At 36.5% G+C, this 72,089-nt stretch overlaps 1 pseudogene; it reads right to left on the bottom strand.

Annotated features, from left to right (window-relative positions):
* Nucleotides 1–20,539: 20,539 nt before the first annotated feature.
* Nucleotides 20,540–64,129, bottom strand: LOC122890274 (annotated as a pseudogene).
* Nucleotides 64,130–72,089: the final 7,960 nt, after the last annotated feature.

Here is a 72,089-nt window from a genome sequence, read left to right as displayed (position 1 = left end):
ACCCCAATTTTGACCAGAACCTATTTGTAGATGACTCATTCCTCTCTGGATAAAACACCACCTCAATGGACTTTGCTTAGAAGCAAAGACCTAACTGACATACTTGAATTCATTTTACTCTCTCTATATACCATTACACAAACTGAAAGGGTAAATGTGGTATACTTTTAATTGTGTGTCATTAGATGCATATTTCCTTGTAAGCATAAGCTCTATGATGGTTGATTTTTTTTTTATTTTATTTATTTGACAGAGAGAAATTACAACTAGGCAGAGAGAGAGGAGGAAGCAGGCTCCCTGCGGAGCAGAGAGCCAGATGCGGGGCTCGATCCCAGGACCCTGGGATCATGACCTGAGCTGAAGGCAGAGGCCCTAACCCACTGAGCCACCCAGGTGCATCTGTGATGGTTGATTTTATGTAGCAATTTGGGCAAAAGTGAATGCCCTGGTATTTACTCAACACTATTCCTGTGTGTGACTGTAAAGGTGTTTCTGGTTGAAATTAACATTTGAATTAGCAGATCCAGTAACCTGGGTTGTCCTTCCCCCTGAGGGTGGGCCTCATGTAATCTGTTCAAGTCCTGAAAAGAACAAAAAGGATAAGTAAAAGAGAATTCACCCCTCAGGCCAATCTTTGAGCTAGGACTTCAGTCCTCTGTCTTCAAATTTGGTCTTGGGTTGGCTCTTCTGGTTCTCAAGCTTTTAGACTTGGGCAGGAACTATTCTATTTTCTCTGTTGGGTCTCCAAGTTGGACCCAAGGATCTGGGTATTTCTCAGTCTCCATAAGGTGGTGAGCCAAGTCTTTATCATAAATGCTTAATTACGTGTGTGTACTTATATATGGATATCTATCTACATCTGTATCTATATAACTATATCTTTACCTAATCGCTTTCTGTCCTCTCTCTCTCCCCCTCTTTCCTATTGGTTCTGTTTCTCTGGTGAATCCAGACCACTGCAGGTTTGATCTTGTGTCAAGAGAAATGTAACATGAATTAGTACAGTTGATAAGGGGTCACTTCAGAAATTTGTTTTCCATAATATAATTAGTTTCATCTTACTAGAGATTTTAAAGTATTTATCTAAATATTACAAATGATTATTCTCTCATGCTTGTAAACCTAGTTTGTTCATATGCCATCAAGATTGCATGGAGCCTAGTTTTCCAATTTCATCATAATTTTCTTTGCAAAGGAGATACGTGGTAAATAAATTCTTGGGAAACAACATGTTTGATGAGTCTGAAAGAGAGGTGGCAATATTCCTTATGTTTACATCCTTGTGACAAAATAAGATAGAAAAATAAGGTAAAATATTTTACCCGAGATAAAAACTATTCTCTCAACTTTTTAACTCTCATATTAATAATTTACTGTGACTTCTTAAAATTTATAATATGAATTTTCTAAAGTCATCTCGGCATTTTCAGGCTCCTTAATAGTCAACCTGAGAACAATTTACCCAGATAGTGATTAATTTCCTATTTAGGCAGCTATATATGCCCTCTTTGTCTGTACAGAAGTTTGTTTTTTGTATGCAAAAGGGGAAAAAAAAGATAGCATTCAATAACAAAAGCATCTTACCATGTGTTCAAGAATCTTTACTAAAATACCACTTCTCTGATAAAAATTCAACTCATTCTTAAGATGAAAAAACAGAAAACATTTGAGGTTGCCCAGGAGCTACCATCTCTTCTTGTCTGTGAAGTAACAATGAGAAACATTTTGTATTTCAGTTTGTTAGAGAAGTGAAGATAATTCTAGAATGGAAGTAATACATCAAAAGTATATTTTCTTAGTATTCTTAAAACTTAGTGCTAGAAATCTTTGTATCTAAATTTTTTTAAATGTATTTTTATATATTCTCAGGTACGTAAGAAAAAACCTGCACCTTTTCTCCAAAATAATAACAGTATTTATTAGGCACAGTACTTAGTTTTAAAAGACTTTCTTGTGTTATATGAATTGATCCCCACAACAATTCAATTAGATAGATAACACAGATATAGTTATGAGGACTTTGATCCTCAGAGAAATGATAAATAATAATAAATGACTTTTATAAAGTTGAGTCTGGAATCAGAACATAGAAATATTATTGTTCCAAAATTTGGTTTGTCCTTATCCAAAAACATTTTTGAAAAGGGGGGGAGAGCTTTTGAAAATTAGGGGAAAACACACACACACACACAAAATGTATTTGCACACTGAGACTAACAATAAAAATTGAATCAATTTTGTAATATTCTTAATTAACTAATTAAATGACTAATACTCCCAATGATATTAGATAGGTGTGATCTTTGTCATCAAACCTTCAAAAGAGCAAATTCATTAGTAATTAAACCATGCCATGAAATTAATTTTTAAATACCCTATGCCCTTCCTAGAAGAGCTACCTCATCAGTAGTAATTTTTGTTTTTGTAAGTTTTGAAATGGTATCAGTAGGGATTTCAATAAAATCCTTTTGAGTCTCATAAATGCACTTTTGCAATGGACAGTTTTCTTTATTGGTAATTAAATGACCCACTAGAACACCATTTCCATCCAATAGGAGATTTGTTGTTATGTGTCCCAAATATTATTTGGGTCTAGTTTATGAATTAGTCTTTGCAGCCTCCATTTGGAAAACACATTAGTCAATGATCTACCCAGAAAAGATGTCCTTAAATTTTACAGAATCATATTTAAGTTTCACTTTAATATTCATGTTATTCAGATCACTGATCTGAAGGGCAAGATAGAGTGTTGAGAGTTTGTACCATAGTTCCATCACAACTATAGCTGACATAGACCTTCAGGGAATCACTTAACTTCTCTGCCTCTATCTTTTTTGTAAAATGACAATAACTACCCCATTAGCTTATCATAAGGATTAAATTGTTCTCTTCTAAGGAAAACACTTAGACCAAAACCTGCTCACAGTCCATGCTAAGTAAGTATTACTGTACGTTGTTGTTGTTGTACATTCATAGCCTGGAATTTAGCTTCTGCCTCTTCTGTTGACCCACTACCTGCACAACAGCAACACCTTAGTTAGCTTACAGAGCAGTAAAGGCCCATACAAATAAACTAAAACTTTCAGTAAATAATGCATGAACTTCTTTTTTTTTTTTTTTTTTTTTTTTTTTTTCTTTTAAGTTTTTATTTTAATTCCAGTTAGTTGACATACAGTGTCATACTAGTTTCAGGTGTACAATACAGCGATTCAATAATTCTATACATAAATAAGACTACTTTGATATTCTTGATTTAATAATAGAGATATATACTCAGAGAACATTAATATAATGCAAGCATACATTTCTATTCTACTTCCATTTACTAATCAAATAAACTAATATTATAAATGCTAGATGTTTAATATCATACAGATGATAAGGCTAATTTTATTTTATTTTATTTTATTTTTTTATTTTTTTTTCCAATTTATTTATTTTCAGAAAAACAGTATTCATTATTTTTTCACCACACCCAGTGCTCCATGCAAGCTGTGCCCTCTATAATACCCACCACCTGGTACCCCAACCTCCCACCCCCCCCCACTTCAAACCCCTCAGATTGTTTTTCAGAGTCCATAGTCTCTCATGGTTCATCTCCCCCTCCAATTTACCCAAAAGCACATACCCTCCCCAATGTCCATAACCCTACCCCCCTTCTCCCAACCCCCCTCCCCCCAGCAACCCACAGTTTGTTTCGTGAGATTAAGAGTCACTTATGGTTTCTCTCCCTCCCTATCCCATCTTGTTTCATGGATTCTTCTCCTACCCACTTAAGCCCCCATGTTGCATCACCACTCCCTCATATCAGGGAGATCATATGATAGTTGTCTTTCTCCGCTTGACTTATTTCGCTAAGCATGATACGCTCTAGTTCCATCCATGTTGTCGCAAATGGCAAGATTTCGTTTCTTTTGATGGCTGCATAGTATTCCATTGTGTATATATACCACATCTTCTTGATCCATTCATCTGTTGATGGACATCTAGGTTCTTTCCATAGTTTGGCTATTGTGGACATTGCTGCTATAAACATTCGGGTGCATGTGCCCCTTTGGATCACTACGTTTGTATCTTTAGGGTAAATTCCCAGTAGTGCAATTGCTGGGTCATAGGGCAGTTCTATTTTCAACATTTTGAGGAACCTCCATGCTGTTTTCCAGAGTGGTTGCACCAGCTTGCATTCCCACCAACAGTGTAGGAGGGTTCCCCTTTCTCCGCATCCTCGCCAGCATCTGTCATTTCCTGACTTGTTGATTTTAGCCATTCTGACTGGTGTGAGGTGATATCTCATTGTGGTTTTGATTTGTATTTCCCTGATGCCGAGTGATATGGAGCACTTTTTCATGTGTCTGTTGGCCATCTGGATGTCTTCTTTGCAGAAACGTCTGTTCATGTCCTCTGCCCATTTCTTGATTGGATTATTTGTTCTTTGGGTGTTGAGTTTGTTAAGTTCTTTATAGATTTTGGACACTAGTCCTTTATCTGATATGTCGTTTGCAAATATCTTCTCCCATTCTGTCAGTTGTCTTTTGGTTTTGTTAACTGTTTCCTTTGCTGTGCAAAAGCTTTTGATTTTGATGAAATCCCAAAAGTTCATTTTTGCCCTTGCTTCCCTTGCCTTTGGCGATGTTCCTAGGAAGATGTTGCTGCGGCTGAGGTCGAAGAGGTTGCTGCCTGTGTTCTCCTCAAGGATTTTGATGGATTCCTTTCTCACATTGAGGTCCTTAATCCATTTTGAATCTATTTTTGTGTGTGGTGTAAGGAAATGGTCCAATTTCATTTTTCTGCACGTGGCTGTCCAATTTTCCCAACACCATTTATTGAAGAGGCTGTCTTTTTTCCATTGGACATTCTTTCCTGCTTTGTCGAAGATTAGTTGACCATAGAGTTGAGGGTCTATTTCTGGGCTCTCTATTCTATTCCATTGGTCTATGTGTCTGTTTTTGTGCCAGTACCATGCTGTCTTGATGATGACAGCTTTGTAATAAAGCTTGAAGTCCGGAATTGTGATGCCACCAACTTTGGCTTTGTTTTTCAATATCCCTTTGGCTATTCGAGGTCTTTTCTGGTTCCATATAAATTTTAAAATTATTTGTTCCATTTCTTTGAAGAAGATGGATGGTACTTTGATAGGAATTGCATTAAATGTGTAGATTGCTCTAGGTAACATAGACATTTTCACAATATTTATTCTTCCAATCCAGGAGCATGGAACATTTTTCCATTTCTTTGTGTCTTCCTCAATTTCTTTCATGAGTACTTTATAGTTTTCTGAGTATAGATTCTTAGCCTCTTTGGTTAGGTTTATTCCTAGGTATCTTATGGTTTGGGGTGCAATTGTAAATGGGATTGACTCCTTAATTTCTCTTTCTTCTGTCTTGTTGTTGGTGTAGAGAAATGCAACTGATTTCTGTGCATTGATCTTATATCCTGACACTTTACTGAATTCCTGTATAAGTTCTAGCAGTTTTGGAGTGGAGTCTTTTGGGTTTTCCACATAGAGTATCATATCATCCGCGAAGAGTGATAATTTGACTTCTTCTTTGCCGATTTGGATGCCTTTAATTTCCTTTTGTTGTCTGATTGCTGAGGCTAGGACTTCTAGTACTATGTTGAATAGCAGTGGTGATAATGGACATCCCTGCCGTGTTCCTGACCTTAGTGGAAAAGCTTTCAGTTTTTCTCCATTGAGAATGATATTTGCAGTGGGTTTTTCATAGATGGCTTTGATGATATTGAGGTATGTGCCCTCTATCCCTACACTTTGAAGGGTTTTGATCAGGAAGGGATGCTGTACTTTGTCAAATGCTTTTTCAGCATCTATTGAGAGTATCATATGGTTCTTGTTCTTTCTTTTATTGATGTGTTGTATCACATTGACTGATTTGCGGATGTTGAACCAACCTTGCAGCCCTGGGATAAATCCCACTTGGTCGTGGTGAATAATCCTTTTAATGTACTGTTGAATCCTATTGGCTAGTATTTTGGTGAGAATTTTCGCATCTGTGTTCATCAAGGATATTGGTCTATAGCTCTCTTTTTTGATGGGATCCTTGTCTGGTTTGGGGATCAAGGTGATGCAGGCCTCATAAAATGAGTTTGTGAGTTTTCCTTCCATTTCTATTTTTTGGAACAGTTTCAGGAGAATAGGAATTAGTTCTTCTTTAAATGTTTGGTAGAATTCCCCCGGGAAGCCGTCTGGCCCTGGGCTTTTGTTTGTTTGGAGATTTTTAATGACTGTTTCAATCTCCTTACTGGTTATGGGTCTGTTCAGGCTTTCTATTTCTTCCTGGTTCAATTTTGGTAGTTTATATGTTTCTAGGAATGCATCCATTTCTTCCAGATTGTCAAATTTGTTGGCGTAGAGTTGCTCATAGTATGTTCTTATAATAGTTTGTATTTCTTTGGTGTTAGTTGTGATCTCTCCTCTTTCATTCATGATTTTATTTATTTGGGTCCTTTCTCTTTTCTTTTTGATAAGTCTGGCCAAGGGTTTATCAATTTTATTAATTCTTTCAAAGAACCAGCTCCTAGTTTGGTTGATTTGTTCTATTGTTTTTTTGGTTTCTATTTCATTGATTTCTGCTCTGATCTTTATGATTTCTCTTCTCCTGCTGGGCTTAGGGTTTCTTTCTTGTTCTTTCTCCAGCTCCTTTAGGTGTAGGGTTAGGTTGTGTACCTGAGACCTTTCTTGTTTCTTGAGAAAAGCTTGTACCGCTATATATTTTCCTCTCAGGACTGCCTTTGTTGTGTCCCACAGATTTTGAACCGTTGTATTTTCATTATCATTTGTTTCCATGATTTTTTTCAATTCTTCTTTAATTTCCCGGTTGACCCATTCATTCTTTAGAAGGATGCTGTTTAGTCTCCATGTATTTGTGTTCTTTCCAAACTTCCTCTTGTGGTTGAGTTCTAGTTTCAGAGCATTGTGGTCTGAAAATATGCAGGGAATGATCCCAATCTTTTGATACCGGTTGAGTCCTGATTTAGGACCGAGGATGTGATCTATTCTGGAGAATGTTCCATGTGCACTAGAGAAGAATGTGTATTCTGTTGCTTTGGGATGAAATGTTCTGAATATATCTGTGATGTCCATCTCATCCAGTGTATCATTTAAGGCCTTTATTTCCCTGTTGATCTTTTGCTTGGATGATCTGTCCATTTCAGTGAGGGGAGTGTTAAAGTCCCCTACTATTATTGTATTATTGTTGATGTGTTTCTTTGATTTTGTTATTAATTGGTTTATATAGTTGGCTGCGCCCACGTTGGGGGCATAGATATTTAAAATTGTTAGATCTTCTTGTTGGACAGACCCTTTGAGTATGATATAGTGTCCTTCCTCATCTCTTATTATAGTCTTTGGCTTAAAATCTAATTGATCTGATATAAGGATTGCCACTCCTGCTTTTTTCTGATGTCCATTAGCATGGTAAATTCTTTTCCACCCCCTCACTTTAAGTCTGGAGGTGTCTTCGGGTTTAAAATGAGTTTCTTGGAGGCAACATATAGATGGGTTTTGTTTTTTTATCCATTCTGATACCCTGTGTCTTTTGATTGGGGCATTTAGCCCATTAACATTCAGGGTAACTATTGAGAGATATGATTTTAGTGCCATTGTATTGCCTGTAAGGTGACTGTTACTGTATATTGTCTCTGTTCCTTTCTGATCTACCACTTGTAGGCTCTCTCTTTGCTTAGAGGACCCCTTTCAGTATTTCCTGTAGAGCTGGTTTGGTGTTTGCAAATTCTTTCAGTTTTTGTTTGTCCTGGAAGCTTTTAATCTCTCCTTCTATTTTCAATGATAGCCTAGCTGGATATAGTATTCTTGGCTGCATGTTTTTCTCGTTTAGTGCTCTGAAAATGTCATGCCAGCTCTTTCTGGCCTGCCAGGTCTCTGTGGATAAGTCAGCTGCCAATCTAATACTTTTACCATTGTATGTTACAGACTTCTTTTCCCGGGCTGCTTTCAAGATTTTCTCTTTGTCACTAAGGCTTGTAAGTTTTACTATTAGGTGACGGGGTGTGGGCCTATTCTTATTGATTTTGAGGGGCGTTCTCTGAACCTCCTGAATTTTGATGCTCGTTCCCTTTGCCATATTGTGGAAATTCTCCCCAATAATTCTCTCCAGTATACCTTCTGCTCCCCTCTCTCTTTCTTCTTCTTCTGGAATCCCAATGATTCTAATGTTGTTTCGTCTTATGGTGTCACTTATCTCTCGAATTCTCCCCTCATGGTCCAGTAGCTGTTTGTCCCTCTTTTGCTCAGCTTCTTTATTCTCTGTCATTTGGTCTTCTATATCGCTAATTCTTTCTTCTGCCTCATTTATCCTAGCAGTGAGAGCCTCCATTTTTGATTGAACTTCATTAATAGCCTTTTTGATTTCAACTTGGTTAGATTTTAGTTCTTTTATTTCTCCAGAAAGTGCTTTTATATCTCTGGAGAGGGTTTCTCTAATATCTTCCATGCCTTTTTCAAGCCCGGCTATAACCTTGAGAATTGTCATTTTGAACTCTAGATCTGACATATTACCAATGTCTGTATTGATTAGGTCCCTAGCCTTCGGTACTGCCTCTTGTTCTTTTTTTTGTTGTGAATTTTTCCGCCTTGTCATTTTGTCCAGCTAAGAGTATATGAGGGAGCAAGTAAAATACTAAAAGGGTGGCAACAATCCCAGGAAAATATGCTTTAACCAAATCAGAAGAGATCCCAAATCATGTGGGGGGATTTCTCGCCCCTCACGATTGGGTGAGGGATCTCCTCTGATTGGGATCTCCTTTAATTGGGATCTCCCAATCTCTTCTGATTGGGATCTCCCAATCTCTTCTGTTTGGGATCTCTTCTGATTTGGGGATAAAAAGAGGTTCAAAAAGAAAGAAAGAAAAAAAGAAAAAAAGAATTTAAAAAAAGAGATTGAATTAAAAATTCAATCAAGAATTTAAAAAAGAGTTAAGATAAAAAAGATTGAAGAGATTAGGATCTCTTCTGATTTGGGGATAAAAAGAGGTTCAAAAAGAAAGAAAGAAAAAAAAAGAATTAAAAAAAGAAAATGAATAAAGAAAAGTATAAAAAAGCAAAATATATATATATTAGATAATCTAGTTAAAAAACGTTAAAAAAGAAAAGGGTAAAATTATAAAAAATTTTAGCAGAAGAAGAGAAAAAAAATGAAAAAGAAAAAAAAATAAATTAACTGCAAGACTAAAAAATCACCGGCCGAAAGCCATGAGTTCCGTGGTTTGTTTTCTCCTCCTCTGGAATTCTGCTGCTCTCTCCTTGGTATTGAAACTGCACTCCTTGGTAGGTGAACTTGGTCTTGCCTGGATTTCTTGTTGATCTTCTGGGGGAGGGGCCTGGTGTAGTGATTCTCAAGTGTCTTTGCCCCAGGCGGAATTACACCGCCCTTACCAGGGGCCGGGGCTGAGTGATCTGCTCGGCTTTGCTTTCAGGAGCTTTTGTTCCCTGAGCGCTTTCCGTAGAGTTCCGGAGGACGGGAATACAAATGGCGGCCTCCTGGTCTCCGGCCCGGAGGAGCCGAGAGCCCAGGGCCCTGCTCCCCTGTGCGCCCTCAGCGAACTGCTCCTGGTAACTCGCGTCTGCCTAACCTCCTGCCGCGCTCCGAGCTCACCAAGCTTGCGACCGGTTCAAGGCAACTCCGAGCTGCGAGCTTACTGTCGGCTCTGTCTCTGCAGCCGGCTTTCCCGTTCCAATAACCGCAAGCTCTGCGACACTCAGACACCCCCGATCCTTCTGTGACCCCGCGGGACCTGAGGTCACGCCGACCCCGTGTGGGCTTCGCCCCGGTTTAGCGTCCGGAGCGATGTCCCTCAGCGGAACAGACTTTTAAAAGTCCTGATTTTGTGCTCCGTTGCTCCGCCGCTTGCCGGGAGCCGGCCCCTCCCCCCCGGGGTCTCTCTTCCCGTCGCTTTGGATTCACTTCTCCGCCAGTCCTACCTTTCAGAAAGTGGTTGTTTTTCTGTTTCTAGAATTGCTGTTCTTCTTCTCTTCGATCTGCCGATGGATTTGCAGGTGTTTGCAATCTTTAGATAAGCTCTCTAGCTGATCTCCTGCTAGCTGAGGTAGTCTCAGCCTGCTACTTCTCCGCCATCTTGACTCCTCAATGCATGAACTTCTTTTTCTCCTCCATGGCAATTATAGTGGAATGTAGCCTTTCCTATAAAGACTTAAACATCTAAAAGTAACTTAGGAGGTATCCAGCAAATTTTTCTAGGTTAACTTTTCCCCCCAACCCTTCATGTATGTATAATTTATTTATAAATATTTAAAAAATATTTCAAATATTTATCCTAATTAAAATATAAAATGAGAGATATAAGATAGAGAAATATTTCTGCAAAGCAGTGGAAAATAGGAAAGGGTTTGAATGGTCATTTTCAGAGAAGAATTGCTAAAACTATACATGCAAGTTTCTGTATCTCCTAAAGGACAGAATAAACCTAGCGGGAGGTTCAGTGTTGTTTTCTTAGATGATATCTACAATTTCTATACAGAATGAAATGTAGAATACCAATGTTTTTGGAAATGAAAAACGTATTAGTTGAAACACTAGACACTTAGTTTTTAAAATTTTTTATTTAAATTTAATTAATTAATATATAATGTATTATTAGTTTCAGAGGTAGAGGTCAGTGATTTATCAGTCTTATATAATACCCATTGCTCTTTACATCACATGCCCTCCTTAATGTCCATTACCCAATTGCCCAATACCCCAAACCCCCTGCCCTCCAGCAACCCTGTTTGTTTCCTATGAGTCTCTTATGGTTTGTATCCTCTGAATTCATCTTGTTTTATTTTTTCCCTTTCTTCCCCTATGATCCTCTGTTATATTCCTTAAATTCCACATACAAATGAGATCATATAATAATTGTCTTTCTCTGATTGCCTTATTTCATTTAGCATAATACCCTGTAGTTCTATCCACAGTGTTGCAAATGGCAAGATTTCATTTTTTTGTGGTGATGGCTGCATAATATTCCAATGTGTATATATATGACATCTTTTTTATCCATTCTTCTGTCAATGGACATCTGGGCTTTTTCCACAGTTTGGCTATTGTGAACATTGCTGCTATAAACACTGGACAGCAGAGGTCCCTTTGAATCACTACATTTGTATCTTTGGGGTAAATACCTCATGCAATAGCTGGGTCATAGGGTAGCTATTTGAAAGTTTTTGAGGAACCTCCATGCTGTTTTCCAGAGTGGCTGCACCAGCTTGCATTCCCACCAACAGTATAGGAGGGTCCCCCTTCCTCCACATCTCACCAACACCTGTCATTTCTTGACTTGTTAATTTTGGCCATTCTGACTAGTGTGAGGTGGTATCTCATCATTGTTTTGATTTGTATTTCCCTGATGCTGAATGGTGTTGAGAATTTTTTCATGCATCTGTTGGCCATTTGTATGTCTTCTTTGGAGAAATGTCTTCACGTCTTCTTGACTTGACACTTTAATTCAACAAACTCTTTTAGGACCTTTCAGACAGTATTTGTTTTCCATAGTGTGGTTGTAGTGCCTGTGTTCACTGTGGTGTTGAATCCTGAGAGATATGAGGGCCAGCTTCCCTAAGCTATATTTTCTTTGCTCCTTGTTTTCCACATCACCCTAAGACTAAGTGTTATTTTACATACAGGTTAACCTAATTTACAGGATGACATAAGTTCTAATTCAGGTAACTTTCTAGTTTCAGTAAGCCTGTCATCATTTTCCAGTCACAATTTCTTTATTGGTGAAACAGGGATAAATGACTCATCACTCTCAGGATTGTGGTACGAATGAAATTATGTGATATGTGTGAATGTACTTGGTAAGCGGTGCTGTTATTTCAACTGTCTTGACAACTATAGAATATAACCAAAACATACAGAATCACTAATATGGATAAATTGGTATTTCTAAGCACCAAGGTAACATGGATTATTGAATAAATGATTTTAGATTCCTTAGCTAACTACATAGTTAAAAAACTAATGGGGCCTCATACCATATCCTAAAATAAATTACAGGTAGATAAAGGACTAAAATATAAAGGAATAAATAAGAGAACTAGAAGAAAAATCGAGATGACTTTTATCTGATCATGGTGTTAGAAGGACTTTCTCAGCATAAATGTGAAAAAAGAAACCCCAATTCTTAAAATTAATGGTTTGAAACATGAAAATTAAAAACACCTTTCATGATAATGTGCCCAGTGGCCAAGGCCGCTCACTTTGAGATAGCCACAACCAGATTTAAGAAACAGCTTCGCCACTTATTAGCTATGACCTTGGGCAAGATATTTAACTTCTATAGGCCTCAATTTTCTGATCAGTAAAATAGTCGCAATAGTAATAATATTAATAAGAACAACAACATTTACTTACACAGTAACTACCACATATAATGGTTTTTATAAGCAATAAATAAAATAATATCCATGAAGCACTTAGCCTAAGCAATGAAAGCAAAAAAAGGGGAGATATTTAGAATATATATATGGCAAATGAAGATTTAACATCATTAATTTAAAAAGATTTCTTATACATTTACATGAAAAAGATGAATCAAGAAAAGACCACGAACATGTAATTCACACAATATACAATAGATAACAGTATCAGAGCTAGAGATGAACTTTACCTCTGATTGTTAGGAATAGGAGTGATTCTTTTTAGTCTGTTTATTTTTCATTTTCCAAATCATCCACAATTTAAAAAAGTACTTTTTTGTGTTTCAGGTAAAAAAAAAAAAAAGAAGAGGAAATTATTTTATTTATTTAAATTACAGAAAGATAAATGTCTCAAATGAGTATGTTGACAAATTTTCCAGGGTCTACTCTTCCTTTACTATCTAAATTTAAAGGTTGATCCCCTGTCTCGCATGCCTTCAGGAAATCAAATACTTCACAGTATTTCTGAAGATTCCTAGAATGTTCATTCCTACATGTCTTGGTTTTTGTTTATTGTCTTTCATCCTGAGACACTTTTCTGAAATATCTCTCTCCACCTTGTAAGTGCTTGTCCTTGTCCTGCTTCAGTCAATCCTAGAAGACTAAGAGATAGAAAGAGGAGAGGGAAAGAAGATTGAAATAACTAACTGCTGAGTCTTTGACAACAATATCAGCATACTATTCTCATTAGCATACTAAAAACAGTCCCTCATATGAAGTACACATATATATAATGATTGAAAAATGTCATTTCTTAAATTCCATATTAAGGTGTTTGTCATCTATGCAGTTTACCTTTCTAAATCTGAGGTGGAGTTTAGGGACATATTTTAAAGGAAAACATGATTATATTAGTCTGCAGATATCCAGACTACTATTTCAAATAGATTGCTATCTCTTATTTGTGCGTGCTTCTGCCTTTCCTTCTTCTTCTTCTTCTCCTTTTTTTTTTTTTTTTTTTTATTGCTGTCATCCCATGACCTTTAGCTGGGAGACATATATAAAGATTGCATGCTAATGTTTCAACTGATCCCTTTCATTGTTGTTGGTAAGTTTTATACATACGGTTCTTATTGTCCTTGTAGAAGGGAGAGGTAAAATCAATTTCCTCTTCAACATATTGATAAACAACTCCAGATATAAGAGGTAGGGAGGAGAAACTAGATTTACCTCTGTGTGACCTACATAGGAATGCTGGAAAAAATTAATTCCAGAATATTATGTCAACATTCCTTGAAGTTGTGGATATGATTTACATAGTAGGTCTTCTCCATCCACCCAGCTACTTTCATCTTGATACTGTAAATTGCTTTCATTTTCCCCCTCCGATCTGTGTGCTTGAGGTATTGTTGTGATAAATTATGGAGGTACAGAACTGAAAATGGTGTGTAGATTGTCTAAGAAATTGAGTGCAGTCAGCCTTAAAAGTGGTGGATGATGTGCGAAAGCAGCTACCTCACCCTGGCCATGTCCCATATGTCGTCAAGGAACAGCTGCTTTTAACTTTGCCTTTTGCCCAGAGCATGAGAGCTGCTGGATTTATTGAATTAATAACCACTCCATTATGTGTGTTTTGTTTTCCTGTGACCATGAAATCTGGCTATAATGTTAGGAAAGTGTAAGACAGGTCTCCTTAACAAACAAGGCGGTATCTTTTTTTTTGGTCATTATTTAATACTTAATCTTTTCGGTAGAAAATAATAGGGAAATCCTTTCAAATCTGGAATAGAATGTTCCTAGCAATATTGAGTTAAAAAGGCATTTTATGGGTTACACAGATAGATAGAAACTGGCTTTCACTATGATTTGTAGTCTGGAGCATAGCTACTGACTGCAATGTGTTTGTGATTGAGTAGGGTTTTTTTCTTTTTTTAACCTGTATTCTCTTTCTTTCTTTCTTTCAAGACAGAATATTACATATATACTTTTTTCCTAGATGAACATCTGAATAGTTTCTGCAGGAAATGAGGGCAAAATAGAACACTATCTTCCTTTTACAACCTAGGTCATTTCCTGAGGAGTTTTGAATTCAGCACGAAGGGCAGGATTTTAGCAGGGGAGGAATGCAGCACATGTGGAAAAGGTTGTCCTGGCGACCTTTGATTCTTTTGTCCAAGAAGGTGCGAGATAAGTCTTCTATCAAGAAGTTTCAGTCTGGGCCATTTTGATTAATGGCATTTTTTTTTTCTTTCCTCCTTTCTTCTTCTTTTTCTTTTTTCGTGTGTGGGTGATTTTTTTTTTAAAGATCAGGCCAACCCACTATTGTTCATGTTCTCTCTCTTCCACCACAATTTTATAAAAAAATACAGAAGGTAAATGGACATTCTTTTTATCAGCTGTGTTTCAGCTCCTGGTTACTTCCATGTTCTCACTAACAAGTGTCAGAAATAGTTGCCTTTTGAAGGCCTACAGAATAATAGCTTTGGATTTTTTTTTTCTTAAAAGGAAAAGTAATAAAGATAGTCAAGTTTATTGTGAAAGACAGCCTAAAAGATGACTTATTTGAAGCACTTCATTTGAATATGGGGAAACTGAGGCTCAGAAAAGAATTTTTAATTTGCTTAAAACTATATAAATGATTATAACACCTTTGCACTGATTCCCAATCAGTGTTTTATCTATTGCAAGACTAAGGAGAAGGGCCAGTGATTTTCTTAAGAAATTGAATCTTCTTTTTATTTGTTTATAATACAATTATCTCAAACTACTAAACAATAAAGTCAGACTTCTCTTACGTACTCTTAAAATTATATATATATTTTAAAGCTGGGACACAAAACTCTGGTGTATTAAAGTGGTTATAGCAATGCTTCGCAAAAAACTATGACTCTGAAATGCCTTCTGAATCAGTGGAGTAAAGTTAAATTTTGTTCACCATACTATATTTTACTCTATTATCTTTGTAACCTGGGTAATGTGAAATAATTTCCTATGCCTACTGTGAGCTGGCACTGTGCTGAGTGCTGCCAGCCATCTGAACAACTCTCAGTAACAGGTACTACAGTACCCATTTTACAAACTAGAAAAATGAGAATTATATTTTAGCAATTCCAAGTCCTAAAAGTCAGTGATTGCACTGGGATTCATATTCTGTTCTATAGTGATTGAAAGTTCAAGCTGTTTCCATTATATCAGCTTACCGCCTTTTATGTAAAACATGTGTTAAATAAATTAGTACTCATATTCAGAATGAACAGTAAAACAGTGAATCTGTTGCATTTGCCTTTAAAATATTATTCAAAGAAAAACTGAATCTCCTTTTCTGGGACCCACCTTCCACCAAACACAAACTCATAGACATTCAGATACACAGAGTCACTCAGTCACTCAAGTTACTCTGTAAAATCAACTGCTAAGGGACTGAAAATTGTCTGTATTATTGGTTAAAATTCAGGAATGGGTAGTGCTTTTCTTTCATAATTTTATTGTAATTTCTGGGGCTACTTAAACAGATGAAAATATTGCTGAAAGAGATTTTTAAATCTACTTATGTATATGATAAATTACAAAAAGTAGATTTAACTTCACCAGAATTCCTGGCTTCCAGAATCAAAATATTTATTGGTAATTACCCATACAAAATATGAGAAAGCACAGATTTGGAAATTTGTTCTGTTCATATGAAGATTGCTCATTAAATTAGAATGGCATTTTGGGTCATTGTTTCTAAGTTTAAAGATTTTTTTTTTTTTTTAATTTATTTGACAGACAGAGATCACAAGTAGGCAGAGAGGCAGGCAGAGAGAGAGGAAGGGAAGCAGGTTCCCCGCTTAGCAGAAAGCCCGATGCGGGGCTCGATCCCAGGACCCTGGGATCATGACCTGAGCCGAAAGCAGAGGCTTTAACCCACTGAGCCACCCAGACACCCCCCTGTTTCTAAGTTTAACATGAAAACGAAATAAACTATTTACAGTAGGAGGGGGGTTTATATGGGGGAGTCTAGAAGTTATCTGTAGACAGGCTGACGGTGTGTTTTCCTATGGCAGTGTTAGTTAAACTTGTTCAGCAACTCACAGTTCTCTTCTCACTCTCAGTGGTCCTGGTCTGGCTGCTGTCATGTGGTCACCTGGGGAAGAAAGCCCCATGGCTCCGCACGCTTGAGGAAAGGTGAACAGAGTAAGTTATAAGATGTTTTCACATCTTTCCGAGGAAATGTTGAAAAGCACATTTTGTTTCCTACATATATTAATATTTGAAATTATTAATATGAAGTCCTTCATATAATAATCTCCTTATATTCCAAAGAACCCTGCTGTTCATTCAAATAACTTTACTCTTGCTTATAAGTCGCCTGATGAAAACAGCAATAATGGGAACATTGCCATCAATGCAACTAAATGAGGTCTTGTTTTCAACTCTAATTCCAGAGAACAAACAGAAAGGCTCTAACTCATTGGCCCATGTATCAGAGGCTTAGTTTCTCCCCAAATTCTTACATAACATAGGACAAATCCTTCTCCTGACCCTTTCCAGCAAAAACCAACACCTCCCCAAACAAAACTTCCTCTAAATCATTCACATTTTATAGCAAAAATATCTTGGACTGTGCTGTATTTTAAAAATGAAGTTGATTCATTTTAGAAAATATGTTTGTTTTTTTACCCTACTGTTAAGATGAAGCCTCAACTTTCTGATTCATCTTCATCTAAACTTCTCCCAATATAAATGAGAAATGCTGATCGCGAATGACTTTGTTATTGGGTGTGACGCTAGAGTTTCATGCCTATTTTGATATCCAACATCTAAAGACAGTTTCTGAGGATCCATTCCTTGTAGATGCAACCCTGAGATTTTTTATTTATTTATTTATTTTACTAAGACTGTGGTGGTGGTTAGTAAGGAAATCTTGGATTGATATGATAACAAATTAAAAGAGACCAGCTCCCTGCTTCCTAGTAGAGAGCCTAAACCCTGCTATTCCTGGGTACAGGAGGTTATGCGTTTGTTAGAACAGAGAGCAAAGATTAGTGTACCAAAAACTTACAGACCAGAGGATGCATCTATTAGAGAAATGCAAGAAAAAGTTGACTTTCTATGCAAACCCTTTGACCTTTGACCCTTGCTAAACACATAAAACAGCTACCTATCATACCTCTATCATACCTCTTACTAAGCTTTAAGTATTTTATTTAATTAAATTTGTAAATGAATCAAATGTGCTCACTTAGGCAAGGGGGCTTCTCCGTAACTCTGGGATTTTATTTTGATTTAGGTATGGCATCAAATTAAGCGTGAATCTTGTTAATGCCCTTGAACTGCTTTTGTAGATGTCCACAAAACCAGATGAAGACCTGCTTTACAAGGAACACAGTGATCAGAAAAGAAGGAAGTGTCCCTCCAAAAAAGCTCCATTCTAGAGAAGCAAATATTCAAATTTCCTCTGGTTAGCTTTTTAATTGTGCCCTAAATAAATAGGTCGCTGCTGTAGTGTAGACACAATTGAAAGGTTCTCAAGTCCTAAATCAACAGACTTGCTGCAACATTCTGCAGTGGCTGAGTTTCCTGGGTGGTCTTTAAGAATTGCCCCCGGGGGGTAGGCACTGTCCTAGTCTAATCCGGATGTTACAGAGGTATGTAAAATGGCATGTCTTGCGAGTTTAGTTTATGTGTTGTCTAGTCCTTCCCGTGGACAGAGACATTCCTTTAAGCTTTTTTGGAACCTCTGTGGAATGAACAGGCTGGAAAAGCTTTCCTAACGTTGATTTTCTTAATAAAAGCTTTGAAATGAGATCAGGCATTTTCGTTGAAATATGAAAATACGTACAAGACAACAGACAAACTTTTAGAATTAGAGTGCGGGTTTGAAATTTGGATGTTGAATCTGCCTGACTCTAAATCTACCATCAAGTTTTGTTTGCTTTTGCATCCCACAATCATGGTTGTCAGTTTAAAATTAATTGCAATGTTTAATTTTTTTGTTTTGAAGTGAGGGAGACGATAACAGGGCATCTGGTGCACAACGTGATATCAGCGATCACCACCTGCCATCAGTTCATCCATGTACTGGATATATAAAATAATGGGATTAATATTAATCTTTCCATGGAATTGGGAAGAAAGGCTGTGAGGAGATAACCTCTGAGACAGAGAGTGTTGGAGCCAAGGGAGAGCCCCTCCCAGCTGGATCCCCAATAAGGGAACTGACAGCACCCAGAAATACGTACACTGACGTGCCACTCCAGCAGCTGTCTTTCTAACAGCGCCGAAGGAACCTGTTTCAGTGAGCCCAGTAAATCAAAGTGGCATCTCCTTTAAGAGGTAACTGGAAGGGAAGCTGTCCAAAGTATGCATTCCATTCCTTACTGGGCCACCTGGAATTTAAAGTGAAAACGCTGGCTTTTACTTCAAATGCATAAGGAGCCTACCTCCCTGACGTGACCTTTCGCTCATTTTAGAGAATTAAATAGAGCTTACCAAAGGGTAACCTTCTCTCTTTTTCATGCACCTGCACACATCCCAAATCGAGACTGCCGAAACTAAATGATCCTTCAAAGCTTGGAAACAGTGATGACCTTTTGTGAGTAAGTCTTCCTGGAAAACATCTGGGAGGAAAGGTCTTGATAATATTAGAATCAATGTCAAAAGAGCTGATAATTTGAGAAAACGTTTAAAAATTCAGAATTTATTTTCAAATGGAATCTCAAACTCCTGGGAAAGGCAGAACTTGCTTAAAATTAAATGAAAAAGGAAATGTATTCTTGCCTTGAGCTCTATGGCTGGAGTGAAAAACCCATGCAAAGTAATTATGTGAGAGTTACAAAGATGAATATTTTAATCATTTCTTTCCAACCAGTTATTTTTGGTAAGAAATCCTGTCAAAGTGTGCCGCTTCCAATTATTCAAATAAGAAAGTCAGTGTAAATGGTTTTAATCCTCTCTAGTCCAATGAATGTGGTGTGGATGTCCTGTGGATACAGACACTCAGTTATCTTCCTTGTTGACACGCGTAAGAAAATTCCGGCTGGGCACCCATGATTTATTCTTTATATCTGGAGCTGCGCTGTAATCATTCACCTCTTTTCAAGTAGAGTTTGGCAACTTTATCTCCCTTGCAGTTTGCATTTTTTGAAAGTGAAAATATATTCTGCAGCTTTTGATGTGTTGACTGGTGGGAAGGTAGAGACCCCTGCTCTTAGTCTCTGGAGACATGGGATCAGTGGCTAAATGAAGACCTCTAGTGCTTTCTTGTTAGCCAAGATAGATCTACATCCTGATGAACCACAACTAGTCAATAGCAGAGGCTCTCAGCACATGTTCTCAGAAGCCACAAATCAGTTTTCCCTGGGACTTCGTTATCGGCATATTGTGCCCTAGGCCGTGCCCTGCTGCTGCTTGCCCGACTGTAATTTTTCCCCCAGTGAAGTTTTTAAAGTCATAGGCTGAGACCGTAACCGTGCTCTCCTGGCAACAAGGCTGTCACAAGCCTGCCAGATATCAATTGCCCATCAAATAAATTGCTGCTTTAATGTACTCAGCCTCTCACTATTAAAAGGAGGTTCAATGCCAGCAGGATTTCCCACTGTTATGTTTTCTTCCTCCAGAATTTATTTCCAAATGTCTCCTTACCTAGGGCTAGCATTTATATGATACTGATGTATGTTCAGGGGTTGGCCCACTACGTTTTTAAGTCTCCATTATTTTTGCCTGAAGTACTGCAATAGCCCCCTGATTGGTTTCCACATAACCAGTGCCTTGCCTGCCTAATCCGTTCATCCCTTGCTTCCAGAGGCATCTTCCTTAAATCTAGTCACATTTCTCGTCTTTTTAGAATTTCCCATTGGCTCTCCACAATCTCTAGAAGATCCCCTTGTGTCGGAGCCTAAGAGACCCTATAAAAATAGCATGTTATTAGGCAGAATTGCTTTCTGGGGATACCAGACTGTCCCCTGAAAGTAGTCCAATGCCCCTCCTTGGTAAAAATTATAGTTTGAATTTAGGCCCCAAAGCTGTGTTTGAAATACCTGTGTTATTGGCTTATGGTACTGCTTTTAAAAGGATTAGTGAGTTATTTTTGTGAGGGGGAGCCCCATCTCTGGCCATCCCTGATGTGCTCTGGACGGATCAACTCCTAAACACAAATTGTCCCTTTCAGCGAATAAACCGCTCTCCCCCTGAAAGCCGGGCCTCCTCTTCTCGAAGATTTCCATTACACACAGTACCCTGGAAGAAGAGACCGCTGTTTCTGCATATCCTGGTCTTGGCTGGGGTCAATTCTCATCCTCCTCTGCTCTGATGTTCTCGAGTTCTCCATTTCTCAGGGAAGCACCTTCCTCCTTCTCTGCCAATAGGAGCCATTATTCACCACCCTAAACTACAGTGTAAGAGCAGGGCACCAAATTTTAGAGCAGTATCAATGTGCGTGAGGACACCCTGGAAATAGCAAGCTATTCCTAGTTCCCCAAGTGCCCACCTCTTCAAGCCGGTGACTTTGCCTACTACACGCTGTGGTTGCCTTCGCCTGGATTCTTTTTCTTCATCCACCTGCTGAAATCTTACTCACCCCTGAAGTCTCAACTCAAACATCACCTCGTCTCTGACATTTACAAAGGCTAAAGGAAAAAATATATATATATTTATATAATAAATATATAAATTTATATAAAATATATTTATAATTTATATATAAAAAATATATATTTTTAAAGATTTTATTTATTTATTTGACAGGCAGAGATTACAAGTAGGCAGAGAGGCAGTCAGAGAGAGGGGGAAGCAGGCTCCCTGCCGAGCAGAGAGCCCGATGCGGGGCTCGATCCCAGGACCCTGGGATCATGACCTGGGCCAAAGGCAGAGGCTTTAACCCACTGAGCCACCCAGGTGCCCCGATATATATATATTTTTTTTTTCTTTTTTTTTTTTTTTAATGAGAGAGGCTTGGGAAAGAAAGCAGCAGAGTGGGAGAGATTGATCTGCTGGGGTAATTGATGGAGTCCAGTCCAGAAGGACATGATAAAGGTAAGATCAAAAGCGCAGAAGGAAAACATTGTGTGCCTGTTCGTACACATCCCCATGGGTTGTAACCATTTGTTTGCTCACAGCTCTCCTGTTCCAATGGGGTGGTGCCCTAAGCCACCATCTTCTCTTTTTCAGATCACTGTAATAACTCCCGAAGTGGCCTCCTTATTTGTACTCTGGGTCCACTCTCGAGTAAGCTCGGCACAGTGGCCAATGAAATCTTATAATGCAGTCAGATCAGGCTACACTGCTGAAAATCTCTCCAACCCATTCCATGTAGACGCCAGTGGGCCACAGGTCTCCACATGATGCGCTGCTGTTCCTTTTCCTTTAACGAGCATATGGCCGCCTCATACTATGTTTGCATTACTTATTTTTGTAGTTTATTTGTGTGAGCTCCATAAAGAAAGTTTCTGTTTACTTTTCTGCTCTATCACCAATAACAGGGACACCTAGTAAATCTTCAGTAAGTATTGTATTGAATGAGTGAGTGGATTTTCCCATGGATAGCCATACATAAAAAATAGGACCTTTGGGTAGAAGTTATAAAAACTCATAGAATTGTGTCCTGCATGATTTTGGCAAAAATCTTGGCTACCCCTAACAAAAGTCCTTTTCAATACAATTTCTTAACTACTAGCTGAACCTAGTACAGTGCTAGGTACAGAACCTATGAAGTGCTCCATAAGGACCCTACAGCTTGTAAGAGAATAAGACATTAAGGTTCTTTTCCTCACATATCTCTTTCTGAATATTCTTATACAACTTCACCAAAAAAAAAAAAAGAAAAAAATATTCACGAGGAGAAAGTAAGCAAAGTTAATGAAGTTCGTAATTTATGTTTGGATAACTAAAATCAATGGAGACAACTTCATATCTCTTTGCATGTTTATGTTTCAGTTGTTACTCTATCTATAAACTTCCATTATAATTTTTATTCTGAAAGTGGTCTCCAGTTGGTATTCAAGTTGTTTTTTCTTTATAATCTATGTTTTACAGAAACATGTCATCCTAGCTGAAGGAATCATTTTTATTTTAAACTCCAGAAAAGTGTGTTTCTTAACTGAGTCCATAACCAGTATTAGATTTTTATCTTTCACGGCACGAATGTGTCAACAGAACATTTTCATGCCAAAAGACAGTTATACCTTCTGTACCGTGAAGAGCAGAGTGGTGGCTGTTTGGGCTTTGGACAACATATCAGTGAAGTCATGTCACACATTTCTCAATGCCATTACGCAAACAGAGGAAGAATGAAAGCCAGAGCCTGTAAAAGTAATTCTTGGATGGCTTGAGAAGTGTATAAAATGTGCTCTATAATTTTCAGCCTCCTGCAGTGCAAGTGATTAGCTAAAGAAACACTTTGAACCTGTTAGTTGTACATCTTTTAAACCATTTTAAATTATGGAAAAGATAGTCCTCAAGAAATTAATTAAAGTTTTGGACAATAATGCAATCAGGGATATCTGTGTTTGCAGTCTTTCCTCTCTGCTTGCATACATCTTTCTCTGTCAAGTACATCAAACAGCTAATTAGCCCCATTTTAAGAGCTTCACTGCTCACATCACTTAAAAGGATCTCCAGACTGCCTTCTTAGAGACTTTGCACTTTCTTTGCGTTGGTTTCCTGAATGCCTCCTAGACTTTGAAAGATCTATTCTCTACATATCAGAGCAACTTTAAAAGTAGATGGGTTTTCTTTCCCACAAATGAGTTTTGTTTCCTCACTCACAATCAGCATTTTATAAATAATCTCGTAAAGGTTGATAAACCTATTTCACCTGGTATTTGCTTATTTTAAATGCCCTTGGGTTTGCTGAAAACATCTGAAAAACATTAGAATGACTGCTTTTTATTAAGACATGTGGTACCAGAAAAAAAAAAAAATTATGGGACTAAAGTGTTGCTTTCATTTAGCATAAAGCGTTACCATGACAAAAGTTCGGTGCTTCAAATACCCATTTTAGAAATAACTACAGGTCACATGATCTACAGATATCACATGTTAGCACATGTTAAAAGTTATAACCATAACTAGAGACAGAATTTCTGACTCACAGCTTCCATTAATCTGAACTATCACATGTCATCTCAAGTTGACTATAAAAATAACTCAAGACGCCAGAGTGCTTCAATTAACAGCTGAAATATTGTGATATTTTAACACAGGTGATATAAAGACTCAGGGCCACAAATAGATACATGGCTGTGAGTTATAGCTATTTCCTTGCAGGTTTATTGTTGAGGGCAGATGCGGAGAACGCCTTCTGTCTGCAAAAGCCAATCAAGCAGGGCAGGGTATGGGTGGGTGAGGGGGTGGGTAGAAGTGGATTCCACTTGCACAGTTTCTTGATCATTTAAATATATGTATGAATATGACCTGGGGCAGAAGAGGTGACAGGCAGTCCAAGAACACCCATGAGTATTTAAGATAGGGACTGTGCAGTATCTTGAGTAGAACAAGGTGTCCAGAGGAGCCAAATAGACATTTGTGAAATAAGGACAGCAGTAATGTTAGACTTCCACCATGACTTTGGGATGGTTGGAGCATGATTTTAAATGAAAATACATTAAGTCATCGAATCTTTGTAACAAACTTTTGAGGTTGGTTCTGTTCTTAAATATTATCACTGACTTACCAACGGAGTACCTGAGCTGTAGCATGTTTAACTACCTTGCTCAAGGTCACACATCCACTAAATGGTGGGTTTTGGATTTGACTCCAGGCACATGGGCTCCAGAGTGCTGGAAAGGCAGAAATGATGGAGAAAGGGTGGCAGAGATGGAAATGGGAGGTGAAGAAGGAAGGGAGAGAAGAAAAGAAGACCAAATCGAGGCTAGAAAAGAAGCTATTTGGTTAGTGACACCTAATATTACAACTTTAATGGGAGGTCAGAATGTTTACGGAGTAAAGGAAGGAATGGTGGGAAAAGGATTTCCGCGAGGAGTGTGATATTTGACCTATGCTTTTGAAGTGAATCATACTGGATTTAGGACTTTTTTGCCTTAAAATTTCATTAAAACTGAACCCCTAACTAGTATTAATGCCTACTAAAGTATATTTTCATACCAAGCAGAAAATAATTTCAACAAAAATAAATATTACAGTTTCAAAGGAGAGGGAATGAAAGCCAGGTTGATACACAAACTATCCAAATGAAGTGAAGAAAAATAAAAAAACACATGCACACTTAAATTTTTGCTCATATTTTACGAGGAGCATGTTCATAGTCCCTATATTTCAAAAGTATGCTATCAAGACTTTAAGACTGATGCAGGTATGCCTGAAAAGAACAATAAGGAAGAAGTCCTTTTCAATGCTTGCAATGACATGAAGCTGAAAATATTTGTAGGGTGGCAGCTGCTGAATCTCGGCCCATTTTTCATTGTGCTCTCTTTGGCAAGCACATTTGTGAGAAATGAGTCTCCTTTATCTGGCTTCAGTGCCCTGAATTGGTGGTGTCCAGGCCTTAGATGGGCTGGGCAACTCGTAGCCATGGAAACAATTTAGGAACAAAGCTGGCTAGAAGTTACATAAATCATCACCCAGTATATACATCTCACTACAAAGTTGAGGAAGTTTGTCCCTTAGAGGCTAGGACTATTCATACTGTCAACCAACCCACACTTACCGAGTGCCAACCATGTGCAGGGCAGTGTTCTAGACGTCGAGTTGGGGTATTTGTTTAAGGTCATATATAGCTAATGCATGCTGGGCAGGAAAAGCAAGATCTTTGGTCACTCCTTCTAGTGCACTGCTGAATCATTCAGTTACCAACTCTCGAGGTTGTTTTCTCAACTTAGTTTTGAAAAGGTGTCTGATTATCTGACTTATCATAATTGTCCAATTTCTAGATGGTTGCTTCTTGCTATTTATTTTCCAGATAGAACCAGCCTAGATGTATTTTGTTATTGGAAGAGCAGGTCACTGCTGGGAATTTGAATTTTGCCCTCCATGTCTTATCATCCTGTATAGCTTAAAATTCATATCAATACAACTCCTGGAGATGTAAGTCCTAATTGCAGCAACTAGAAACAGTCACTGGTAGTAGATGGTTTTTGCTACCTCTGTATGCATTTAATATTAGATGTTTAGTTTTTCAAAGAATTTTCTGTATCTGAAAGAAGTTACCCAAGCATGATAGGATGTGGTCTTTGTTACAACATTCTAATTATAAGATAACTCGATTCATAGCTTCCCCTACATTTGTTATACTTTTATATTTTACTGGTTATTGGAGGGATCAGTATCAAATCCAGGTATGTCTGACTTCAGTACTTTCCTCCCCGACCTTGATTGCTGAGATATAATATTATTTTTTTGCATTATTATTGGGCCACGTACCTCTTTTCATTGTCTATTTCACCAGTAATAAAAGTTTCTATCCTGTTCACCCAGGTTAACCTATGTATATTTTAGAACCCAGAACTTTCATTTCTTCCTGCCCTGGGGCTGTATCTTCCATTACCAAGGCAAAACAACTGTTGCCAATGCATCTCAAGTATTGATAGCTTTTTAGATAGCTGTATTATTATATGGTTGGCTAATATTTGTTAGCTACTGGAGTAAATCAACTAAATATTTCATAATTGTTCCTGAAACATATACGACATGCATCAACATGTCTATAACTATATCTATCTACATTTTTGCCCACCTTTTTGGTGTCCAATATCTTCTTGTTAATTTTAAGTGTATTGATCATATTGATGAGGATCTTTTTGAAACATATTTATGTATTTTACTGTAATTGTCTACTAGTAAAACTACTGGATGGCACTCTCTCAGTAGCACACTGATACAAATCACATTTAATTTCTGGACATAGAAACATCAACTCACTTGCTAGTAGGTTTTTAGTAGTTATTCAGCCCATTAGTTTTCCTCTGAGCCAGCCATATTTTTTCTTCCTTTACAAAGGAACTTTATAAGATTTGGGTACTAGTTGGCTCTAATGAGGGAAATTTAACAGGGCTCCATTTCACCTTGGAGAAGAAATAGCACAGCGTTGACCATACTGTGATCCATGCTGATCCTTTGGTTTAGTTACCTGGTTACTGACTGACTCCTGTGACCAAGCCCCCACCTTAAGTCTTTGTTTCACTTGGTTCCTATTTTGTTCTTCCATGTTTGAGTCTGTGACTTGAATCGGCTTTAACCGTGAACTTGGCTGATCATGTAGTACCTCTGGAATATCCCTTGTCCTTGCAGGTCCTCTCTGAGTCTGTGATTATGTTCCCGAATTCCCAACCAAGAGGAGTGGCCACATGTATTCCCATAGCTCTTGGATTTTAGCCACCTGCCTGTCTTCTTTGGTTTTACTAATGGGCCTTTCACAAAATATCGTCATTGTGGTTTTACTTAACTAGTTTTATAGCTATGATTTCAACTTCCAAAGATCAAGAGCAGTCTATGTACTATATTTTTTGTGTGATATAGTAGTTGCTTAGGTAATGTGTATCGAATGAGTCAAATAAAAAATAATTTCTGCAAATTTTCTATTTTTAGAGTATCTGCTGCCTTGCTTGACCTCCATGCTATTATACCAATTGTTACCACTCCTGGATCTCCCTGGTCATTGCCACATTATCACCTACTGCCATTCTCAATTTCTGACTTTCACTTCCTGTAACTTGCTGCCTTGTTCTCAAGCACATGAATCACAATAATGGGTGCACCTATTTTCTAGCCTTTTAGTTCCAGACTCTTCTGAATAGAATCTACATTGAACTGCCTACCAAACTCAGAGTTCTTATCCTGATATATTAATATTACTATTAGTTAACATGTTTGACTACTTGATCTGAATCAGGCACTACTCTATTTCCTTTTAAAGATTTTATTTACTTTTTTTTTTTTTTTTTTGAGAGAAAGAGAGAGAGAGAGAGAAAGAGATGGAATGAGTGGGTAGGAGGGGCAGAGGGAGAAGCAGACTGCCCGCTGAGCAGTGAGCCCGATACAGACTCAATTCTGGGACCTTGGCATCATGACCTGAGCTGAAGGCAGATACTTAACCAACTGAGCCATCCAGGAGCCCTGAACTAGGCACTATTTGAAATTCCTGTGCTATCGTTATAAAAACTGCTCATCTAGTTAAAAAAAAAATTAGGGTCATGTAAATTCTAATGAGCCTGATTAAGGTAATTTTCATGTAAATATCATTAGAGCTGAACAATTATAAAGTCCCAATCACCAGACAATATATATAGTGGGAAATCCAAGAATTTTCATGCTTTTTATAGGCTTTATTACAGCTATTACGTTTCTGTTCTAAGATTCTGACCCAGATTTGCTCTAAATGGTGAGAAAGAAGAAAAATGAATATATCAATCTGTTTGTGTTTTCATAGGCTTCTTTTGTCCCCCAAAACTCACTTACAAGCTTACAAGCTTGTAAGTGAGTTTTCACATCATCTCTGCAGACAAGAGAAACTTACGAACATACCTAAAAATTATTCTGGAATTAATGACATTCATCATAATTGCATCATGATTGCCTTTTGTGAATTTCTAACTGGATGTGGACATTCTTTATAATCAGGGTGTGTATGTAACGTTTTAACCTAAAACTTTAAAATACCAGGTAGAAGAGTGCATACTCAATGAAGGACATTGAGAGAACACCATGATTACTGAGCTCAGTCTGTAGTATTTTCTTCTGCCAATAATGACAGCCACACTGAAATGACATGAAATGAACAGGACCATAATTATTATTGAAATAAATCCTAAAAAGATGGACATATTCCTTTTAGTTTTCAAGATGAAATACAGTAAAAAGAATGATTAAAAGATAGAGATTTTATAATTCCAAGGACAAATTCATCATATACAGCAAATATTACAGCCGAGGGGATTGATATCATGGTAAGTTTGCCTCAAATCTATTATCTTTCAGTTAATGATTCCTATCATCATGGAAATTTGAAACCCTAAAGTAACATATTAAGTTGTTCTTATTAAGCTGGTTTGTAACTGGAGTTCTTTATTCTAAATTTGGAATGAGAGATATCATTTTATTTCAAGCATTGATGAGACTCCCACAATAGGTGAAATATTCTGAAAGAAGCACATACCCAGAATAAAAATAGTAATGTGATCAGATGTCAGATAGTCTTTCTTTGGTAATGCTAAATCCTTAAAGTAAAAATTTACGTAATCATTTCATTTCCAGTGTAGCTGAGATACATTTATATTCAAGTTATTATGACTCGTAGACTGCTCTGGAGATTTGTGTGAGGAGGGTCTTGGTGACAAGAATATGTAAAAAGACATTCTCATCTGCCAATCCAATTCATGCCACATCAGTAATGTGAAAGAATTTGCAACCTACGAGTGTAACTATTGAGTTCATTAGCCAGATGCTTAAAACAAGTGTACCTCTAGTTGGATATCAATAATTACCATAGTTTGGGGGCACCTGGGTGGCTCAGTGGGTTAAAGCCTCTGCCTTCAGCTCAGGTCATGATCCCAGGATCCTGGGATCGAGTCCCGCATTGGGCTCTCTGCTCAGCAGGGAACCTGCTTCCCTCTCTCTCTCTCTGCCTGCCTCTCTGCCCACTTGTGATCTGTCTGTCAAATAAATAAATAAATAAAATCTAAAAAAAAAAAATTACCATAGTTTGGAATATTTGATACTGATACTGCCAAAATAAAAGATAAAGTCAGTTCTAATTGTATAATCATACATGATAGGCTGATCTGCTTTTGGTAGAATAGTTTGACTTTCACCTGAAAGTAGTAATTTTTCCTTAGTATTTCTTCCACTTTGAAGTATATTTTTAAAAAAATAGTATGTCCTAGTTATCTTTCTGCCTCAGTTTTTATAGAGTGGTTCCTTTTTTCCCTTTTTTTAAAATAGGGACAACATTTTCCATTGTACAAACACACACTGATTTATTTAACCAGTTCCTATATTGATTGTACTTAAGGTGTTTCCAGTCATTAGTCCCTAGAAGTAAGCTTTAATGAATAACTTAAACATATATTGTTTTCTCATTTGCAAGTGTATCTGTCCATACATTTACATAAGTGAAATAGCTGAATCAAAGAGTAAATGCAATTGCTAGTTTGGTGACTATTTTCCAATTGACCTCTGTGGATTGGTTTTGTTTGTTTGTTTGTTTCCATTTCACATTCCTTCTAGAAACGTATAAACATGTATGAAACTCTTACCAAAAATGTAATAGTTTTAATCCGAATTTATTTTATTATTAATGAGGTTGAACCCCCTTTCATATGCTTCAGAGCATTTGTATTTCTTTGTTTCTTTTCTTTTTTTTTTTTAGGTTTTATTTTTAAATAACCTCTATACCCAAAGCCAGGCTTAAATTTACAACACTGAGATCAAGAGTTAAATGCTCCACTGACGAACCTAAAATCCCCTTTTATGTCTTGTCACACTTAATGTCTCATTTAGAATTTAGCCTTTTGAAATTTTGAATTAGTGATTCTATGATTAATTCTCTAGCTTTCTACGTGGACTTCCGCCTCTAAAACCCTGGACTTTATGTTGACTATTTTTATAGATTTTATTTATTTATTTGAGAGAGGGAGTGGGTGCACACACCAGTACAGGGAAGGAAAGGGGCAAGTAGATTCCTCACTGAGCATGGAGCCCTACATGGCACTCCGTCTCACCACCCTGAGATCATGACCTGAGCCAAAATCGAGAGTACATCACTTAACCTACTGAGACACCCAGGTGTCCCCTCCTGTTGATTTTGACCCTTCTCCATGCTGACAATACACCTCAGGGCCCTCATGTAATGCTTCACCTCACAATGTTCTCTCTGCACCACCAGCAGACAATCTCATCTACTCTGCTCTTGTGCTAAGGGCGTAAGTGAGAGACTACAGACAAATTTCCAGGCAGGAGTGGTGGACTGGGTATAGTTCAGGAACATTTCTGACTTGATAAAAAAGATGATTCTTTCTTAAATCAGTAGACTAATACGAAGGTCTCTTTAGGGGTCTCAAGATAAGTTATTCAATGGAAAGTGATCTGTCTTAATAATAGGATCAGACACAAAAGCTAGAAAAGTTTCAGTCTCTTCATAAGGTTTTGAGTCTTAGTTTTACTTAATTATAATGAAATCTTTGAAATGATGATGGTATTTGATTCCTATGCAGAGATTTTAGTAACCATATCAGTGTCTCATGGCAAATATCTAGGTTTGAATTTCAGCTTCACTCCTTCCTAGAAGTGATCTTGGGCATGTTAGTTAAATGATCTCAGCTTCAGTTTCTTCAGTAAGTAAAATGTGGTTATTATTAATCACTTAAGATTATTGAGTATTAGGTTAAATAATGATTATAAATTGCTTAGGTTAGTACCTGCCATATCCTAAACAACTACTAAGTGAGAGATAATAAAGAAGTTGGTAATAAACAAATAATAGATAAGAAATAAATAGTATTTATTATGAATAATATTAATTATATTAGATTTACTGGTAAAGGCAATAAACAAAGTCAGTCACTTTGAACAAAATAAAAAATTTATAAAAAAGTGAGATTCTGATGCTGCTTACATTTTTTTGAAAGATTTTTATTTATTTAACAGACAGAGATCACAAGTAGGCAGAGAGAGGAAGAGAAGCAGGCTCCCTACTGAGCAGAGAGCCCAATGTGGGGCTCGATCCCATGACCCTGGGATCATGACCTGAGAGGAAGGCAGAGGCTTTAACCCACTGAGCCACCCAGACACCCCTGCTGCTTACATTTTTAACATTCAACTTTCAGGTTGTTAAATCGAAGCTAATAGTTAAATTAAGTTTATAGAATGACAGTTACTCAAAATTACCATCCAACCATCTAACTTACTTTTACTACTTAAAGAATGGTGCTCTATATTCAAGAATGTAATTGTTAATCCTGTAACCTGCTAATACATAGTAAAGGAATGTTATTTCCTTGAAAAAAAAATATTCACGTCATCACTTGATGACTTTTTAAGTTTCATTTATTTAAAAACCGGAAAACCAATTAATTTTTATCTTGATTCATTAAAAAATGCAGAAAGAAAATTTTCATGAAACAAAATGTTGCTTTTATATATGTATTTTACTCGGATCTATTATAGTCTCTTCCTTTTCAACACATTTTGTTTTATGCTTTTTTAAAAAGATTTTATTTATTTATTTGGGAGAGAGAGAGAGAGGTTGAGTGAGGGGAAGGGCAGAGGAAGAGGGAGAAGTAGGCTCCCTGCTGAGCAGGGAGCCTGATGTAGGGCTCTATCCCTCTGAGCCAAAGGCAGACGCTCAACCGACTGAGCTAATCAGGCACCCTTATTTTGTGCTTTTCAAATGAAGGCCATGTCTATTAAATTGGTTTAATAAACTCTTAATGGTTTATGGTCTACGGTTTGAAAAATACTGCCCTATAGTGCATCCTAAAGAGTGTTAACAGTTATAACAATTCTTTTGAAAAGTTCAAATCTAAACAAAATTTGAAAACTTTGTGGCTTTAATCAAATTAAACAGGTTTCTCTACTAAGACGTCTCAGGGTTTAGTATTCTAGTTAAGAATTTCCAAGAAGAAGGTCGATACAAAATATAGCATTTTCTAATTGTATGTAAGACTGTGCAACAGACAGAACACCTTTGGCTCTTCCTTCCTTTCTTCCTGCCTTCCTTTTTTCCTGTCTCCCTATTTTGTTTCTTCTTTCCTACCTTTTTTCCCAGGGAGCAGTTTGCAGGAAATAGACTGCATGTGTTTTCACATCTCCCCACTTCCTCCCCCTGAAAAAATCCCAGGGTATTCTTGGCTACAACATCTTACTCTTTGCATTTTTTATCTGCCCAAATCACACATTTCCATATATGAACTTTGAATTTGTCAAACAATGTTCTGACTCTCTGGAAGCAGAGAGACAGCTCTTTCATTATTTTTTCTCATCCAGCCCATTCTCAGTTTCTATTCCCTAGGGTAGGACGGTCATAAATTTCACATTCTGCACAATTTCACATTATGAAGTCACATCTGCATCATAAATAAAGATTTACTGTTATAACCCTTAGTCTCTTTAGATGCCAGCTATATTTACTGAGTCCATTTGATAGTGTTCTTCAGACCAGAAAACAGTTACACTGTTTTAAATCAATAACTAATTACTATTTAGCTGTACGAAAGCAGAAAATAAAGAAATAAAAGATCAGAACTAACATTTATTGAGTACCTACTACATACCGAAGTTCTTTTTCTAACAAATGTTACATCAGTTAATTCTGCTACACTAAACAACAAAACAAAACAAAACAAAACAAAAACCTGCTGTAAAGCCTGGTGATTTAAAATAGCAGTGATTTATTACATCCACAGTTCTACAGGTTGGTTGGGCTTAGCTGGACAATTCTTCCGTCGGTTTTGCCTGCAGTCGGTCATGTGACGGCAGCCATTTGGCAGCTCGTCTGTGGGTGGAGCATCAAAAATGGCCTCGCAGCATATCTGAGGCATTGATGCTGCCTCTCATCTGGGTTCCTTTCTGCATGTGATGTCATGCTGGAAGACCCCTGAGGCCAAGGCTTGAGAATTCTCAATTCTGCCACATTTTGTTGTTCAGAGCAAGCCACAGTCCGGCTCAGATAGAAGGTTTCTACCTCCTAATAAGAGTAGCTGGGGTATATTGTGTCTGTGCTTTCCCATACACCACAGTGATTTAAGCAAATATTTTAAAAATGCTATGAGATGGCTGGAAAAATAAAGAACTATTTTAAAATAGAAATCTCAAAGGAAGTTGGAGTAAAAAGCATCTATTCCTGATGAAAAAGAAATGGTAGCTTATAAAATACATAATATGGAGTAAACAATTGACCATATTCTATGCAAGGTTTTACTCTTCAACTTTAAAAAAAGTGTTTAGGGAGAACAAGTTATGATTTATTTCTTTTGTAGGATAAGTGCAATTCAGTAGAAAAAGCAGAAGCTGTAGGATTATAGAATCTGGGTCTATATACTGCTCCTCCAATGACCAGTTATGTGGTCTAAGGGTAGCATAACGCATGCAAGTTTTCTTCAGAAAAGGATACGTAAAATTTAAATGAAATAGGGGCACCTGGGTGGCTCAGTAGTTAAGCGTCTGCCTTCAGCTCAGGCCATGATCCCAGGGTTCTGGAATCCAGCCCCTTATCAGGCTCCCTGCTCAGCAGGAAGCCTGCTTCCCCTCTCCCACTCCCCCTGCTTGTATGTTCCCTCTCTTGCTGTCTCTCTCTGTGTCAAATAAATAAATAAAAATCTTTTAAAAAATTAAATAAAATAATTTTAGAATAACATCAGCATTCAATAAATAATAACCATTGCCCCTGTTTTTTGCTTTATCACTTTGAACTTTGACAATATCTATTTAAACAAAACTTCAGCTTCATATTGTCTTCTTCTTAACCTTTTCTACTGACTTAAAGTATAAGTAAAGAGGGATATAGGATACATCTTGTATTTTTTTCCTTTGATTTAAAATGTTATGGTAGAGAGAACAGAAAGAAAAATATTTTTTAATTTTTATTTCCAAAATGAGCAGCGAAGCACCATTTAAAAATCAAGAGCTCAAAAATCATTTATAAGTGTATGAATATATGTGTTCAGAGATGGTGATTGTACTATTAAATTATAGATGTTTTTGATAGAGATATTAAGTTTTAAAAATCAAAGCATAATTTAGTATGACAGATAACAATTAGCAAGTCAATACCTCTAGAGAAAGTCTAGGCCATATACCAAAGTTTGGAAACTTTGGTCATGTTACCACACCAATAGCACTCGAACTTAAAGTAGGAGGCTTAAAGTCAATTTGATATTTTTTAACCAAAAAAACCAAAATGAAATATAAGACACCCAACTGTGGTAAGGGAAGGAGAAGGGCTTCAGGTAGATGTCAAGCTGCCTCTAAGGTAGCTAATAATTAAGGTACTTGCCCAGACTGCCTTCCAATGTGCGGATTCAGGATTTGTGTAAAGGGATCCTGTTAAGTATGATGGTCTTGTCTCCCTCAATGTTTCTATCTTCTTTTGTTTGTTTGTTTACATCCATCTTCTGCTGGACCTTTAGTCTGTAGGAGAAAATGATTGTTTGTTGTTGTAGAGGGGAAGGTTTATTCTACAAATGAAAATAAGACCACGAGTTTATGTTGGGGGATTCTAATAAATATTTCAGTCAATATCAGGGAGAGAATCATCTTCCTGAATGATGTGAGAGAGGATCAGTGACCGTGGGGAGGGCTCAGGGAGTGACCGGTCATCCTCGCAGGGTCCTGGTGGTTCTGTGACTGCCAGATGCTGGGCTTGAAACAGTGCCAGGCCACTAGGAGGCAGAGAGGGCATAACAATGAAAGACACTAGCCCAAAAGACTGTCAGAAGCTGGAGGAAGTCTCCTGAGACCACCAGGAAGTCTTTTGGAGGCCAGGCCTAGAAGAAGAAACTGCTCTGGTCACCTTAAATTTGTGACTGCTCCTACTCCACCCCCTCAAAATCAAGGCAGATGAGACAAGCCAGGGTTATACTTAACTTCCTTATGTCTCAGAACATCTCTTGTAAAATAATTGTAATTGTCCGAAACTCAGAGGAGTGCTAGCATATTAAACATTTACTAGGGGATTCAAAAGTGACCCTCATTCCAGGTAAGGCAATGAAGGAAATCTGAGTTTTAAAGACATGGCTAAGAGCTATAGGATCTGTCCGGTAGCTGCTTCCTGGCAATAGTCACAAACACAAAATGTTACAGCCTCGCCTTCAGTTTTTACTCTTGGCCGTTATAGACCTATGGCTTGCTGTTACCTATGGTTATACTCAGATGCCCTTTTATTAATTTTTTTAAATTTTGCTTTTTTAGACCTCTTTTGGAAGATCTATCTATATGCAGTGTGTCCAGTAATACTGAGTCCTACCTTCCATGATTCCATGCCATCGCATGATAAAACGCTCTATTTACATTAAAATGAAGATGTTCCTAGGGGAGACATAGAGCAGAATAGAGCAACAAACAGCTTTAAAGACTGAATATGTGAAGTGACAGTGATGGCAAAATGGTAGCTTTTGGTACAGAGAGGAGAGGCCCAGAAGACGGCAGGAAGACACCATGTGAGCCACCTTAGCTTGACCTTGGCAGTTCTCTTTGCTTTAAGTACTTGCAGTGTGGCAGCTCACTCAATGTTTTTTTTTGTCTCACGTATCTTCACTTGGTATGTCGTTGTAATATGTTGTTGGCTGAAGGTCAGGGAATACGTTTTTCCTTCTGTTAACCAAATGAAGTATTTTATCAGATGTCATATGAGTAATTGAATTCATAGCAATATTGTGATTGCGATGATCTGTTTACTCCAGGTAATGAGAGAATAAACCATGAAAATCACCTTAACTTAAGAAGAAATGACACCCAGACTAGGAAAGAAAGAAAAGAAGAAAACTATGAAATAAAGGACTAACGATCTCTCCTGAAAGACCAGATTTTATGATGAACTAGAAGTGACTAGAGGAAGTAATCAAAGGATTTCCTTGGAATTGTTGGGGCAATCGACCCTGTGTCCGCAGACAGAGCAGTCAATGAATGGTGTGAAGGAGGACTTGAATTTTCTCTCTTGTTTTGTCATTCTTTGGGTATATACAATGTGGGTAAAAGTGATTTTACCTCCTTTGAATGCAAGTTTATTATCTGTTAAATTCCATATTCTATTAAGTGATCTCTAAGTTTCCTTTCAGAACTAAAACTTGTTATTCTTGATAGATTTCAAATTGAGCAAAAATTCAAAATATTACTTATCAGAGGAGCTCAGGTTAATTATTGTCCAGGTGCTTTATTAAGATTACCTGAAGTTATATAAGTTAAAACAAGTATCTAGGCTAGTATTTCATGACCTCTGTTGTCTATGTATTAAATAGACTTTCTGAGAATTTTAGAACAGGCTATAGGTTCTCCATCAGTTAATCTTTGAGTATAGAAAAATTAGTCTTTAATTCAGGTGTAGGTCCTTCCCTGGTCTCCCTTCCGCCCTCACCTTTTTTTAAAGATTTTATTTGTTCATTTGAGAGAGAGAGAGAGCACAAGCAGGGGGAAAGGCGGAGGGAAAAGTAGACTCCCTCCTGAGTTGGGATCCTGATGTGGGGCTGGATCCCAGGACCTGGAGATCATTACCTGATCCTAAGGCAGACACTTAACCACCTGAGGCACCCCCCCCACCCCCTGCCTTTTTGGTAAGAGATGGAAAATCCTATCAGATCAACTGTTGGTTAAAATGACTAGGTCCATAATTAACCATGAGTACAGATTATCTGAATTCTGAGTGGTTGCCAAAAAGTTAATTTCAAACTCACTCCTTCCCAGTATCTATCAAAAGATCTGCAGACAGAAACAATATATAGAAAAGATTGCTTAAAAGATGAAATCTGTCCACTATCCTGGACACTTTAAAAATTTACCCTTCGATTTGGTCAGATCACAAGATGGCTGCCTACTTGGAAGGTATTATATTGACCTGAAAGAACTGCCTTTGCTAAAAGGTTGTTTTAGAATGATGTCAAAAGCACTATGAAACTTGTCTTTGTGTCTACTCTAAAAGCACAGTTGAGGATGTAAGCCTGTATATTATATGCTACTGGTTTTATGAGGACCATGGGGAAAAATTTCTGTCGGGGATTAGTAACAGCAATAATTTTGCTTCTCCTAACAACTGTTCTGATTTTATCTTATATACCTTGTAAACTGTGTAACTGATCAGGATTCTGTTTTCCCACTGACCGAGAGAGCTTAGGGCCAGATTTGCAGCCCACCAATAGCAAGTATTTATGGTATGAGTTTTTTTTAAGGATCTCATTTCTGTCTCCATTTTATAAACCTACTGATATTTTTTTTCCATTTATGTATTCTACTTTTAATTCAAGTTATTTGTTTTATTTTTCATTTTAATCTGAAAAAAGTATTTCTACTAGATATGTGTATATCTATCATCTATCTATTATCTTTGCTTATATATTGTTTTTTTTCACTTTCTTCCTTATTTCAAAAAGGACTTAAAAGAGTTTAACAAAATATATGCAATCATATTTAAAAATATAAACAAGTAAATCAGAAAACAGGGTGAAGATTGTGGTGCACTTACTTGATGGCAAAGATTAGATCAGAATGAAACTTTAATTGGATTCTGTATAGATTCAGGGTAAATAAATTCCCCATGCAGGACTACCGTCAATTACACATGGATGAACTCTTTGTCTACTTTCTCATTATATTCCTTTAGCCCTTATTGGGAATAGGGAAGTCACCTTCTACTGTTTCCTTCTGATTTTACCAGTGTATCCATATCTTTACCCCCTTCATAAGCAATGTATGGTAATAGGAACCTCCCGTCCCTATTTTGAAACATTTCCAACTTTTTTAATAAGATGACCTTTATTAAGCATTTCTACCTCTAGAAATATTTATCCTCCTTTCAGAGTGATTTCTTCTTCTTAAAGTGGAAGTAATAATATCAAAGTGATATTTTTGGAAGCCACATAGAATAGTGAGTTAGGAAAGGGTCTGTCTCTACCGCTTTCTTGCTATGTGGCTTTGGAAAATCACTTATCTTCTCCATGCCTACGTTCCTCATCTGCAAAATAAAAATATAGCTTCTGTTTATAAGTTTGATGTGAGGATTAAATGAGTTAATAGATACGGAGTTCTTTGATATAATCATCATTACTAACAGTTCCTGAAAAGTTAGGTACAACTTTGTAGATGGTTTATCAATCGATTTTGCAATAAAGCAACATTATACAAAGGAATCCACTTTTGTAATTAATTCTAGGGATGCCTGACATTACAAGAATAAGAGCATGGTCAGACATCATATATGAAAACTTCATTTATGAGTATATTTATTCCATAACAATCCCTTTCCAGAAAATGGTAGGTCATAACAAATGAAATAAATAAATAAATAAATAAATAAAAGGAGACACCTGTTTGATGCAGAAGGACTTGTGTTTGAACCTCAGTTTCACCATTTGCTATTCACATAATTAATCAATTATTTAACATCTCAGTTTCCTCATATGTAAAATAAAGGTAGCGTCCACTTTTCATAGTATGGATGTGAAAGATATCTCAATTGTTTAAGACAGTCTCAAGATAGTGGGCCGAGAGAGAGAGAATGTACGGCTGCAAGTTTTCTTCAGGTCTAAGATCTGGGACACCCCCAAACTGAGGGCAAGGAATAGTCCTTGAGAGGCTTTGTTTCTGTTTCTGGGAGTGGAACTTGGCTCAGTGCTCTGAGAGGTCTTACATTTTAGACAAGAAGCATATGTGTTAGCAGTTGAATGGTTCTCCGATGCCTGCTACTCATAGAAAGTTGGGGACCTAGAGGTTTCTTGTTATCTTTTCCTTTATCTTATTTAATCAAAACTCAAAATATTTTTGATATCATTTTATTAAAATGTTGTGGATTTTCTATAGATCTGATGGGGTTCCACCAAAAGTTCTAAATGCCACATCCATACATCTTTTAGAGAGAGGCCTGACTCTACTTTGAGCTCTGTGTGAGGTTGCTCTGTGACAATGTTCTTAAGATTCTTATCACTGAGAAGGTCTACCAGGTACCATTTGAGATTTTACAAAAGTTATAAAAAGAGCAAACACCCTGGGGATAAAAATATATGTATATAAAAAATAAAAAATTAAAAAAAAACCACACATACCCCAAAAGCTCTCAATTTAAAAAAAAAAAAAAAAAAAAAGAGCAAACAGCCATACCCCCATGGAGTCTGGTTATAGGCCCCAAACCTATATGTGATCTCATAAGTCTGTGTGCAGGCAATTACAAAGACTCTACGTGGCAGCCCATACACGATAAAGCCGCTCCCCAAGACTTGACTCGAAGCTCCGCAAGCACACTGCAGTCTCTGAAGGGAGTTGCAGTCATGGAAGGATCCAGAACCCCTGTCTGCTCACACTCTTACACACATCTGCATCTCAGCCTAGCTGCCTCTGTTTGGAGGAGGCCTCTTTATCTGGGGCTTCAGCTCATTCCTTTTACAGGTATCTCTGCTGGGTCCTTTTTAGGGAGAGAGAAGTATCTTGAAAACAATTTTCTTCATTATAATTCAGTACTCAGTACTTTTCCACTTCCACCCCCAGTTTCATGAAAAGCAAGAAGCTTTACTCTGCACTCCCTGGGCACCGAGATGATACCTTACACCTCTTGATCCACCTGACCTTCAGCTTGCACCACTCCATGGGAAAAATTGGGAATACTGGAAAACTGGAACTCTGAGCTTGCTGGCACTTTATTTATTCTAAGAGTTTTTAAAATTTATTTATTTGACAGAGAGGGAGAACACACAAGTAGGCAGAGCAGCAGGCAGAAGGAGAAGCAGGTTCCCCACTGAGCCCGATATGGGGCTCAATACCAGGACACTGAGGTCATGACCTGAGCTGAAGGCAGATGCTTAACCGACTGAGCCGCCCAGGTGCCCCATGGAATTCTGAGGTTGCTGGTTCTTTATCCTGTTTATTTAGCTTCTTGCTTATAGCCATGGTAAGTGATAGAAGTCTTGACTGTTCCTTTAGCTTTGGCTTGTTGTCTTAATTGATATTCTGACAGCTCAGCTCTCAACACACCCTTGATTTGATATTTGATCCTAAGCATTTGGGGGGGGGGTTGAGCTTTTATTTTTATTTTTTTTAATTTTTATTTATTTTTTAAATTTCTTTTTAGTATTCCAGAACTCATTGTTTATGCACCACACCCAGTGCTCCATGTAATCCGTGCCCTCCTTAATACCCACCACCAGGCTCACTCAACCTCCCACCCCCCACCCCTCCAAAACCGTCAGTTTGTTTCTCAGAGTCCACAGTCTCTCATGGTTCATTTCCCCTTCTGATTCCCCCCAACTCACTTCTCTCCATCTCCCCATGTCCTCCTTGTTATTCCTTACGCTCCACAAATAAGCAAAACCATATGATAATTGACTCTTTGTGCTTGACTTATTTCACTCAGCATAATCTCTTCTAGTCCCGTCCATGTTGTCATGAAAGCTGGGTATTCATCCTTTCTGATGGAGGCATAATACTCCATAGTGTATATGGACCACATCTTTCTTATCCATTCGTCCATTGAAGGGCATCTTGGTTCTTTCCAGAGTTTGGTGACTGTGGTAATTGCTGCTATGAACCTTTGGGTACAGATGGCCCTTCTTTTCATTACATCCAAGCATTTTTCTACTTTGAGAATTTTTACCAACTGAGGAGATGAGGTCTGGAAGACTTATTTTCAAGCTCCACAGGTCCTAGGCCCTTCTCTATCTTTCTTAAATTCCTTTTTTTTTCTTTTTTTTTAATGAGAGAGAAAGAGAGAGGGAGAGGGCATGAGAGGTAGAAGGGCAGAGGGAGAAGCAGACGCCCCTGCTGAGCATGCTGAACAGGGAGCCAGATGCAGGGCTTGATCCCGAACTTCAGGATCATGACCTGAGCTGAAGGCAGTCACTCAGCCAACTGAGTCACCCAGGTGCCCCATTCCCTAAATTCTTTTTGCACACTGAATGATTTTTTCTTTAGCTCATCTCTCTCGTCCCACATCTTACCCTGTTCAGCTAAGACAAGCCAATTGCCATTTTCAAGATTCCGTGTAAAAACGTCCTGGCTCGTGAAATGAAGAGTGAACCAATAACTTATTAGGTATGTTGCTTGTCTTCCAAACTACCACATGTGACAATTTTTCAGTTGTTCTGTCCTGTCTAACACAAGTCACTCTTCCACCTGTCTCCAGTAGTCCCTCTTCCATGTTGCCCCCTCCACAGAACTTTTTTCTATCTTTCCAGCTGCTACTGCTTCTCAGGAGCTAGAGCTACATATTTAAGAATCTATTAGGGTAACACCCCAACTTATTTCTCTCTCTCTCTCTTTTTTTTTTTTGGTCTTTTTTTAAGTTTTTATTTGAATTCCCATTAGTTAGCATATCCTACACCCCCTTTCAACAAACATTTCTATATCAGTTAACAAACACTGTATAATAAATTATAACAAAATTTACTAACTTAAATAATAAAGACATATTTCTCATGAATCTGTGGGTTACTGGGTGGCTTCTCTGCTAGTTTCTCTCACAGGTACCCATGTGATTACATTTAGTTGCAGGTTGCTTGTGCAGAAAGGTTCAAAACGGCTTCACTAATGTTTGACAGTTGGTTCTATCACATAAGATGCCTCCGTTCTTCTCCATATGGGTGTTCATCCTCTAGTGAGCTGGAATGACTTCCTTCCATGGCAGTTTCAGGGCAATTTCCAAGAAAAAAGAAGCCAAATGTTTCAAGACCTCTTAAGGTTTAAGCTCTGGAACTCAGACAATGTTGTTTCTGCTGCAGACTATGGAAAAGCAGTTGATAAGCCCAACCCAGATTCAAGCATCAGGGAAATGAACTCTGCCTCTTTTCGGGAGAAGCTACAAAGGATTTGTGGTCATATTTATTGTACCATAACAGTATCACTCACTGAAGTGAGAGGATTGTGTCCTGACCAGCGTGTGTCTTTAAAAACTTGCTTCCCCTCTGGAGACCACTATTCCACAAAACATTTCTGCAAGCTGTTTCTCTTGGCTCAGCTCTCAAAATCTTGCTGCTATGACTGTATGTCAAACCTCAGCATTATTGTTTCCCTGGGGCTTCTTTTATGTTGCTCTTCTCAAATAGTCTCTTCTTGTGATGGCTCGCCTACTCTGTTTCATTGAGTGTTATGGGCTAAACTGTGTCCTTCTAAAAAGATATATGGAAATCCTAATAGTACCTCAGAACGTGACCTTGTTTGGAAAGAGGGTCTTTATAGAGGACATTAAGGTGAGCCTTAATCTAAACATGGAGGTGGCCTTAAAAGGGGAAATTTGGATATAGACACACACAGAGGGAACACGATGTGAAAATAGACAGCAAGAGTACCACGTGAAGTCCCAGGATTGAAGTGAGGCACCTACAGGCTGTAGATGGCCAGAAAACTGCCAGTGTCTAGAGGGAGGCAAGGAAGAATGTCTGTACAGAGGGGGCATGATCCTGCCAACACCTTGTTACTGGGCTTCAAGCCTCCAGAAGAGTAAGGCAGTACATTTCTGTTGTTTTAAGCCACCCAGTTGGTAGCACTTTGTTGGGGCAGCTCTTGCAAACGAACACAAACAATGTCTTCATGGAATTCTGAATCTTCAATTGAATGCACTGCTGTCTACATACCAGTTAGTTCCCATGTCAGGTTGGTTTCCTGAAAGGCCAATCCTAATATTCTATCTATATCTCTGGTTTATCATGGTTGAGTAACTGCCTGGTGCTTCAAGACTAGGCCTGGTAACTCACTTTTTATAGTATTTTTAGTTTGGACTGCCTACATCTCAGAAGAAGGCTAAGCTTTAATTGTAACAGTATACCTTTCGTATTATTAGAAATGGTAGTCATTTTCAGCAGGGTCATGAAGATAGATGTTGGGAAATATCTCTATTCTAATACACAATGATAAGAGCAATTCCACATAAAGACGTGATAGAGAATTTGTCTTAAAATGGGGGATATAAGAAATAGCACAGAGGATCATAGGGGAAGGGAGGGAAAACTGAGCGGAAAGTCATCAGAGAGGGAGAAAAACCATGAGAGACTCTTAACGATAGGAAACAAACTGAGGGTTGCTGGAGGGGAGGTGGGTGGGAGAATGGGGTAATTGGTGATGGGTTTTTAGGAGGGCATGTGATGTGATGAACAGTGGGTATTATACACAATTGATAAATTACTGAATACTACACCTGAAACTAATAATATTCTATATGTTGGCTAATTGAATTTAAATTTTAAAAAAGCTATGCAACAAACCACCAAAATCTAGAGAAATCAGAAAACAAATTTGACTTGACTAGAAACTAATGTAAAAAAAGACAAAATAACAAGGCAAATCTCATTTGGTTTCCATAAGTTTTACTTGTATATCATTTAATTTTTGATAGGGATTTTCCCCCAATTCATGCTATCAAAGAGAAACAGCCTGTTGGCATCGATTCATAGAATATTCTGTGCCCCTGCAAAAATTAGAATGAATAAACCAAGAGTATTCACCAAGGTGAGAGTACCCGGGTAAAATTAATCACTTCCATCATAGTATAAATAGAAAAGGACTCCATATAAGCAGTGGGACTTCCGAATGAGAAAGAAGTCATTTTATTAGAGCCGAAAACATATGATGGAAGAGTTAGCATGGCTTATCCTGGCCTAGATTAAGCCCAAAGCAAACCTTCCAACTGTTGTTGAATTACAAGTTAAAAAATCTTCAGAAAGTTTTCTTTAAGTACATAGCTTACAAAATTTGAGTTTTTATGAAAAAGTTACAAGCTGAGAAACTACTCTCCCATAATCTTATGAAGCACAAAGATTAAATTTAACATTTAAAGAAACATGGTAACATTTTAATGGACACATGTTGAAAAGAGACTTGTTTTGTTTATAGTTTTAGTTATCTGGCACTAATGCATATGTAGTTAATATATGTAAGTATTAATATTAGGGTATTATTTAGGTGTGTTCCTTTTAAAATGCTTTCAGAGTATTGTACTGAGTCTACAATTCTATTTGTATACGCATTTAGCAAATAAAGTAAAGGCATGTTATTTGTTTATTATTACATATCTTCATATCTAGAAATCCACTTTAAGTCTTGCTTCTCAGGGAGCTTTATTCCTGTTGCTTCACATTTGATATTAACAACAACAACAAAAAAAATGATTTAGAAAATTTGCTTCTTTCAGATAAATAACTGTCTTCTTCCTTTCTCATTTGCCGTCACCTACCTGTCACACACATCTTTTATCTTATTTTACATAGAAGTATAATCCACCATTACATTGCATGCTGGGTTTCCCAGAGCTTTGTCATCAGAGTATGACATTATTACCTCACACTTGATTAATTAGTTAAATTGCACATTTGGAGGATAATATAATAATATTAATAATAATACTTATTACACTTGTTGTTATCTAAAGTGACTTCAAATAAGGACATGAGATTACTTATCACTCTATGTTCATTGTCTTCCTTTCAAACTGCAGTGCTTGAAATCACCATACTCAACCGAGCATCTTTCAATCGTCATATAGCTAAAAAAAACACACAACTATTAGTTTAGGGAAAAAATCGCAATAACGAGTAATAGTCTGCCTGTGCCTTGTCCTAGAGTAATCCTATTTCCTGTAACTCAGGTTCCCCCAATGACCTTGAATTGGTAGAAAGAGAAGCAAGAGATGTCCTTTGAAACTGCCGCCACCCCCCACCCCCACAAGGAGGATGGGAAGAGCTGAGCTGTTTTCCAGTCTCTCCCTCCCTCTCACAGACATTGAGTAAAACCTCCTAGTGGCTCAGAACAAGTAGTCTTCATTACTTATGCTATATCTCTAGATCTGAAAATAATTTCCTACAACTTGCTTTTAGGAATTTTGAGATGATATTGAACGTGTATTCTATAATTTAAATATGATTGAAAAAAATAAAAGAGATTGAAATATTAGAGGGAGAGGGAGTGAGGAAGGGGGTAGGTAGGTAGCTGATGGAGAGGCAGACAGATCAGGAAGTATTTTAGTTGTAAAATTACAGGTAGTAGAACATCATAAAAGTAAGACTTGTCTTAGAAATGAATACTGCAGATGTCATTATAACAAAAAGTGTTCAGGAAAAGCTTCCTGTTCCATCAGGTTTTACCCTCAGCCATTTTGCTTTTTTTTTTTTTTTTTTCCTTCCCCCTCCACAGAGAAATGAACAACATCCTCCTGATAGCCCTGGATCTTGTGTGCATAAAACCCTGGATCCAAGAAACTGTCAGTTGCTAGCTCCTTTCCCATTAACTCACTTGTGACCTCTGGGAACTCTCTTAACCTCATCTGTAAAATGGGGCTAATAACATTGACCTATTTTATTGGCTGCTGGGAGGTTTGGCAGTGAATGTTTGAAAAGCACTTTAAAAATACCAAAGAAAAATGAAAAAAAAAATAGGAAAGGTCACTTAGGTGACAGGAGAAATGCACAGAGTATTTGAGGCACAGCAGGTTAAACAAATAAGCAGCTGAGACCAGGCTCTGGAGTAAGGGGTGATTCCCCATGGTGGGCAATTCAGGCTCTTCCTCTACAGTGGCAACAGCTTGTTTATGAAGCATTAGGTAAGATAACACCATCAGGAAGAGAGTGTTTGAGTCTCAGGGAAGGTAATTTCATTAGTGATGGCTCCAAGCAAAAAATTAGCACTGTAAACATTTTTGAAAATGTAAAAGAAAAGAAAACTAAAGTGAAAAGGAAAAAAAAAAAAAAAAGCCGAGACAGAGTTTTTCCATCTAAGTGCAAAAATACATAAGGGTTGAGAGCTGCTTGGAAGTCAGAATGTTGAAAATAAGTATGGGATCATCAAGAAGGGGACAATGCAAGGAAAAATACACCTGGTACAGAGCCAGTCCTCAAGTAAGGGATGTCTAATTAAGGTAAATGTGTTTATCCAGGGCAGAGATTAGGAGGTAAACAGAAATACTTCCATAAGCATCTCCTTGTCAAAATAACTATAGTTTCGAACACCTGTTATGGGTCAGACATACACTAAATACTTCGATAATTTCAATTAACTCTCTCAGTAATCTTAGAGGGTTGGTGGTATTATCTCCAGTTCACATGCAAGAGAGCTAAGGTTTAAATATCTTAACTTCCTCTGGTTCACAAGTCTAAGAAGAGACACAACAGGGATTTAGACGGGTCTATCTGATTCCAAGTGCAACTTCTGCAATCATAAATATGGATGTATATCCCAACTGATCCTCCAGAAACAAGGCAGGTGTTCGGACAGAACCAAGGGCCCAGGTCAACCTTAATTGTGTAGGACTAGGTATCTCATTAACACATTTATTGGACTTCCGCTTTTAACAGAGAGTGTATGTATATCATCTGCCTATAAAGGTAGTTATCAACGTGTGATATACATACACAAAAAGGCATAACTCATAAGTACACAGCACCTTGAATTTTCACAAGCCAAATGCCCATGTAGCCAGCAGGCACGTCAAGAAACAAAACATTACATACGCCCAGAAACCTCCTTATCCCTCCCTTGTAGGCACTAGATCCCCAAAGGCAATCCCTATCATGCTTTCGAACACTATAGGTTAGTTTTGACTATTCTTGAATTTAATGTAGAGTCATAACGTATGTATTCTTTCATGTCAGATTTCTTAACCTCACTTTTCACAAGTTTCAGACAATTTCTTGTGTGTAGTTGTTGTTACTCATTCTCCTTGCTGATAGTATCCCTTAATGTAACTATAGGACAGCATATTTATCCATTTTACCATTGATGGACATTTGGGGAGTTTCCAGGTTAGGTCTATCAAAATTAGTGTCACTATGAATACCTTGTATATCTTGGTAAACATATATATGCATTTCCATTGGGTATATTTCTAAAGCAGAATCTGTATAGCATAAGGTGAGCATATGTTTAAAACTAATTGTATAGTTTTACAATGTGTTTGTATCAATTTATACTCCCACTTGCAAAGCATGAGAGCTCAATTTCCTCCACATTCCACCGACATTTGGTATTTTCCTTTTTTTTAATACTGGCTTTGATTGCACATTTTTATCGTTATTATTCCCTGTATCTGGGAAAAAAATATTTTTAAAAGATCTTTGTGTAAAGATGACTTAATTATCATGTAGGAGAATCCCAACGTAACAAGAACTTTTGCCCATCATTTTAGTAGGTATGAACTCTCTGTGACTAGTCACAGCAGGCTGAATAGTCCCCATTGGAATTGATAGAGAATTTTCTTTTCCGGATTTCCTTTTCTTAAAAAGAAAATAAATAATATGCACACTCTCATAAATAATATGATCTCTCTTTAAGAGCCTCTTCACCCCTGACCTGAGTCTTAATGAGTGTATAAACTATTTTTTCTTTTCTCGTAACACTGAAAGCAAGACACCACACAGAAGCCATCCTGTTTATGGCGACATTATCAGAAGAGAGAGGAAAATAGATAATCCATAGGGTGCCTCTGAAATTAATACATTTCCTAATTGTCCGAAGTGTTTTTACTGTTTCTCAGTTCTGTGTCTCCATGTAGTTTGGTGTATCTGAGGAAGTAGTGTGAAAGGTGATCTCGTAATGGATTCCTGATGAAGTAAAAGTGGAGAATGTGTGCCATGTGGGTAGTCTCCGATCAAAGGATAAAAATGAGTGGGTCACAGAGAGGGATGATGTGCAAGGAGGCTTGAACTGTGAGTCAGAAAACTTCAGCTTCATTCTTGGCTGCGCTGTGGCTTTATAACCTTACCTGGTACCTTTCCTTCTATGGATCAGACCTCTCTTGGCTGTAGTTATACAGTGTCTAAGGTATGTTTCTGAGGGTAAGGAAGTGTTAATCCAGATTTTCATACTCCACCCCACGGTAGTGATGGGGTTCTGGGACGGGGCTCTACAGTTAGCTTTTTAAAAGAAGGACACCAATAATTCTGCCCATTGAAGTTTGAGAGTCACCTCTCTGCGATAGCTTCCTGAGCAGCACTTTCCAATGTGCCTAAGCATAAAAATGGCCAGTACTGTTCATTAGAGAAATAGATGCCCAAGCCTCTACTGTGACCCTAGACATTCTGATTAGTAGGTCTGGAATGAGTCCTGTATGTCTGAGCAAACTCCCTTAAGACAGATGACTAACTAGATCTGGGGGAATAGTCCTCTCTTTCTGTATGCTAGTAGTTTCTCAACTGCTTTCTCCAAAGTCCCTGGAGTTCTTTTAAGAAACTTATGGCTAAGGGCCCCTGGGTGGCTCAGTCGGTTAAGCGTCTGCCTTTGGCTCAGGTCATGATCCCAGGGTCCTGAGATCAAGCCCCACATCAAGCTCCTTGCTCAGTGGGGAAACTGCTTCTTCCTCTCCTTCTGACCCCCTCTTGTGCTTGCTCTCTTTCAAATAAATAAGTAAAATCTTAAAAAAAAAAAAGAAAGAAAGAAAGAAAGAAAGAAAATAACCTTATGGCTAGGAAAGGGTAGGATGTGTTAAAAGGGTAAGGGAAAATTTTCGGTTGTTGGGCTAATGCTTAAGCCCTTTTAAATGTTTAAAGCCCTCTGATTTTATCCAGAGTTTATCCATTTCCATGTAATTTATATATTGTATTGTATTATGTATTATATATATTAGGTATCTTCTCTAATTTTTATTTTAAAACAATGTTCTCTAGCTAAATTGTTTGAAAACTACTGTCTATTTAAAGATCTCTATTTAAAAAAATTAAAAATTTATTTCAACTTTCTCTTGGCATATCTATCTATCTACACAGAATATATATATATTTTTCATAAACAGAATATATATATATATGTCTTCATACACAGAAAAATACACATATCGTAAGTACACGAATCAGTGAACACATTCAGACCAAGAAACTGAACTTGACCAATGTCTCAAAAGCCCCAGTCATATCCTTCCCAGCCACTATCTTTACTTAAAAAAGGATCACTATCCTGATTTCAAATACCGCAGATCAGTTTTACTTGTTTTTGAACTTGACATAACAGAATCATTCAGCATACACACACTTGTATCTGGCTTTTTTTGCTCAGTGCCACATTTGAAATTCATCTATATTATTCTGTTATGTAAAGTACCTTCTCATCACTTCATAATATTCCATTGTGTGTGACTATACCACAATTAATGTATCTATTTTATCAATGATAGTCATTTGGGTAATTTCTGGATTTTGGATAGTACAAACAGTGCTGCTGTAAACATTCTTCAGCAGGCCTTGTGAACCTATGTTTGCATTTGTTTTGGCATGTTCTTAGGAAGGGAATTATAGGGTCCTCGAGTATAGTGGATATGGTCAGTTCTATAGATGGTGCCGAATGGTTTCCCCTAGTGGGTATACCAGTTTTTATTTCTGCAGCGGTGTACAGAGTTACAGTTGCTCCAAACCCTTACAATCATTTGATAGTTTCTGTCTTCTAGCTTTTGTCAGTGGGTGGTAGGATGGAGGGTTGTACAGTTTTATCTCATTATTGTTTAACTTTATATATTTGTTAACTTTTTCTAACATTTACTGACCATTTAGACATGACTTTGATGATGTGCCTATTTAAATTTTTGGCCCATTTTAATTTTTTTTCAACTTACCTTATTATATATTTTTTTATTGTGTTGTGTTATTCACCATACAGTACAATGTTGGTTTTTGGTGTATTTCTTCTCTAACAATATCCCTTATGTGGATTCAAGTTTCCGACCTATATTACTTTCCTTCTCTCTAAAGAACTTCTTCTAACATTTCTTACGAGACCTGTCTTCTGGTGACAAATTTCCTAAATTTCTGTTTGCTTGAGAAAGTCTTTATTTCTCCTCTACTTTTGAAAGATAATTTCACTGAATACATAATTCCAGGTTCGTGGGATTTTTTTTTTTTTTTAGTCAACATTTTAAATATTTTGTTCCATTTTCTTTGTGCTTGCATGGTTTCTTTCTTTTTTTTTTTTCCCCGATGTCCAATGTAATTCCTTTCCTTTTTCTCTCATGGGTAATATCCCCCTCACCCCTACTCTGGCTTCTTCCAAGAATTTATCTTTGTATTTAATTTTTTGTAGTTCCAATGATTTACCTAGGCATAGATATTTTGATATTTATCCTGCTTGGTACTGTCTGTGATAACCAGATCTTTCATTAAGTTTGAAAAATTCTCAGTCAGTAATACTTCAAATATTGCTTCTCCTTTCTTCTTTTTCCCATGAGGTATGTGTTACATGTTACATCTTCATAAGTGTTTCACAGTATTCTTTTCCATATATATTTTTTCATTCTTTTTTCTCTTTGTTTTTCATTTTGGGAAGCTTCTACTGACATTTCTTCAAACTCACTGACTTTCCCTTTAGCTATGTCCAGTCCACTGATGGGTCCCATTAAAGGCACCTCATTTTTGAGTAGTGGTTTTGATATCTAACATTTTCTTCTGGAGCTTCCTTAGAGTTTCCATCTTCTGCTTACATTTCCCATCTGTTTTTGCTGTTTGCTTTTTCCATTAGGGTTCTTAGCATATCAAGTATTTTTACATTCCCAGTCTGATAGTCCCCAAATCTCTTCCAGCCTGAGTCTAGCTCTGATACTTGGTTTATTTCTTCAGACTATGTCTTTGCCTTTTCACATGACTTTATTGAAAGTCAGACATGGTGTTTCAGGAAAAAGGAACTGAAGTAGACAGGTCTTCACTGTAAGGCTTATGGTTATACGGCTTGCAGTAGCCTGTGTTCACAGTTTGCCATCATTGTGCTGCCACAGGCTAAAATTTCCTCTAGTGTCCTGTTTTTGTTTCCCCTGTTGTTTTGGGGTTTCCCTAGATATTCCTTGGGGACTGAGATTTGCAGTTCTTTTGGCTTTAATTTTTGCGGTTACACAGGAGCCCTATCAGTGTGGTGGTAAGGTATGGGACAGGGGCAGCATTCTCTACAGTACTATAGTTAGGTCTCAGTCTTCTAGTGAGCCTCAGCTGAGTAGTTCTCTTCTTCCATATTAAAGGCTAAAGGGTGTTGGAGTTGAATATCTTCCTTTCCCAGGTCACTTAGGTTTTGGTAAAACTTCAGTTGGTTAGGCTCTGGTAAAATGGTTTACCTTAAGGGCAGGCCTTGTTAAGAACAGAACGTTCTGGGCATATTTCAGAATGGGCACTTTTCCTCTTCTGCTGCCAAAAGCAGCAGGGGATTTTCCACCAATAATTAGGCTATAAGAATTTGTAATAAGATCCTCAAGTTGTAACTTTATAGTTTGATAAAACAAAAAAATTTTGCAAATATTTATTACATATTTTTAAAAATTAATTTTTGATGATAATTCTCTTGACCCTTAGGGGGAGTCCATATTTTTAAAAAATCCATACCTTTTTGAAAGACAGGAAGTCATAACTCACAAATTTACACTTCGATGGGAGATACAAAGATGCTCTAAATAGCGTAAGCACTCTAGAGATCATTAAAATGGTGTTCATGATTCAGTTTTGGATAACAAAAGATAATTTTAAATTGCCTTTCTTCCATTTAAAAAATAGAACTATTTCAAGGTGGTGGAGATAGATATGTTAGTTGGAGAAATTTTAAACATTATTCTTCCAGGCCTCTATCTGTAAAGATATAAAATAGAGAGAGATCAACTTTAATTAAGCTCTTGTCTATATAATTCCCTTACAGATAAAAAAAAAAATCACAGGAGTTTTTAGTTGTTGGTTGTTGAATACATTATGTAAAGTAGAGGCCTTTGCTTTTTTTAATTAGATTATTTTATGATGTTACACAATTTGGAATTAGTGAAGACCAAGAGTTATTTAAATTATAACTTAGGGAAATCAGCTCTCTGTGTAAGCATTAAAAAAAGGAACTAATAATAAGGTAGAAATCTGTTTAAAGATAAATGTTAAAGGAAACACATGTGCTTTAAGGCAATACTGAATCCAATTATAATCTGATAGCTATTTCATGGGGAGAACAATGCATTAAAATATTTGGACCTCCAAACACATAATGTACAATACTACAGTAAAACTATTTTTGAGTAGCTAATAAAAATATGCAGCTATTTAAATAATAGGATTTCCAGGGTCCAGCTTTATGTGTTTAACATATTTTTTTTCCCTTAGTATTGTCTTTTCAGTAGTTAGATTACTATTCCAAATAGGTCACTAATTTAATTTATTATTTTTCCAACAAAGACAAGTAAATCTCAGGTAGCTAAATGCCTATACTATTGCTTCTTATTAATATAACAAGATGATAAGAGCTAATTTTTTTTCCAAATGATGCATCAATGAGGCATGTAATATGTGTTCAGCTCTTCAGAGAATAAAAAACTATAACCAAAAGATGGCAGATTAAAAGACCATGGCGGTGTTATGAGGGGTTGGTAGGTGGGAGGGATATATTGCTACCGACGATCTCTACTCCAGCTTAATTCATTTTCACTGGGAATGGTGTCTGCAGCTGGAGAATAGTATCTGACCTCCAGAGATTGCAAGTCCTACTTTCACAGTTGCCTACTTTGCATTTGTCACTGGTGTCCCTCTTCTTACTACCAGGAATTAGATTTATAGAACTATGTGCCAAGGGAACTTCTTGCAAAGAACCATGGTTGAGAAGTTTTCCATATCGTGCTCTGGTAAACACATATTTTGCCTTTGCTTACCCTATCATATTTAATAGGTATTGTGAGGTCTCAGATTTTTCTCTCCTAATTTTGAAAAGTTAATTAAAAGAAGTGGGAGAATGGGATGGAGAGTTTCTAACAACAAGTCAAATTCATTTGAACAGTAAAAATAATTGCTGTGCGAAATTAAGGTGCAAGCACATGCCTGCTGTAATTGGTGCATACTTATTAGAGCTCTTCGTTTGCAACCTCTCTCAGTGTTGGGGCTCATGATAACGTGGATACTTAAGGGAAAAGTATGATTAGAGATGGTGTAGTTCATTCAGTAAACATTTCTTAGTGTTTGATGTGACTGAACTGAGCGTCACATATGATTTTACACTTTTATCCTTTCAGACAACTGACAGGTCTCTAATCTCCATCTTAGAACCTTCACTCAGCTTGAACTTTGGCTCATAAAGGTCATTTTTGAACCACTTGGGACAAAGAGCCGCGTCCATGAAATCCCACTGAGTCGATAGATACGATAATAGCTTTAGGCACATTTTCTTAAGACCCAAGGGGAAAGACAATTTCAATAAATGTAAAACTATGCCATCTACAATCCACACAATTTCTTAGAAAAATCTCATAGGAATAAATCTTCTCTTTTCCTTCAGGCAAGAACCTCCTTAACAATAACAACGCAAGACGCTATTAAGGGCACAGGGTACTAACTGTGGCAAAAAAAGAAAAAAAAAATCATACACACAATCTATTAGACAGAGCGCCTCGAACACAAAAAGATCATCCATTCATCTAATATACCCCTTTGCCTCACAACTACTTGTGAAACATGTTCTGAATATTTAGACCTTAAATTGTTAAAGAAACTATGAATTGTCTGAAGCAATTTAATAATGTGAAAATGACTTAGATATATCATTCAATTATGGACTGCTTTAAATGTAGTTCCTCTTTTATTTTCTTTTTACCTTTTAGTCTCCAGCTCATAAAAAAACGAAAAAAATCCTCGCAGGTTAGATATGTCAGGATAATTAACAGAAGGTTCCTTAGCAGCAGATGTCTGAGATAAGTTGTAAAGGGCATTCTCTTCCCTTGACATGCCATCAAAGGGAAAAACAACGAATATTTAAATGAAAGAACTGAAAACTATGTGGATGCATGTTTTAATATCTGAATAATTAACAGATTTTTACATCATGACTTAAGCTGTAGGATAATTAAGAGATCTCATGATCATGTTAATATTAATTTTTCTTGCCTGCCACAAATTATAGCACTGTCTTTGATTTTTTCCCCTTCCCTCGATATATTTCATGATGTAAAGGAATGCTTCTTGAAAGTAAAGTATCCCCTCCAGCGAAATATTTCACTCAATTTGCCTCAGAGAATTGCGCTGGCAGGGAAAAAAAAAAAAAAAAAAGATGCTTTGGAAAAACTTAAAATTCAACAGTTTAAAAGTATTTTTTTTTACTGATGTTTCAAGCAAGATTTTTCAATGAGTCAAATAACTGAATTCCAACATTCAAATTTTTATTTTAATATTATACTTAAACTTTATCTTAATATTCTATATTTTGTGCCTTTCTTCTTTTGCATTTATTTTAAATAGTAACGTGAGTGCAATCAACTGCAAATCCCATCCTCTGATATAATCTCCATGGAGATTATATTAGGAAGGGTTTTCTTGTTTACTTTTAAAAGGTCTCCTGAATATAGCTGGTGCCAACAGAGAAATTCTTCTAAAGGTAGTATAGGGATTTTAATCTGCCCCTTACTAGGAAGTGATGGAGGCTAATGCAAATAGCACTCATTTGATTCTGTAAAACTCATAATAAGAAATAATGAAGCATCTGGTCGACAGCAAAAGGTCAAGGAAGAAACATTTTGAAATGGAAAGTGTATCAGTCCCTCTGGCAAAGACTTAGAGGTTGGCAAAGACTGTTGTTGCTTCAGGAAGCTTTTGTCTCTCATATTGAGACTTAGAATATATATTCCTCCTTGTGCTTATTGTTGCATACAGAGCAGAATTAGTTCTTAGTATTGGTAACAGAGCATGAGCGTGGTCCACCTTTTCTCCCTCGGTAGTTGAGGTCAGTGATTCTCAAACTTTGCTGCTGCTTAGAAGCACCAGGAGAGCTATGAAATCTTGCAATGCTAATGAAACCAGAGACCCTGGGCACCAATCATGGCTGTTTCTGCAGGTGCTGGCAACGTGCAGCCAAATTTGAGAACCAATGATTCAGAGCTTTCCAAAGGCACAGGTAGATGCAAATGTATGTGGCCCTGCAAAGGTAAGGACCCATATTCCATACTGGCTTTAAAAAGGGCCTAGGGAATGATGCAGAACTGGTAGAAAAGTCTTGAGTAAAAGAATGGGGTGACAGGGAACTTATTCCTATAAACACTGGGTTTAGATATGCAAAAGGGTTTCTCATTTGGAGTATATGGCTTAATTTCTTAAGATGGGAGTTTAGATATAAATGAGATTCCTGTAATTGAAGGTTCCTGAATATTCACTTTTGGGGAGATTATCTCCATTTTGGCAAGTGAGAATGTTTCTGGATCCTGGAAAGAGCAAACTTAAATGATAGAGAATCAAATTTCTCAATATGCTACCACTGACTTCAAAGTTGTAGCCTCAGGAAGAATGCCACCTGATAACTAACAAGAATATTGCTGAGAAGTCTAGCATTTTAAAGCCAACCTACCCACTTGTGGGTTCATGTACATCAACTTGTTTTTTTCTTGTTTTTCTGGAAGTTTTCAACTGCTAGTACTTTGGTCATGCAAACACTCACAAATTGATCAGACATGAGGTTCACATGAATGCCTCATGAGCTGGTTTTTACACCTTGTCTTAAAATCCGAAGGAAACCAATTTTAGAGTTCATTAGCATATCTAATTTATACAAAAGAATGGTAGGATGATGGTTTTGAAAATAGTGGGTGTGTTGCCTCTCATGGCTGATATTACAATACATTAAATCCAAAGTACTCACTTTATTGATTTTCTTAAAAAGCAGAAAATTTGTCATTAGCTTAGTCTGAACCTATATTCTGATGCTATTTTATATATTTGAAATAAATGTTAAGAGAGATGTTTTTCTCCTTAAAAATTGTCTATCTTAAATCACTTTAGAGTATTCTAAGACAACTTCACAATGTTCTGAAGTTACATAGTGGTAATAATTACACTCTATAAGTATACCAAAAATCCTTGTGTTGTACACTAAAAAAAAGTAAATTATCTGAAATGGAAGAAGATTTTGAAAATTAAGCATGAGTAGAAGCTGAAAAAAAGCATTTATTTATTCCAAGTAAGCAGGAGATTGAAGATATTTATTTATTCATTCAGCCTTGATTATTGATTATTGAACAGAAACTCTGCTCTAGGCACTGTATGGGACTGTGGGATTATATAGTGAGTCAAAATAGTTCTAATCCCTGCTCTCAGGTAGTGTACATTCTAGAGGGAGACAAGCACACACAAATGTTAAATTGTAACAAGGAAAGTACTTTTAAAAATAGAGTATTATAATATATGGGGATTTAATATTTTCAGAGAAGCCGAGGAATCTTTTTCTTAAGAAAGGGACACTTGATTTGACATCTGAAGGTTAAATAGGACTTAGCTAGGTAAGAGAGGAGGAAATAGTGTATCAGTCTGAGAGAACAGTACTGATAAAAACACTTGACAGAACCAATCTTGGTGCATTTCACAATAATGAACAAACGTCTAATATGACTGGGGCAAGAAGAAGGATGGTAATGGTTCAAGATAAGACTGGAGGAGGACAGCAATCCAGACCCCATTAGGCCTTTAGGTCATTCTCAGTTGTGCCTACCTATGAGCAGTGGGAAACTACAGGAGAATTTTAAGCAGGAATATGATATAAGTTGATTTGCTTCTAGAATAGATTGCTCTGGTTATTTTGTGGAGAATGGGTTGGTAGGACACCAAAACAGATGGAAATAGACAAATTAGTATAGGTAAACAAATTAGTAGGCTATAACAGACAAGGCAAGAGATGATGACAACTTGGCCCAAGAAGGTGGTGGGGGAACCAAGGACATGAAAAGATTCAAGAAACATTTAGTAGGTAAAATCAACAGAGTGTGTTATTAATGGATTGTTTAGGCTGTTGAAGAAGAGGGAAATCTCAGAAATGAGTTCTAGTTTTTTTAGCTGGTGTAACTAGATGGATCATGAAGTCATTCATTGATTAGAGAAAGAAAGCAGTGAATGGGTCATGAATTTAGTCTTGGTTATGTTGAATTTGAGATGGTTTTGAGTTAGTTAAGGAATGTTAAGCAGTTTAAAAATCTTATGAGTCAGAAGCTCAGAAAAGATGCCTGGCTAGGAGTTTAACTTTTATGGATCATCTCTATATAGTTGGATCAGACCATCTGGGGAAAAAATGTATATAAAATGATAGTTAGAGACCGATTAGATTTTAGTCTCGAGGAATTTAACATGCAATAGACAAGCAGAGGAGGATGAGTCTAGCAGGAAGAGCCAGATAGGTAAAAAACATGAATTAAATGGGCATCTGCTTTTCAAAAGCTCATGTTAGACCGCTTTGCTTTTACAAGAGAATTACATTAGTCAGTACCTTTTCGGTAACTGAAAGAGATCCAAAGAGGATTTTTGCTTTTATGAAAAAAGGTGGAAAGCAAAAAGAGGATTGAGCATTTTGTGTTGCAGCAAGACATTACAGAGGCAGCACACACCCCAAGCAGCAAGAGTGTCCCCACCAAACTCCTTCTCTGGGAGAATCAGAGAATCACTCAGAATCAAGCCACCACAGCTTTGAACTGTGTCTGTGAGTCTCTGTGCTTTATCTCAATTTATTGTGGGCCTTCATTAGCAAAATGTGTCCTCAGGTATCAAAAAAACCTGGGAGAGGTCATTGACTGTGTCTGTGAAAGCTAAAAAATTTTCCCTATACCCAGAATTGTTGAATCACTGTATTGTACACCTGAAACTAATATAACACTGTATGTTAACTATACTGGAATTAAAATAAAAACTTAATTTAAAAAATTTCCATATCATTTAATGGTAATTGCTTCTTTGCTTTACACCATTTCCACATACAAAAGGTTTCAGGGGAATGCTCTGCTTTCAGAAAGCAGGGGAAATCTGTGTCTCAAAAGCCAAAGGGACAGCAGATTTTAAGGAAGACATGGTTGACCATGTGGAGTACTGCTGTTGGAGTCTGATAAAGACTGAAAAGAATATTCATGGCATTTTATGTCTTTTATAAAATAGGTTGGAAGCCAGAGTGAAGTAGTCTTACAATGGAAATGTAGATTAAAAACTCGAAATAGTGAGTAGAGCTCTTTCTAGAAAGAGTGAGAGGGTTAAGATTATGAAAAAGAACATGGATATGGACAAAAATAAAGAAAAGAAAAACTTTTTTTTTTTTAATTTCTAAGAGCATCGATGTAAAAGTTCAGGTGCCACATGAAGGTTTCCTGGGAAATGTTTCAATCAGTGGGGAAGGAAAATAGAGTGAAGTTTTCAAAGGTACATAATACCACTGGGGACTGCTCACAATTATTAAGATTATTTGAGTTTCAAAAATAAACCTATCTTATATTTAGTGTGACCAAGTTTACTGGATAATGGATGATTAACACCTTTAAGCTGAATCCTTAAAAAGACAGGAGTCATTTTGATAGAAATATATTTAAAATGTATACTCCCCTGAATTGTTAACTGTAATGTACTGGTTGTAATTTTCATTCTATTACATGACTTGAAATTACTACCACCATTAATCATTCAATGTGTTTAGAGATGAGTATTTTCCTTAGGGTTTATCGTAATTTGTTGGCCTCTGTATTATGTTTCTCCATTTACTTTTTAATTTTAGCTATGTAGATCTTCCTTTAAAGTTTGCCTTTCTCTTATTGTTATAAAGAATCACTTTTCACTATAATAAGCAGGTGATTCTTTAAATTTTTTTTAGTATTAGACATTACGGCTTTCTGTAGGTTAAAATGCTATGTAACACAGAGGTAAATAGGTCAGAGAGAGAGAGACCAAGTCTTTTGTTAACGAGTAATATTCACACATGTTGTTTCTTGAGATAAGTAGTTTTACTTACTTTTTCTTTAGAGGCCTTATTGCTTTCTGGTACTTTTTGTGTTCTGCTTGAAAACATGGGAGTGGGTTTTACTTTATTTGTGATGATTACAGTACATAACACATTAAAGGTATTACTTTTTTATTGTTATGTGTTATTGTTTTGGTTATTCATTATGTTCCTATATCTATATAACTAAAGCACAGATCTTGTTTTCACTGTAAAATTGTGTCAATGCCATTTAAATCAATAACACGATGAGATTTCTTGGATTATACATCAGGATCCACTGTTACTCAAGGTTCAGGAGAATGAGAGAATGGGAACTCAGGAAGGCAGGGAGTTTTGTCTTTGTAGGTTTTATTTATTGTTGTGTTGCTGCTGCTTCATAGTATATTTTTAACAATTGTCCTTTTCTTTCCTACAGAATTAATGAGGAATGGAATGAGTATTGGAGACGTGATCATGATACTCATTTACTTTCTTCTCATGGTTTTTGAGAGGACTTTGTGAGGTAACAGTGCATATGGACTTTCTAGTGCTTAGTGAACACTACAAATGTTGAGTACCGTTTCTATTATCACCATCAAATCTATACTTGTATCATTTCCTTAATGTATTTGATGAAAACAAACATTGTGGATGAAAAGAGCAAGTCTGGACCTGTTACATGATTTCAACTTTTTTTTTTTTATTTTTATGTGTACCAAGGAGTTTAGTTAAGGAGGTTGAGGAAAAGGGAGTCTTCTTGAAGACCGTGGTATCACACACGAAGAGAATAAAGATAAAGCACAAATGATGGGTGTGTTAGTGTACAGGAAGGAGAGTTTTGGATTTATGGAACTCTTATTTTTCCTAAACAGATGTCCTCATCATGGAAGTTATTGTAGTCTCCACTTAACCAGATGGGATACGAAACTCCCTGTTGTGTTCAGAACTGGCAGGGCTCATTAAGTTGGCTTTAAATTGGGTATTAAGGGAGGATCTTTTGCTTAGCCCAAATAATCTCAACATGCACAATGAAGAGAATAGGGAGTTCTACAAGCTAAGATGAAATATAAGATAAGTGATAAGTAATATTAACATACTGGACTTAATTGTCTATAAGTAACTACAAAGTAAATGGGAAATTAAAAAGATTAACTGGAAATGTTTCTAAATGATGGAGAATATGACCTGTTGAGCATAATAAAAATGGAAAGATAACATTTCCTTAACTGGAATACCAAAACTGGTAGGTGAAATATACTCTATAAACAAAACTAAGAGGAAATCGAACTTGAGGAAGAAACATTATATATGAGATTAAAAAAAAAAACAACAAATAGAAGAAAAGGGGAAAAGTGGCTTGTTATTTAATGATGGTAATATTGGGGAAAATCTTTTGATTTAAAGATACAACAGAAGAAAATAAAAGACTGTGGTAGATATATACTAAAACATTGGAGGTGAAAATTTCAGTTCATTAGTCCTTTAAAATTCTAGAGCAGGGACTTTTTTGGACTCTTCAAAATAAAAAATAATTATATATTCAGATAAAATTGAATAATATTTATGTACATTCATGTAATATTCAACAAATATATGAGTTGATAGGTGTAAATCAATAAAATGGAGGTAGTATTGGTAATAATAAAAATTATTTTATGATTTCAAAGTAGAAAGAAACTATAAAGATACTGAACTTATTGTACTAAATAAGAATTATTTTCCTTTACTGGACTTATTTTGCTAAACAAGTTTTACAGGGGTATATACAGACAGTTAATAAGTTTAATGAAAAAAATGGGCGATTGGATATTACCTACAGGATATCTGATTTAAAGGAATAAACTAAATTGATTAGCCAAGCTTTAACCTTTACAGACAGACTGAGAGGTAACAGACCCATTAATATTTATGATTTATACAGAATATCAAATATTAATAATAGCTACTTTAATATATTAGTTTTGAGCAGAGGTCTTAAATCTCTTTATTTACAGTTGTGTAACCTTGAACAGGTTATTAATTCCACTACTACCTCATTTTTTCTAATCTATACAATGAGAATATTGCTTGTCTGGATTTTTTTGGTAGATAAGATAATTTTTTAATAGACTTAACTTGGTGTTCAGCTCATAATGGGAGCTAACCAAATGAAGTTTATTTAGCTAAAGCTAAAAGCTAAAAAGCTAAATAAATGAAGTTTATTTAGCTAAAGCTAAAGCTAAAAAAATAAAGTTTAATTTTATAATTACCAAAATTAGTTAAGCCAAATTTTATTCTAGAAATATGAAATCAGAAAGAACAAAATAAAATAATAATAATTTACACCTTCACATACTATTAATCTTTGTCAATATATTAACTAATTAATAAACTAGTCTTTGGGAAAGCAGAGTATCACTTCAACCAAAGTAAAAGAGGGAAATGAAACTCAGAAAAGTTAAATCACTTGCTCCAAATCACAGATAAAGGAGAATTGTTCTGAAACAATGTGTAGAAATTTCCACAGTATTAGCTTTGTTAATTTCTATGCCATTTGTGGATCTTGAGAAGTATATATTTAAAAAAAATATCTAATAGTGGAATACAAAGGAGTTATACACTTAAGGAAGTGGGAAATATATTTTTACCCCTAAGATACAAATGCAGTGATCTGAAAGGATACCTGCACCCTCACATTTATACCAACAATGTTCACAATAGCCAAACTGTGGAAAGAACCCAGGTGTCCATTGACAGATGAACAAATAAAGAAGATGTGGGGTGTGTGTGTGTCTGTGTATATATATATATATATATATATATATATATAAAATGGACTATTATACAGCCATCAAAAAATGAAATCTTGCCATTTGCAGTGACATGGATGGAACTAGCATATTATGCTAAGTGAAATAAGTCAATCAGAGAAAGACAATTATCATATGATCTCACTGATTTTCAGAATTTAAGAAACAAGGCAGAGGATCATAGGGAAAGAAAGGAAAAAAATAAAACAAAATGAAACCAGAGAAGGAGATAAACCATAGGAGACTCTTAGTCTTGGGAAACAAACAGAGTTGCTGGAGGGGGTGGGGTGGGGTGGCTGGGTAATGGACATTGGGGAGGGTATGTGTTATGGTGAGCACTGGGTGTTGTATAATACTAATGAACCACATATCTGTACCCCAGAAACAAATAATACATTATATGTTAGCTAAAAAAATAATTATAAGTAGGAAATATATTTTAGATGTTGAAAAAATATTTCTTAAACACATAACTTTGAAATGAAGGATTTTAATTTACTTTAACTTTAAGACAAGGGTATTTATTTGTCATAGTTATGTTTATAATAGTTATAATTGTTATGTATATGCATAGCATCTTCTTACTTTAATTGTGGGGGAAGGATGCTCTAGGAATACAAGGAAGAGATTCGGTTCACAGCAAAAGTAAAAAGATCATAGCTTCTGGATTTGATAAAAGATAAGCCCCAACAATTTATTATTTCTAACTCTTTTCTATATTCATGCTGTAATTTACTTAGTGCTAATTAATAACCAGGTACCATGCTAGCTTTTGGATTCATAATAAAGATCCCAACCAGATCAAGTCTTTCAGTTTATAGATTTCTCCCACTTCCCCCACTTCTGGACTATTCTAAAATTACTCTCCCAAGCATGGCTTTTCACAATTTCTTCCTCCTTTCCTTCCTATGAATCTAACTATTCCCTACTCATGTCTCCCCTATAGATACAAATAGAAGTTTCTTTGTAAAATCCTGGCCATGTAATAGTCCAATTTTATCATTTCTTCAAATGTTGCTAAATCATTTTAACTCCTTAGCCTGATGCACAATTTTTTTTAATATAAGCTTGTCCATTTCCTTTCTAAACTAATATTCTTCTCTTCCTTGCATGCTTCCTGTGTTCTCACTACACTGAGATTTCACAACTCTGTTGACATGTGGTGTGAATGACCCATGCCTTTAAGCTTTTACCCACATATCCTAAGAGGATAGCTCCTCCTCTTCTTTTAAAAATGACATTCCCATTCTCAAGATTAAATCTTTAACTCTTCACAGTATGACAAGTATTTTCCTACTGTTCATGACACATTTCTAAAATATCTATAAAACATCAAATTTGCAGAATAGGCTTCAATTTGAGATTAAAGGTCAGCTTCTGTCAGTCCTAATAATTCCCAAACTTACCTAATTTACAATAATTTTATGAAAATTAGCAGCTAATCACTAATGCTTTCCTGCCACTTTCATTTTTTCCTTCTTAAACATTTTTTTCTTTTTTAAACATTTTTATAAGACTGTAAATGTAGTTTATGATAAATGAGGCAAGTAATTAATCAAACTGCTGAGCAGAGAAAAATGACAACACTATACAAATGGGATGGTTGATTGGCCTGCTATGCCACTGATAGTCTTGGCATCAGTGGTTCATTTGGGGTGGTCAGAGTAAAATAAGCAAAGAGTCAAATTATTGCAAAAATGAATGAAAATTGAGGACAGTCTTCATTGCTAAAAATAGCTTTCAAATATATCCTGTAATAATTCTGCTAAGGACTTTGTACTGTCTACAGAGTCCATCCAGCAGTCCTATGAGGAAGTAGTCAGTAAAGATCTACTTTACAGAGGAGTAATCTGGTAGTGCCCTCAGTCACACAGCTATTTTGTGACACAGCTAAACTGCAAGTCCTGATCTTTTCGGTTCCAAGGCCATTTATAATTATACCCTTCCTGAGTGGTGTTCCTTACTCCCTCTTCTGTGCCTGGTGTGCCCATTATCTTCATTACCATATTGTTTTTCTTTTCTTTTCTTTCTTTTTTCTTTTCTTTTTTTTCCCTATTCTTTTCCTTTCTTTTCTTTTCTCTTCTCTCTCTTTCTTTCTTTCTGCATTCAAATCTTGTTCATAACAAGGCAGGATCTGGAGTTGGTTTTTGTAGCTCCAGCTGGCCCTGTGGCTTCTGGTGCCCCTGAACTTCCACTTTTCAGATGGCACCCAGGGTTTGATGTAGCTGTGTGGGGTTCCTGGGACCTTGCCAAAATGCTTGTATATCTGTCCGCCCTTGCTTGGACAAGAGAGCAAGATAGTGCCACAGCCCTGGGGGAGTCCAGGGTCAACTAGTCAAAAGGAAGGATCTCGCCTCCAGCTTGGAGGATGCAACCCCAGGCCCAGCTGCTCATGCGCAGGATGTACACCTTCAATTTTGGCACCTCAGGGATATGCACATCGTTGATTATACTTCCTACAACCACAGCTATTTTGTTTTCCTGGCCAAGCATCTTCATCTTCCAGAACATCCGGGAGAGGGAGAGAAGTGGCAGGTTGGTGCGACTCAGGAGCAATGTCTTCAATACAGCTTAATTAAAGGGAGAGTTGGTTCATCTGGCCAGAAACCTCTATGCACAACTTGATCAACAGTTTCAGGTAGATGTCATGGCTCTTAGGCTCCTTGTGCTGAACCTCTTGGTCCTTGTTGTGGTGGATGTGGACTCCCATGATGGTGCTGCCTGATCAGCCAGGTCTGGAAAGAGAGAATCCTTATTCTTTCATTCTTGGTGGTCACAAGACACATTAAACTGTAGACCTCTTCCAGAGTAATCCTGAATCTAAAGATATGATAACCCCAAACATTGTCAACTCTATATGCCGAGAACTTCACAGCGATTGCTGAATAGATAATTGAGCAGGTGAATAAATTAAAGAAATAGAAATGTGTATGATAAGAATTATTGCATGTATAACCAACTTACAGACATTGTGGGGAAAGCTCACTTGGAATACTGTTCTTTTATCCCTCTGTAGGGAATATAAACTCGGTTCCTCAGTTTAAAGTGGAATTTAAATAAGGCAGCATATGTTTTCTTGTTCCATCAAAAGCAGTAACTTACAGAAATGAATGGGACAATGAGGGGATATGTTTAGATTGTCACACTATCGATGCCTCTTATCCCAGTGTTTTCTCTCTTGCTGAAGGTACCAGAGAATATTTTGAAGAAAGCGAAGATTTAATCCTCCCAATTGTTGGTTTCAAAGTGCTTAAAATACCATTTCCATACTCCACTGCTAAACTACTTTGTACATCTCACTATTGAATTTTTAAGGCCCTGTTAGAACCTGTCTACTTAGCATCTGTAATCCCATCATGAAATATCTAATTCTGTGTATTTACCCCTCAGTATGTAATGTACTTGTATTAGTACCACAATAAATCCTTTCAAGGCTAAAAAATATCCTCCTTTTGCTACCATTCAGGAATACATTACTCAATTTAGTTTTTTATCCTTTTTATACCCTCCATGAGTTTAAAACCATAAGTGAAATTTATAATTAAATTTAATTTTAATCATTTTAATTATCTTTTTCTTATTCCCTCCTGCCTTTCTTCAATAGCAAACGATCCATGCATTTTTCTAGAGCAGTGGTTTTTAAAATATTAACTATGTTCATTTTCAGGCATGAAGATATCTATCCAGACTATGATCTTTTCAGCTTTGCTCTATGAATCATCATAAGATCTGTGGTATGAAAAATACAAACTAAGGGCTATTTTTTTTTAGTTTTATTTTGTTTTTATAACAAAGTTTCAACCATGTATAGTACTTTTGATGTTTCTTATTGTAACAATTTTGTATGGTGATATTTAGTACCTATGTTTATTGGGATGAACACTTAATAATGTATGTAAATGTTGAACCACTATATTGTACACCTGAAACTAATGTAATATTGCATGCCAGCTGTACCTCCATAAAAATTTAAAAGGACTGTAGAAGACCCACAGGAAACCTTTCTTACTTGCCAACTGTTATTAATGTGGTAACTGTTATCTCTCCTGGTCACATTGCTGTCATAAAATTGTGCTAGAAGAAGCAGGGCTTTTGATTCTCTTTCTTTCTTGTGTATGTCAGTCATCTGAGTCTTCTAATCATTTCTGGAAACTTTGGTCAGTCACAATGCTAGGATTGCCATTATTATCAATTTTATTAACATTCTGTTTAAGTTCCAGCCAATGCTAGATACAATTCTATCTATCCCCTTCAAAGAGTAGATAGTTTTACATAGTGCTCTTGTCACAGGTAAAAACACACAAATCAAAAGAATAAAAAGGAAGTCCAGAAAAAGATGTAAAAATACATAAAATTTTTGAAGGTAATGAAGATAGCATCTCAAAGTATTGAAAAAAAGATTTATTAACCATTCAGTAAGTGATACTGAAACAACAAGCTAACTATTACTTAAAAATAAAGTTATAACCATAATTCAAATAAAATTCCAAAGGTAATGTTAACTGGATTAAGATTTAAATGTATAGAATAAAACCATAAAATCCAAGAAGAAAATATACTTTCTCCATTACATTGGAGGAAGGATCTCTATGTATGACATTAGCCATAAGGGGAAAACATTAATAAGTTTCCTTAAATAAAATTTATCTGTTAATTTTAGAGACACAGAAATACCATGAGCTATGAATTAATCACATAAAAAATCAAAAGGGGTCAATATTCTTAGTTCTTAGAGTGCTTTTATAAAATTAATGAATATCTTAGAAAAATAAGCAAAAAAGTCCCAAAGAGGAATACTGTAAAAAAAAAAGCAGAATATTTAAGAAGTTAAACTATATTAGTATTCAAAGAAATGCAAATAGAAGTATCACCAAGACATCATTTTTATGTATTAAATTAGGAATAGGATATTCATAAGAAAAAACCCTTAATCTCCAATTAAATTTTTGTATGTGTTAGGTAAAGATAAAGGTTTTCTTTTTTTCTTATGAATATCCTTTGCTTCAGTGAGACTTATTGAAAAAAAATCCTTTCTCTTTGAATGGTGTTGATTCCTTTGCCATAAATCAAGTGAATACACACATGCTAGTCTACAGTTTGTTTCTTTTCTTCTATTATTTTGGTATGCTTTATACCTTTATGTCAATATCATAATCTCATAGTTACTAAGGGTCTGTCATAAGTATTGAAATTTTGTACTTTGTTTTAAAGATTGTCTTGTCTATTCTAAGTCCTTAGTACTTCCAAATAGATTTTAAAACCAACTTACCTATTTTAACAAAAATTCCTGTTGTGATTTTGATTTTGATTATTGATCTAAATCAATAAATCTAGCTCAATTATGGAAAATCAGGACATTAAATATATTGGATCTTCTAATCTGTTAAAATATTCTAATCCCCTATATATTTAAGATTTTTTTTTTTTTTAATTTGACAGAGAGAGATCACAAGTAGACAGAGAGGCAGGCAGAGAGAGAGGTAGAGGGAAGCAGGCTCCCTGCTGAGCAAAGAGCCCGATGCAGGACTTGATTCCAGGACCCTGAGATCATGACCCGAGCTGAAGGCAGCGGCTTAACCCACTGAGCCACCCAGGCGCCCCATATATTTAAATCATCTTTAATTTCACCGATATTTATTTATTTATTTATTTATTTATTTTAGCTTTTAGTGTGACAGCTTCTACGATCTTCTTTAGAGTTATTTCTAATTATTTGATATTTTTTCAACTTTGGAATTAATATTGTCTTTTAGATTTTAATTTCAATTTCTCTATTTTGTTTACAGAAATTTTATTGATTTTTTTCTATATTGACCTGATAACTAGAGCTCTTGCTAAGAGCCATATATTACTTTAATATGTTTATAAATTTTTCAAATATTCTTGCTATATAAACATATCATTCTCACTGAAATTAATAACTTCTACAATCTAATGATACCACTTTAAAAAAATGAACATTAAAGCCACAAACTGGAAAGGGATACATAATATATAGAGAGAAATAAAGAGTCAGATATTACATATATGACAAAAGCTTTGTATTTACATTGTATAAATAACTTTCACAAGTCAATAAGAAAAGATCATTTAAAGTGGGCAAAGATTGATTAAGAAATTTATTAAAGGATTACAAAATGGCTAAAAAAATGTTTTTAAAGTGTTTAATACCATTCTTCATCAGAGAAATGTAGATTAAAACCCATCAATACAGCTAAGTTAAAAAAACTGATAATATCAATTGTCCATGAAGATGTGGAACGGCTAAAATTCTTGGATCTTGCTGAAGAGAGTACAGATTGTTTTCTTGGTGGAGAGCACCCAAACCTTATTCACTTTTTTGTTTGTTTATTTTCATTAACATATCATGTATTATTTGTTCCAGGGGTACAGGTCAGTCTTACACAATTCACAGCACTTGCCATAGCACATATGCTCCCCAGGTTCTGTTGTTTTATGCAGTTTGGAAAACTTTTACTATCTACCAAAGACAAATTTGGGCCTACCCTCATGAAAAAGCAATTCCACTCATAGATGAATTTTTTAAAGAATGAGAGCATAGGTTGACCAAATGAGATATACATGACTGCTGACAACAGTTTTATCCATAACATCCCAAACTGGGAAGAATCTGAATGTCCAAACCTATGCAAAAATATGAACGCCTTGGGGTGCCTGAGTGGCTCAGTGGGTTAAGCCTCTGCCTTTGGCTCAGGTCATGATCTCAGAGTCCAGAATTGAGCATTGCATCAGGCTCTCTGCTCAGCAGGAGCCTGTTTTCCCCTCTCCATGACTCTCTGCCTACTTGTGATCTCTCTCTCTCTGCACCAAATAAATAAATAAAGTCTTAAAAAAATATGAGATAATTGACTCTCTCTGCTTGACTTATTTCACTCAGCATAATCTCTTCCAGTCCCGTCCATGTTGCTACAAAAGTTGGGTATTCATCCTTTCTGATGGAGGCATAATACTCCATAGTGTATATGGACCACATCTTCCTTATCAATTATCATATGGTTTCACTTATTTGTGGAGCATAACAAATAGCATGGAGGACAAGGGGCGTTAGAAAGGAGTAGGGAATTTGGGTAAATTGGAAGGGGAGGTGAACCATGAGAGACTATGGACTCTGAAAAACAGTCTGAGGGGTTTGAAGTGGCGGGGGGGTGGGAGGTTGGGGTACCAGGTGGTGGGTATTATAGAGGGCACGGCTTGCATGGAGCACTGGGTGTGGTGAAAAAATAATGAATACTGTTTTTCTGAAAATAAATAAATTGGAAAAAAAATGCGTAATAAGAACCAGTCAGCAAAAAAAAAAAAAAAATGAGATATGTTTATAGAGTGGAATAAAATATTACAATCAAAAAGGAGAAACTGATGCTGCAGAGAAGGATGAATCCCAAAAACACATGTTGAGCAAAACATGGCATACACACACACATAAATATTGTGTGATTCCATTTATTGTACGTTCAAGAGGATGCAAACAAAACAAAATGACTTTTATAGTTTTAGAAGTCAAAATGGAATTTGCCTCTGACTAGGGGAGGTATTGACTGCAAAGAGGTAAGAAGAATCCTGGTGTGTTGGAGGTTTTCTATGTATTAATTGGGGTCCTGGTTATACAGATGTTTGCATAAAATCCACAAAGCTGCACAGCTAAGATCTTGCAATTTACATTGTATAAATTACACCTCAATTTAGGAAATTGACAATATGGAAATGGGAATCTTATATGATGCTGTTAGAAATGGAATAGTTGTAATCTCTCTGAGAGCAATTTTGAAGATGATACAAAGCTTTATTTTTTTCATACCTTACTCTCTGACCCAGGAAGTTTTGCTTCTACTAACTGCTTCAAAGGAAAGAATCTGACAAATGGCGAAAGTGCATGTATAAGGTGGCTCAACGTCACTAAACTGTAACTTCCCTGTAAATTTAACACAAGGGGTTCATCTTCCCACCTATAAAGGGTCACATACAGCATTTTCTATGATAGTGATGAAAGCAAGACCAGAAAACCATAAGTATCTAAGGCTTGTGGACTGGACTGAATAATTAATGTTCTAGCCACAAAATGGACTACTAGGCAGGCATTTAAGATTACCATAGAGATAAAATTTTAAAAAACTAATATTTTTTGAAGAGCTTACTGAGTGTCATGCAATTGTACTATGTGTTCAATATGGATTATTGCAATTGCTGGGTGGGGATGGTTAAAATCTTTTTTTTTTTTTAACAGATGCAAAAATAGAGGCTTAGTAACTTGCTTGGCAATACACAGTGAGTGTCAGTTAACATTTGAACCCAGATTTGTCTGAATTCAGAGCTGAAGGTTTGACTTGGTTTGATACAGTTTGGGCATGGAATGATGCTCACAGCCTATTGTTAAATGAAGAAGCGAGTAGCCAAACTGTATGAATCATAGCATGATTTCATATAAATACAAATGCAAACACATACACACCCACGTGTGTGTCAAATTAAACCCTGTGATAAAGCCCCTGTAATTGGCAGTTGAGCACCAGATCTTTTGCTCTCCTGTTCAGATATCTAGCTGTGCAGGTTCACCCTAGTCTTTTTGGTAATCTCACAAGAAAAATCTATCCATATTTTATATATTGCTAATTTTACACTCCATTTATATGACAAAGTTTTACTGTGTATACATCACATACAGATAAATCTATTTGGTAAAGCAGATGCCAAGCTGCTGACTCTGCTTCTTCCTTGGTGTTGAGATTATGGACGATTTCAAAGTGTATATATGTTTTGTTGATCTGAATTTTCTATCTTCTCTAAACTGGATGTACAACAGCAGCGACAAAAAGCCTCAGAGGAGGGGTGATTATTGTGTTTTAATAAAAGAGTAGCCTTGTCCTCCATGACAATTGGCGTTAGAGAGGAGAAGGGAATTGGGGTAAATTGGAAGGGGAGGTGAACCATGAGAGACTATGGACTCTGAAAAACAATCTGAGGGGTTTGAAGTGGCGGGGGGGTGGGGGTGGGAGGTTGGGGTACCAGGTGGTGGGTATTGTAGAGGGCACGGCTTGCATGGAGCACTGGGTGTGGTGAAAAAAATAATAATGTTTTTCTGAAAATAAATAAATTGGAAAAAAAAAAAAAGAGTAGCCTGTTTTTTAGCTGATGCCCTAACCTCACCTAACTGAATGACGTCTGGCTTTACACTTAACAGTAAACACTAAAGTTTATGGGGAGTGTAATTTGTGCCAAGTGCCTAATAAATGTCTCTTATGAATGTATTAGCCCAGTTAATCTGCACGATATCCACACGAAGTAAGTTCTATTATTATCCCTAGTTTGTGTATGAGAAAACTGGAGCGCAGAAAGGTTAAATAAATTGCCCCAAACTACACCATATGATTCTAGTTCAAACTGTCTAACTCCAGGGACTCTCCCTAAACTACGTGCCATGCCGACTTAACACAAGCAGCTCACCTCCTCAACTATAAAAATGCAGGCCCATCTATACATTTTATTACACTCTGATCTTTAATGCAAGGTTTGCCAAAAGTCGATGTTTTGTATAATCAGTCAATCAATGCTTTCATTCAGGGCCTACTATGTGCCAAACACAGTAGTATCTTTAATTTCCTTTGTTTTTCTCAATTCCAATTCATATACCATTTACACTGAATGGTACATTTGCCTTGGACCCAAGATTGAGGGCCTATTAATCTGTTCATATGCAGGGCTTGAACCCAAAGCATCTTGATCATTTAACGAATTCTAACTTGAAAAGAGGGGATGACAGTTAATTTTGAGCCTCTGTTACCACATATTCTAATTTTTAAGTCAGTGCTTTATTATAATTTTCTTTAGTTACTGGCTTGATTCAGAATAGGAGTCAAGCATAAAATCACACAAAGCTTTTGTTTTGCAAAGCTCTTTCACAAATCACCCTGGTTTCATGCCCTAATTAATCAGTGTTCATGGGGGAATGAGAGGTTATTTGCTTTTCAGCTTCTGCAGATATACTAATAGCATAGCAGGAGAATTCTGAAATAACATGGGTAATTTTTCATATTTGAAACAGTTTCCCATGGATTCTTATATAATTATCTAGAAAATGCAAACCATTGTTTCTACTGGAGTTTTATCTCATGCTGACAGGAACTCCCAAGACCAGAAACATCTACCCATTACTAGGTCTTTTGAGCATACTGTTATTCCAATATGTTAAATTGAATATATCATTATATTTAGAAACCCCTACCATAGTCTCTGACCCTTATAACCACAGAAAAATATAAGCATTTGTTTTTCTCAATTCAATCATTTTTCAAAACATGTAAAAAAGCATTTCTCACTGACTGAAATAAAAATAGTGTACGATTTTCCAGTTTAGCAGAAGAGGTTAACAAGATACTTGTATCCAATAAGGTTTAGCTAATGATTGCGTCTAAAGAGAAATATTACGTGATTTCTTCTTATGTTATCATTAGCCCCGTAAAATTGGCTTATAGAGCAGAATCTCCAATCAAAATTTTACAATGTCACTCCCAGTGCATTGCACACTGGGGCTTTATGCTTAAAGGATATTTTCATGCTTTCATTCATTATCCAAAACTTGAAGAAGGAGGAGGAGGAGTGTTTGTAGGCTGTGGGGATCGTGACCATATTAGGATTGAGGCTGTTGTTTTCTCTAC

The sequence above is a fragment of the Neovison vison genome, chromosome 11, assembly GCF_020171115.1.
Source record: "Neovison vison isolate M4711 chromosome 11, ASM_NN_V1, whole genome shotgun sequence".
Taxonomy (NCBI): domain Eukaryota; kingdom Metazoa; phylum Chordata; class Mammalia; order Carnivora; family Mustelidae; genus Neogale; species Neogale vison.
This window is presented reverse-complemented; position numbering and strand designations above follow the sequence as displayed.